The sequence below is a fragment of the Sorex araneus genome, chromosome X (genome assembly GCF_027595985.1).
Source record: "Sorex araneus isolate mSorAra2 chromosome X, mSorAra2.pri, whole genome shotgun sequence".
In the NCBI taxonomy this organism is placed as follows: Eukaryota; Metazoa; Chordata; class Mammalia; order Eulipotyphla; family Soricidae; genus Sorex; species Sorex araneus.
In genome coordinates this window covers 313307913-313380001 of record NC_073313.1, presented here as the reverse complement: position 1 = coordinate 313380001, position 72089 = coordinate 313307913, and the positions used below count along the sequence as shown (strand labels likewise).

The following is a 72089-nucleotide window of genomic DNA, read 5'->3' as shown; positions in this document are numbered from 1 at the left end:
AACTCAATGAAATAAAAGCCTCACCAAGAATATGTTACACAGCTAGACTCTCATTGGTATAGGAAAGAGCAACACACAGCTTTGGAGACAAACAACAACTCAGGAACTTGATAGCCTCAAAACTATGGTTACAATAAAAATTAAATGGGCTACTTTAAGATAAGACAAGCCCCTCAAATACATCAAACTTTGGCAAAAAGAAGGGATAGAAGCCCATAACAATAATCTCTCTCAATGTCAATAGGCTAAATGCACCAACTAAAAGATATACAGAGTGGCAGGATGGATCAGAAAATTGAACCCAACATTCTGCTGCCTGCAAGAAACACATCTGAACAGTAAGAAAATTTCTAACACAGACTCAATGTCAAAGTCTGGAAAACTATTCTATAGGCAAACAACTCTATCAAAAATGCTGGGGTGGTCGTGGTCATTCTGGTATCAGACCTCATTGATTTCATACTGAAGAAGAGGGAGTGATGGTCATATTTTAATGATCAAGTGTTCTGTACATCAGGAAGAACTCACACTCCTAAATACATATGCACCTAATGAGGGATCAGCAAAATACTTAAAACAACTACTCATAGACTTGAATAAAGACATCAATAGCAACACAATACTAGTTAAATATTTCAACACCACTTTATCACTTCTCAGTAGATCAACCAGTCTCAAGCTCAGCAAGGACATAATTTATCTGAGGGAAGAAATCGAAGAAAGGGGTTTAATAGACACATATAGGACATTTTATCTAAAAAAAAAAAACTGAATACGTATTCTTCAAAATAGACTACAAACTGGGCCACAAAACATACCCCTATATAACTAACTAATGAGGTAGATATTGTATCAACAATCTTTTCAGAATATGATGCACTGAAAATCGAAGTGAATCAAACACACAAACAGAAAATCAAATCAAACACCTGGAAATTAAACAGCTTACTACTGAATAAGGAGTGACTTAGAAAGAAAATCAGAGGAAATCAAAAGATTTCTGAGAACGAATAAAAATGAGAACACAAGTTACCAGAACTTATGGGACACAGCCAAATCTGTATTAAGAGGAAAGTTTATAGCTCTACAAGTAGTCCTCAGGAAGGAAGAGCAAATCCACATAAGTAACCTAACATCGCAGTTTAAGATCTTGGAGAATGACCAACAAAAGGAGTCCAAACCAGGCAGTAGGAAGGAAATAATAAAAACTCAGAGCAGAAATTAATGAGATGAAAGCAAAAAGAAAATCTGAAAGATCAATGGAACCAAGATCTGGTTCTTTGAGAAAATAAACAAGATTGATAAACCTCTAGGAAGTTTCACAAAGAAAGAGAAAATGCTAATAAATGGAACCAGAAATGAAAAGAGGGATATTACAACAGAAACTACAGAAATTCAAAGGATCATCTGAGATTACTTTGAGGATCTTTATGCCAGGAAAACAAGAAAACCTTGAGGAAATGGATAAGATCACAGATTCCTACGGCCTCCCAATGCTGAAACAAGAGGACTTGGAGTACCTGAACAGACCTTATCACAATCAAGGTCTATAGCTTGAAACAGTAATAAAAATTCTCCCCCAAAACAAAAGTCCTGGCCCAAATGGATTCACTAATGAATTCTTCCAAATTGTTAAAAAGGACTTACTTCCAAAACTTTTCAAACTTTTACAGGAAATTGAAGAATCAGAAACACTTCTGAACAGTTTTTTTGAGGCAAATATTACCCTCAAACCAAAATCAGACAAAGATACCACAAAGAAAGGAACCTACAGGCTGATATCCCTGATGAACACAGATGCAAAAGACCACAACGAAATTCTAGCAAATAGAACCCAGCACTCATCAAAAAGACCATACAACACGACCAAGTAGGATTCATCCTGGGGTTGCAAGTATAGTTAATACTTGCAAGTTAATCAGCACAAAATAATATATCAATAAAATAAAAGATAAAAACCATATAATCATATCAATAGATGCAGAGAAAGCATTTGACAAGGTCCAGCACATTTTTATGTCAAAAAACTCTAAACAAAATGGGAATTGAAGGAGCTTTCTTCAAAGCCATTTGCTACAAGCCAACAGCAAGTATTATTCTCAATGGGGAGAAAATAAAAGCCTTTCGTCTAAGATCAGGGGCAAGACAAGGTTGCCCACTCTCGCTGCTTCTATTAAATATAGTCCTGGAAGTACTTGCCATAGCAGTTAGGCAGGAAAAAAGATATTAAGTATATCAAGGGCATCCAAATAGGAAAGAAAGATGTCAAGCTATCACTATTTGTGGATAACATAGTACTATACATAGAACATCTTCAAGACTATACAAAAAAGCTCCTATAAACAATAGGTTTGTAAGTAAAGTGGCAGGCTACAAAATCAACACCCAATATCCATGGCTTTCCTATGTACAAATAAGGAAAGAGAAAAAGAGAGATTAAAAAAACAATCCAGTTCACAAAAGTGCCTCAGAAAATCAAGTACCTTGGAATCAGTTAACTAAAGAGGTAAAGGACCTATACAAAGAAAATTGTAAAACACTATTTCAAGAAATAAAAGAAAACAATGGGAAATGAAGACACAACCCCTGCTCATGGATAGGGAGGATAAATATTGTGAAAATGGCAATACTTCCCAAAGAATTATACAGAATCAATGAATCCCTATAAGGATACAAATGATATTCTTCAAAGAAATAGACAAAACACTCCGAATTCATATGGAACAATAAACCCCCACAAATAGCTAACGCAATTCTTTATATAAAGAAGATGGGTGGCATCACCTTCCCCAAATTCAAATTGTACTACAAAGCAGTAGTAATTAAAACGACATGGTATAGCAATAGAAACAGAACCGCAGACCAATGGAACAGAGATGAATATTCTGTCACAGACTCTCAAATATATGATCACTTAATCTTTATTAAAGGAGCAAGAAATGTGAAGTGGAGCAATGAATGTCTTTTCAAGAAATGGTGCTGGGAAAACTGGACAGCTACTTGCAAAAAAATAAACTCAGACCTCTGTCTGTGCCAGGCACAAAGGTCAGATCAAAGTGGATTAAAGACCTTAATATCAGATCTTAATCGATAAGATACATCGAGGAAAATGTGGGCAAAACCCTCCATGACATTGAAGCTCAAGGCATGTTTAAGGATAAAACACCACTGACCAAGCAGGTGGAAACAAAAAGAAACAAATGGGAATACATTAAACACAGAAGCTTCTCCACCTCAAAAGAAACTGACCATAATACCGAGAGAACCCAGTGAATGGGAAACGTTATTTACCAAATACCCATCAGATAAGGGGTTAATATTCAGGATATATATGACACTAGTAGAACTTTACAAGAACAAAATCTCCAACCCCATCAAAAAATGGGGAGAGGAAATGAACAGAAACTTTCTCACAGAAGAAATACAAATGGCCAAAAGGCACCTGAAAAATGCTCTACATTACTAGTCATGATGGAGATGCAAATCAAAACAACAAGGAGATATCATCTCACACCAGAGACTGACACACATAGAAAAGAACAAGAACAACCAGTGCTGTGTGGATGTGGGGAGAATGGAACTCTCTTTCACTGTTGGTGGGAATGCCGACTGGTCCAACTCTTCTGGAAAGCAATATGGGCATTCCTTCAAAAACTATAAATTGAGCTTTAATATGACCCAGCAATACCTCTGCTGGGAATATATCCTGGGGGTGCAAAAAAAGCACAGTATAAGTGACACCTGCACCTGTGTGTTCATTCAGCACTGTTCACAATAGTCAATATCTGGAAACAACCCCAGTGCCTGAGAAGAGACAACTGGTTGAAGAAATTTGGTACATCTACACAATGGAATACTATGCAACTGTTAGAAAAGACAAAGTTATAAAATTTGTTTATAAGTGGACATGGAGAATATCATGCTAGGTGAAATAAGTCAGAAAGAGAGGGATAGACATAGAATGACTACACTCATTTGTGGAGTATAAAATAACATAATATTAGACTAACACCCAAGTAAAGTAGGTACAAGTCCCAGAAAGATTGATCCATGGTTGGAAGGCTGCCTTATGAGCCTGGGAAGAAGGCAGCTGGGATAGAGAAGGGATCACTAAGTCATGATGGTTGGAGGGGTATCTCTGGATGGGAAATGAATGCTGTAAGTAGATAAAGGACCAAACATGATGGCCTCTCAGTATCTGTATTTCAAACTATAATGCCCCCAAATAGAGAGAAAGAATAAATTGTCTGCCATTGAGGCAGGAGGTGGGGTGAGGGAGACTCATGGAGGGATGGGTGTTAGATCATTTTCTGACTGAAACTCAATCATAAAAGCTTTGTAACTTTATATCATGGCAATTTATTAAATAATGTAAAATAAAAAATAAATTTAAAAAATTTTTAAGGTCGTCATGAATTTGTCACTCTAAGTTTTAAATGTGGCCTTCCTTTTTCTTACTTAAAATCAGAGCAAATAGTCTTGAGTAAATGGAAAATAAAATGTATAATGTTAAATATATGTGCATTCATAAGCATATTCTCTGAACTGACATCCTTATGCATAATGTCTGCATGACAAGCAGAAAAGTCTATTGTTTTAAGAGGACTATTTTGCATGAGATGTATCAACTTTCCTTTTTCACTGACCTTGCTTTCTGTGTCAAGATTGGTGGATGTGCCAAGTGTTCACCTTTTTCCACTCTACGCTTATCCCCTAGTGACTGCCATAGAATATTTCATCTAAGTTTGGACATTCATAGAGCAAATACTTTCACTCAAGATTCAACCAAATTCCCTTCCTGTCACTCACTTTGCACCAGGTAAAGAAAATAAATACAAAGTAAGGGAGCCTTGTTCATGACTGATTTTCTCACACAAATGTCCATTCTAGAAAAGTTGGTCATTTGAAATCCTTGAAAATAAAATGAACTTGTTTAGGTTATCTTAATTTATTTGATAAGTTTTGCAAAAATCAATTATTTTGTTTATGAAAATACTTGAGACCAACAAATTACAATGCCTGGAATCAAATAGAATACTATGATCTAATGTGGTTTAGATAGCGACTAGATCTCTGCATTTTAAAATATACTGTCAGGAGGGATAAGAGAGGTAGTACGGTGCAGTGCTTGACTGCAGGTGGCCAACCCCAGTTTGATTCCTGACACCTCATATGACCCTCTGAGCCCATCAGAAGTAAGCCCTGAGCAGTTGTATGTAACTCCAAACCAAAGCTAAACAAAAATATAGAGGTTTTGTCAGGAAGGTCATGAAGATTGTATAAGGAATAATGTGCTTGCTTTGCATGTAGAAGACCCCTTCAGTTTCAAGGAGGAGAAAAACGCCACGACCATCCTAGTGGTTAATTGTGCATGGGGCTGAGCTGGGGGCTTGTTGGCTTATTTTGCAACTTATAATACAGGGTATTTTATCTTTATTGCTATGTAAGAATCTATTTAAACATATTACAATATTGTCTACATCGAATGAAAAAGTGCTGTGAGAGGAAAGCATTGTAGCACTGTTGTAACACGGTTGTGCCTTTTTTTTTTATTTTTTTTTTGATTTTTTTTTTTTATTGAATCACCAAGTGGAGGGTTACAAAGTTCTCAGGAATATGTCAGTTATACAATATTCAAACACCCTTCCCTTCACCAGTGCCCATCTTCCATCACCAACCCCCCCAGTATATCTGCCGCCACCTCCCACCTCCCTAGTCCCCACCCTTGTACGTGGTAAGTTTCACTTCATTCGCGCTTATCTCGATTACATTCCATGTTTCAACACACAACTCACTACCGTTGCTGGGGTTTCCCCCCACAAAGAAAAAGACAGTCCTATTGCCAATGAGGCATTTGATAGTTCTCCATTACTAAGAATATAGAGATATTAAGTCCTGCTGTTTGTTACATAACTTTTCTTTTTCCCCCTTGCCCCGCGCCACCGAGTTCACGCCTGTTTAGTAATCGCCACGCTGTCTGACAAAGGGAAAAAAAACCGAAGAGAATGGTTATTTCCCGTCATCAGCTGGCGTGGGGCTCTGGCTTAGTTGATAGTCTAGTAGAGTGTCTGCAAGCAGTTTCTGGAACCAAAGGTCTTGCGCTGATATCGGCTCCGGCTCGAGATACCACCAGCGTCCCGGTGGTCCATGTACCTAATTTTTCCCCTTATTTCCCATTCCCACGCCACCAGGTCTGTTTGCTTAATGGACATCACACTATGTTTGACACCACGCCACGTTTCTTCCCGAGAAAGAAGGATATTTCTTCTCAGCCGGCGTGGGGATATAGCTTAGTTCAATCTAGAGAGATGGCTACCATTTTGAATGCCTTCAATATTTCAACAAAATACTTACTATTCTTGTTAGGATCACCCACTAAAGTCCGACCCATTAAGAAGGAACCATTACATATTGCTGATACTAAGATGACATTAGGTCGCGCGGCCGCAGCAGCGGCCGCGCGGTTTTGGGTTTCTGTCTAAAGTCCAGGGAAAAAGTTGAAGGAGAGAGAGAGAGATTTCTGCACAGGGGACCTGGCGGAAACTCTCAAGTCACATACTGCAGGTTGCTGGTGGGCTGCTGGTGTCCCAAGCAGCTTCCTCCTCTTCGTCAGTCATTCTGGGGGTGCGGGCGCGGAGAAATGGGAAAGCCCATGTGGCTGCACTCTCTTTAAGTGTCCGATGTGGGCGGGGACCGGTACTTCCCCGCCCTCGATCCCCTGCCAGCCGCGCCGCGCGTTTGGGTGCGTCTCTCCATTTTGTGCTCAGAGAAGTGGGGTAGATGCTGTGCTGTGCCCAGAAGTTGAGGGAAAGAGAGAGAGATTAAAGAGAAAAAAAAAAAAGAGAAACGCCGGTCCCCCGCTCGGGGGACCTGGCGGAAACTCTCAAGTCACATACTGCAGGTTGCTGGTGGGCTGCTGGTGTCCCAAGCAGCTTCCTCCTCTTCGTCAGTCATTCTGGGGGTGCGGGCGCGGAGAAAATCACGGTTGTGCCTTTGTTCATCGATTTGCTCGAGCGGGAACCAATAATGTCTAAATTGTGAGACTTCTTTAAATAGACATAATCTATTTAAACATATTACAATATTGTGTCCCGTCTCTTTTGTGGATCACATATGAATGTTGTGGTGCTTTAATGTGTATAATTTTGATCTGTTTGTTTATCCTGTGTTACTATGATAACTTGTGTTCACTGGTTTCTCTTTACAGCTCTTCTTTTTTGATAAGGAAAAGTGAAAAACAAAATGTGTGTAACAGTAAACTTGTGCCATTCAATATCTTGTAAACCCAGTGTCAAGTAATATTAGGATATTTGATGTATCTTCCCATGCTAATAATGGCAGGAGTTTTTATTCACACACTGATTTCAAAGTGCTTTTTATAATTATGCTCACAGACATTTCATTGAGCTATCTGTGATTTTTTAGACAATCAACATTATTCTTTTGTTTTCCTCTCACAGCACTTTTTCATTTGATGTTGACAAAAGCTTTGAATGTATTATATTTCCTATTTTAAAACACTTTAGCCTTTTAGCCTTTATTAGTATTATAGCTAAGGTAGTCAATTCTTTCTCAGCAGAATTTGTTATTTTCTCCTATTGGAGCCTGCAGCAATGAGACAAATTTTCCCTAAACCCCAGAATTACTTCTTCTATGAGCTATTTTTTGAGCCCCCAAATAGTCTCTTGAACTCACTTCAGGTATCATTGACATAATACTGTAGTACTCTAGCATTGTTGTCCTGTTGTTCATCAATAATACACAAATGTAAAATATCATATGGATGTCCTAAGATAAACCTTTATTTCAGAAAAGGTTAACAGACAGATCAAGCATCTGCCTAATATTACCAATAAAAATTTAAAAGACAAATAATTTAAAAATGTAACTTGAGGCTCTTTGCATAAGTGTGGCAAACTGAAACACTTAAATTTTTTAAGAAAGGATGTCTGTAGATTGGGAGACAGCACAAAGGGAAATATGCTTTGTAGCCAAAAGCCCAGATTCTATCCAAAACACCACTTGTTCTCTTGAGCATGCTGGGTCCTCTGAGCATGATCTGGGAGAGACCTTAGAGCTCCTGAACTGAAGTAGACACAGAGCACCACCAAATCTACAGGTATTAGACACTGCACTGTAGCACTGTCGTGCCATTGTTCATCGATTTGCTCAAGCGGGCACCAGTAAATTCTCCATTGTGAGACTTGTTGTTACTGATTTTTTGGCATATCCAATATGCCACGGTAGCTTGCCAGGCTCTGACATAAATGCGGGATATTCTCAATAGCTTGCCGGGCTCTCCAGTAAAAAAAATTAATGATTACTTATAACACACATAATGGTAAGTAGGAAAATACAAGAGTTACTGTAATGAAGAACCAAATAATATTTTCTCAAAAAATTTAGGTTTTTCTGTGTGTCACCAAAAAAAGAGAGATAAACTTTTCTGCTGTGCTTTTTCTCAGTAAGATAGTACAAAGAAAAAGTAAATAGTACCCTTTGTACTATCTTACTGAGAAAAAGCAGAGCAGAAAGGTTGCTTGTTATTGACGTATCGTCTCCTGAGCCATGCCAGGAGTGATCCCTGAGTGCAAACCCAGGAGTAAACCCTGAGTACCACTGGATGTGGCCCCCCAAAAACAACAAAGAAATGAAATCCTTTGGTCTCATTTTAGTAAAATGTTATCAATATTTTATTATCAGTACCTAATTATCAATATTTTAATAAAACCAACAGTGTTAACTTCGTAGCTCAATTTTAAAAAATATAAAAAATAAAAATATATAAATCTATACTTTATGAAATACTTGCTTCAAATAAATAATGTTCACAAATAAATCTACACAAAAATCACCTATTATGTGGGCTTGTGTTGCACTTCCCATCCAGGATTTAATCCTCAGCACTCTTATTGTTCCTGGAATTCACCAGGTCTGATCTTTGAACACAGAGCCAGGAGTAAGCCCTGATTGCCACAAGAAATAAAGCCTCACCTTTTATTTATTTCCTTTAGTTTCAAGGTCAAATCTGACAGTGCTTAAGGCTAACCTTCAGCCTGGTGCTTAGAAGTCCCCTTCAGGGTTGCTTGGTGTTAGAGATAAACATGTGTTTCTCCAGAGCTCTTTTACATGCCATTGTATTCAGTATTCTAAGGTTTGCGGAGATTGTTAAGATTTGGGGATGAACTAGTTTTCTAGTACTTTGTTATTATTTGGGGAAATCTGTACCAGAAATATTAATTTTCTTTTCTTCCAGTATTCACGTCTGAATATTTTATCAGTGCAATAAGTTCCCCAAATTCTCATTTATCCTTAAATTTTCTTTGTATAATGACTGGATGAACATAAAAACAGTGGCTTGTATTTTTGGTCTGTGTGTTTGTTTTTCCATTCTATAGATCGACTTTTGCTCACATTTATCTTCCAAAGATCAAGAACTAGAATGGAGCATGTGTACAGTGCTGTTTCTTCCTTACCTTTAATAAGCAAAACTGTCTGTAGGGTAAAAACTACAAAGATAACAGGCAGGGAATCCTATCCTTGTCTTTAAATTCAACTTTTTGACATGTTTAAAAGCATGATAAATTAGGACATTTGCTATTGTTTGAAGTTATGTGTTGGATATGTCTACAATTAAAGTTTTTTTTTTTCTATATGCTAAACAGATAAGACATGCAAGCATGTGAAGGGTAAATGAGTTCCTGTTTTCAAAGAGGTTGTGGATGCACAGTAGCAGGAGTCTTTGATATACAACACCTTTTGCTTATAACATTGACATTATTCTTGCTTTATGTTATTTTAACCTTTAAATGTGATTACAGAAGCAGTGAGAAATTATGCTTTAGAGCATTGGCAGAACATAGAAAATGCATTTTCCAAAAGTGAAAGTATATACAGTGTGTTCCTTTATCAAATGAAAATAGTGGACTCTTGTAGGTTTTGATGATTCAAATGATTTAATGTTAAGGCAAGGGGTAAAAAAGAAAGAAATCGCTGAATTTCTATGTGATGAAAACAAGGCAAGAGAGGAACTTGGAGAAATAAGGTTAGAATTTTTTGGAGAAAAACACAGTAAAGATAAATAAGGATGGACCAGGTGTTATGGGATCTGCCGATATATATGAGATAGTGGAAATTTAAGGTAAATTTCAATATTCTCAATGAAATGGATACATGTCAAATAGCAAGAATGTTCTGATTTGAATAGATTACTCAGGAATTAGTGAGTATCCTTTGACAGGAAGTTTCACTGTTGTCCAAAGGAAGATGCAGAAAAGTAATACTGAGGTATCCAGAAGGGCATAATGGCATACTGTTAAGTAGCTGTTTCAAGAATAAAGTGTATTTTTACCCTTGAGAAAGCCTAGAAAAGTAATGGAATCAGCTTCCACCATTGAACCACCATAGTTTGACAGCCACAACTATTTATCTTCATTATCTGCAAGCTTTCTAAATTCCATTTTTTCTTAGTGATCATCTCTTCTGGTTTGAAGAAAAACTTCATGAAACTGATTCTTTCAGGGCACAAATTTGGGTCAGCATTCCACTTTTAAGACATTTGTACTTGTTGATGTATAGTCACAAGAAAGCAAGGGAATAGCATAAAGTACCTATGTGATTACTTGAATACCAAATGTGTGTCTATTTTCTTCTTTGGTGGTTCTAACTTCTTCTAATCTTCAGGGTTAATATTTCCCTTTATGACAGTGATCTCTTGTTTGATAATGTTCTGATTAATTCAATTGGAACATTAAAAAATTTTCAATGTTTCAATTGCCAAGTTTTTCTCCTTTGTGAGTCAGCATTTGCAACTATGCCGAGGTCAGAATTCTAGCGATAGATAATAAAAATTTCCTATTGGTCAGAAAGAATTACAGTCTGTCTTTTTTAACCTCCTGGCTCCTTGATTCATTTCTTTTTTCTACTGTACCATGTCATGCCACATAAAGTCTTTACTTCAAGATATATACAGTATTCTGAAAAATAAAAACAATTTTCTATTGCAATGTGTTATTTCTCAAATCACACTCTGACTGTTAGGCAGCTTCTAGGTCACAGATTATAGCATATGATCAACAGTTTCCATTATCTGTAGCACTGTAGCGCTGTGGTCCCGTTGTTCATTGATTTGCTTGAGTGGGCACCAGTAATGTCTCCATTGTGAGACTTCTTGTTACTGTTTTTGGCATATTAAATACACCATGGGCTAGCTTGCCAGGCTCTGCCATGCAGGCAAGATATTCTAGGTAGCTTGTCAGGCTCTTCAAGAGGGGTGGAGGAATCGAACCCGGGTTGGCTGCATGCAAGGCAAATGCCATACCTGCTGTGCTATTGCTCCATTCAGGTTGGAAGATGCGAACTGAGAGTAGACTATAGACTGAATATGAAGGCCACTCAATACCTCATTGCAAACTACAACACCCAAAAGGAGAGAGAACAAAAGGGAATGCCCTGCTTCAGAGGCAGGGTGGGGTGGTGGGGGGTGGGGTGGGGGTGGTGAGAGGGATACTGGGATATTTGGTGGAGGTGAATGGGCACTGGTGGAGGGATGGGTAAACAATCACTGTATGAGTGAAATGCAAACACAAAAGTTTGTAAGTTTGTAACTACATCACAGTGATTCTCTAATAAAAATTTTTTAAAAAGATGGATCCAGGGTTCACACAGATTGGGAGAAATTATTTTCCCACCACTCATCTGATAAAGGTTTAATATGAAAAAAAATGTGAAGCACTAATAAAACTTTACAAGAAAAGAAAATCCAACATTACCAAAAATGGGGAGAAGAGTTCATTAGATGGTAAATCAAAGAAGAAATACAAGTAGCCAAAAGACATATGAAAAAAATGCTCAATGTCATTAAACATCAGAAAAACGCAAATAAAAACAATAATCTGGGCCAGAGCCATAGCACAGCAGGTAGGACATTTGCTTTGCATGTGGCCAACCTGGGTTCAATCCCCGGCATCCCATATGGTCCCCAGAGCACCTCCAGGAGGAATTCCTGAGTACAGAGCCAGGAGTAACCCTTGAGCATCACCGGGTGTGACCCAAAAAGTGGAAAAAAAAACAATCCACCAATAAGCTATCATTTCACATCAGAGAGAGTGGTACTCATCAAAAAGAGCAACAGTGTAGGTATGGATGTGGAAAATCAGGACTCTCATTTACTGCTGGTGAACATGTTGACTAGTCAGCCCTTTTGGAAAACAGTATGAACATTTCTCAAAATACTAGAAATTGGGCTTCTATAGGACCCAGAAATTCCACTCCTTGGAGTTTATTCCAAGGCCCCAAAATCCCAATGTGGAAAAGACATCTGCACTCCTATTTTCATTGCAGCACTATTCACAGCAGCCAAAGTCTGTAAACAACCCAAGTACCCAAGAGCAGATGACTATATAAAGAAGGTATGGTAAATATACACAATGGAATACTACTGCTATTCAGCCTTAATCAAAGGTGATGTCATGAAATTTGCTCTACATAGATGGATCTGGAGAGTCCCATGCTAAGTGGAATGAGTCAGAGGGAGAAGAACAGATGCAGAATGATATCACTCAAATGCGGGGTATAAAGAAACATAGTAGGGACATAACTAATGCTCAAAGGCAATAGAAATGAAGAGCAGGAGAATTGGTTCTTAGTAGGATTCTTGCCACTATGGGGGTAAGGTAAATAGGTCAGGAAAGGGACCGCTATGCTAAAAATTAGAGGGAAGTTGTTACCATGGATGAGGAGTGGTACTGGAAATAGGTAAAGTGGTATGTATGATACCATATCAACAACAGTATTGGAAACCACAGTACCTAAAAAGAAAAACAAAGTGCCTGTCACAGAGGCAGGCTCGGTGGCAGTAGAGAAACTGGTGACATTGTTGGAGGAAAGTGGACCATGCTGAAGGGATTGGTGTCAAAACATTGTACACCTGAAACCTATCATGAATAAATTTATAACTTTGAAATTCATGGTGCTAAGTTTTTAAAAAAGATGAAAGATTCATGTATGGTGAATCAGAACTTTACAAATCATTAGATAGTTAACTTGTCAAGAAAATTAATGCATTTCTAAAATATATAGTCTTTGTCAGAGTGAACTTTTTGCTCTTTCAGAATAGAAGGAACACACTTAAATCAACTTGACACCATGTAGTCTGTTGATTCCAAATCATGATTCAAGATTGGTGCTTTTAACTGGGTGATTAAATACTTGGAGAAGTAGTAACTATATATATTAATCTTGGTTTAAAGGAACTTTATGTTGTTTAGTTTCATCTATAGCATTCTGTTCGTCACTATGGTCTTCTCACATGTCACTACTGGAGTGACTGATGGTTTCATGGGTTTTAGAGTATCTTCTTGGTAAGACAACTTCTGATAGGCATATTTTTCAAAGAGGGAGAACTTACCAACCTTGTAAGAACTGGATGTGACTCAAACTAATTACTAGGATGGTTCCTAGAAATGAGAAGAGTGTTACCTAGCTCTGTGAAGTTGAGTCATAAGAGTTGTTTTAGTAAGAGAGTGGGAAAAGGGCTTCATAGTCTAGAAGTGGGCTTACTGAAGTAGTCAGACCCCACAGTATTGAAATTCAGTGATGCTTTTCTCTGGAGGTCAAGCTGGATGCTAGTAGAAGCTCAGAGAGAGCAGTTAGAATGATGGGAGACAGGAAAGCAAAATAGAGATGACACCTCACACTTCTGGTCAACTACTAGAAATCAAAAAGAAATAATGTTGTTTAATGTATCTTTACTCAGAGAAAGTTTTTGAGATAACTTATGGTATACAGTATTCCTGGGCTCTAGATGGTTTACAGAGAAGATCTGAAGAAAGTTGTTTTGCATACATAGGGGGAGGAAGTAGCTGTGCCCCTTATTTTTTGAGTCTCCTTGGAAAGACAATGTATATGAATCCTAACTCCAAACATTTTGATAAGTAAATACAATGTCTCAAAAATATAGACTGCATGATGTGTCTGGATTTTATGGTCTCATTTATCCTAAAATAAAAATATGTAGGAAAGCAATACTTCAATTCAATGACAGACGCAGGCTTAATATGGAACCATATTCCAACTTACAATAGAAAATTGACCTCAGACATTAAAAGAAATTTTAGCACATGTATGTGATCAATAACTAAACAAATGTCTACAAAGCTCATTATTGTTATTACAAATTAAAAAAATATGGTTATATCAGAAAGCTCAAACTACAATAGGTACACAAATATATTTAGACAACGTCTGTTTCCTCTTTGCTCTATATAATTGTTGTATGGTTTAGATAACCACAATCAAGCTATAGAATTCATTTGTCATCATTAAGTTTCTCTGCCATTTCCCAAGCACCTCAGTTCACAACAAAGACTAAATCTGAGATTTTGAAATATTTTTAATGTTCCAGATAGAATAATGAGGTTGTCAGTATTGGCATGAAGATAGATTAAGGCCAATGAACTTTTCAAAGCTAAAGCCAGAGAATGCCTTAAAAATTATCATTCACAGAAAACAACTTAAGAAAACAAAACAAAACAAAACAAAAAATCTAGGAGCAAAACCTAAATTTAGGAGGTTGACGTGTTTTAACTCCTGGCTTAGCATATGATGAAAGTAAGAAAGTAAATCCCTACAGTGGATTCCTTAAAGAGTTATCATGAATGTTAAAAAACTGCTATTACTTAAAATTTTATTGCTTAAAAGTTTCTATTCTTTCTTAAATTAATGACAGCATAACCTAAAAGTAACTTTAAGGTAATTATTCCACTTTTCTACATAACAGTGACCTTAAAATTAATCTGTGGATAATAGATATAATATTACCTGACCTCCTTTTTTTTTAACCTAGCCTCCTTAATGAAACCATAATTAGGCTTTATTTATTTTATGTTTTAATTTCTAATATGAACTAGCTTTGTGAAGCTGTGTAGCTTTCTCTCTAAACACTAAAATGTGACAAATTACAAAGCATAGTGTTTAACAAAAAGTTTACTTTAAAAACTAAAATCATGTGCTGTGGATGTTGCTCAGTAGTGATAGAAGACCTGCTTTATAAGAGAGAGGCCCCGAGTTCAATGACCAATACTATAATAACTAAGTAAATAAATAAAAAGGATTTTGAGTTTTAAATTATCTTTTATTGCAGTTGAGGTAACAAAGCTAAGTAGCTCATACTTTTGGTATTAATAACCACTGTTTCTTACATCACTAGAGTGTTATAAATCATTTACCAAAAGTCCTGTTTCTTCTGTTTCTCAATTTTTAAGAGATGCTTCTAATATTATTGCTTTCCACATGCAGGGTTGCTGTACCATTTTCACTCCTAGGATGCTAAGATTCCCCATTAGGTACTTCCCTACACCATAGCACACAAGGAAGTTGTTTCAAATTCTATGTAGGTTAGAATTTTTCTGAAGGCTAAATTTCAACTTAATGTTGATAGAAAGCAGATCATACATCATCCATTGTCTCTATTGAAAATCTTTGAACACAAGCAAATGTAGTTGGTACTGAGATTTGTTTTGTATGCATTCAATCTAGACTGCTTCCTGCAAAGTCAAAACACTTTATGCCCATGGCAATCAGTGACTGAGGAATTTTAACCTACATAGAGCAATATGTTTTATAATACTTCCCTGGCCTTGATAATTTAAACATTTGTGCTATTTTTTATTAGTGTTTATCAACACTCTCTCCCCAATATAAGCATTATATAGGCTTTGAAGGCTAACTTTGGGTGATTTTTAAAGTAACTTTCTCAATCTTTTGTTATTTTTTACTACAATACATTTTATTGTATGCTATTTGGACGGCCTTCCAAGCATTAGTCAGGAGGTAAGGAGACCAGCTCTAGATGTAGATCAACCAGGCCAGGGTTTTGATGCTAGGGTCCGAGGATATAGTGCTGCTCCTGGAATTATCTCAGCTAGGGGCCCCCAAGGCACACTTGGAATTGATGGGTGGCCTCATTGTACATAATGCTTGGGAAGATAGTAGATCAAACCCTAGGTCAGGTGCAAATTAGGTATGCACAGTAACTATCTCCAGGACTCTTCAATATATTTTAATCATTTTTTAAATCATTTGATGCTTCTAATAGAATGGTAACACTAAACTACAATCAAATTCCTAGAGTCATTCTTCTATTGTAGATCACTTCAGTTACATTTCCAAATACTACTGTAATGGTTATTTATCTTTCACTAATACTGTAGCACTGTCATCCCATTGTTCATCGATTTGTTCGAGTAGGCACCAGTAACGTCTCCATTGTGAGATTTGTTATTACTGTTTTTGGCATATCGAATACACCAGATAGCTTGCCAGGCTCTGCCGTGCAGGCGGGATACTCTCAGTAGCTTGCCAGGCTCTTCAAGGGGGACAGAGGAATCGAATCTGAGTCTGCTGCGTGCATGGCAAATGCTCTGCTGCTGTGCTATCGCTCCAGTTCTGATACAAATTATAGACTTGTGTTTAATTCACTTCTAACTAATTCTATATAGAAAAATAAACCACTCAGAATGCATGCTTCTTTTAAATAGATCTAGTTTTATAATAGGAACCAAACCAAACTTAGCTCATATACTGATTTTAACTATTTTAACCAATATCTCATGCTAATTTTACTGGCTTGGAGCTCTGCTTTTTCAGGAGAGCGTAGAAGAGATACAGAAGTAAGGGTTAGAGAGATAATGTGACCAATAAGGCACTGGCCTTGCACCAGCAACCCAGATTAGAACCCGGATATTTCATATAGCATCCTGCCCTCATGAGGAATTGATCCCTGGGCATTTAGCCAGGAAAAATCCCTGAGCACAGATGAGCATATCCCAAACCTCATTCCACTCCAAAAAAATAGAAGAATAGAAATAATAATTTATCATTATCTTGTAGCACCATGAGTCTCTTTCAGTTTAGTTTTCAGGATATCTGTCTTTAGCAAATGGTAATGCTAAAATTAAGCTCTTTAATCACAATGTTACAACAAAGAACGAACACATGGAATCCAATATCACATGCTATATATTCTCTATTCTAGTTCCTAATCATTCCTTCTATAGCAGAGATTTGTGATTAGGCAAAAAGCACATGATCTCCAGAAATGTATGCATAATTGTAGATACACCAATGTAAAATTTTCTTCCACAATATTTATTCTTTTCTTCATTCAACCTTAATATTATTCTATTATCCTTCCACACAGTCTAAGGCACTAGTGTTAATGATGAAGATTTAAGAGACCAAAGTTCTTTTGGAGGAATGTATACTCACCCTTTAGAAAAGAGTTAAGAAAGAGATTAAAGGTAATCAGACCATAAAAAAATCTAGTTTATCACATAATGATTAGTTGTTAGTTGTATATATTAAATGAATGGTTGTGACAGAGCTCTTTGGCTTTTAAGAACCCAGTATCCATACATATCTTCCTGGTATCAATGGAACTTATATTTTTGATTCAAAGGAATCTTGTGAACAGCAGTTGGCCATCTTTCCAACAAAAAATAATTTAAATTTTGTGAAATATAGCATACATTTTCCTAAGATTTCTGCAAGTGATAACCTTTTGGTATTTGTATTTGCATATAGTCTAGTAATTCAATGGTTTGTTTCTGTTTCATTGCATAATTCTCTAAAGTACCATTGATAGAGCCCCAAAAAGTTAAACCTAGATTGAATTCTATCAATTCACTTTAATGCCATGTCGTTTAAAACATTTACACTGATAGATTCAAATCAAATTACTTTACTCATAATTCATATAATATCCTAACAGGCAAAATATATGTTTAGAACCATTATATATTTATAGATATATATGTCTGAAACTTACATAGCAAACGTACAATAAATTATGTAGTATACCAAGGTACATTTTTTTGAAGACTGAAAACAAAAAGTTCTAGTGTATGCTTAAAAGACAATGTTAATAGATATCTTCAAATAAGAAAGCTAGACTCCACTGTATTATATTTACTTATTTCAGGCTTACATTAATTTCATAGTCACATAAAATTCTGGATTTGTAAATATGACAATAATATTGAATTTTCACAATGAGAGTATGAGGCATTTTTGTTGACATTTCAATGTAGATACAGGCTTGATATCCTTAAAACTGTACAAAAAAATTATGTTACCCAAGAAACATGTTACAATTACTGTGAAAGTATGAAAATAAATGTTTTACTCTAATTCTTTATCCACATGTATTATTAACATAATTTAAACATAGCTAGGATAGTGTCAAAAAATGTTTATTGTTCTATCCTCATTGAGCATACATTTTTGAAAATCAGGTACATGGAATAAAGCTAGGACATGTTCACTATTATCCAACACATAAAAATACAACAAGTGATGAGCATAAGGCTTATCTTCCACGCTTTATAACTTTGTTCCTGTCCTAGAAAATGGGAGGGAAACTGAGTGAATTGTGCAATAAAGACTCTGTGATCATTATTTTATTTATTTTGATCTTCAACATTTTTTAATACTTAAAAATTATCTTACTAATATTTAACACATTTCCTAATAGATTTTATACTAGCTTTCAAGTAGGTGGAAAATAATGTATTAACTAAAAGTGAGAACAATTAGCTTAAATTATTTATCTAGTTCTTAATAATTTAACAAGGTAAACTCTCCCCATCTCTACAATGCTACAAAATGGATGAAATAGAAGAAATTTCAATTATTTACATTTATTACAACTTAATTTAAATATAACATTTGCTTATGTAATTGTTGCATAAAACCATAAATATGATGTCTACCAAGAGACATTACATATTTTTTATACTCTGTTATCATAAAGGATGATAAGTTTCTATGGAGACATGTGCCTAAGTAGGTTGAAACAGGAACTACTGGATGGAATGGATAAAAATCATTATTTAGGTAATTATATAGAAAGCATGAAACATTTAAAAAATATTATATCTTCCAGGAACATTAATGCCTATCATTAAATTATTTATACACATCAAATGTTTCCATCACTGTGATTTTTTTTTTTTTTACTGTGCTTCCTTTGGCTCATCTCTCGATCCATGTCAGATACTCATGGGATCCTCATACTTGCTGGTTCTAGAAGTTTATTATTTCCAAGTATCCCATCCTTGTGGTACTGCATTAAAATATGTCATTGTCTGCCTTAGAGGCAGGGGGAGGGTGGGAAAGGGGGGGTATGCCCGGGATATTGGTGGTGGGGAATGTGCACTGGTGGAGGGATGGGTGTTTGATCATTGTGAGATTGTAACCCAAATATGAAAGCTTGTAACTATCTCACGGTGATTCAATAAAATTGAAAAAAAATAAAATATGTCATGTCACAATATTTAATACTATCAACTTCATATTTTGAAAATTTACCTGTCTATTTAATATGTTAAACAAAAATGTGTATTATTTAATATTTTTAGAATATTACAATCAAAACAAGGAAAGAAATTTTCTTTTACAGCTTTAATATCGAGCATGAAGCTATGACCTCAAATGAGAAATGTGCTTGGAAAAAGTACTTCAGTTTGAACAATTCAGTCTACCTTACTTTATGGAATCCCATAGTAAGATACTTTTCAAGCTTAATAGTTAACACTGCTTTTGTAAATCAGCTCCAGTTACTTTTATAATATGATTAGTGAGAAAACATTTAAAATTCTTAAATTATATGACATACTATATATGTTTTATATATATATCCAGAAAAGGGGCAAAATAATACTTTAATACTCATTATAATTATGCAGACACAAAGTAGGGGCATTTTTTTCTCTTTAGTTCTTATTGTTACTTTCTGTTTTCTTTAACATTTTAACACTCACTATATGCTATTTTTTAATGATAATTAATCTAGCACTAAGTGTGGTTTATGCAAAATATTGCCGCAGATTTGATCTCTTTATACTAGATGTCTTTATACTAGAATATCCAAAATTTATTGGGTATTGTTTTCTAGTTTTACTATCATGGGGAGGTGCCAGTTTGTCTCCCATTATACTTTTCTAGTGCTACCTTAAATGGTTCATATTTAATACCATTACTAATTTACAAATAAATCAAAACATTGCATCTTTGAAGCAAAACTTCATATGGAGATGAAATCTATTTTCTGATTAATAAGCATATAGATTTATTGCTTAAATTTCCCTAATAATCATGTATTTTTGCTCTTTCGTGCCTATCTTAAGTGATTATTGCAGGTATGAACACAATCAAAGGAAGCCAGCACTACATCACAAAAACGAACTCAATTTCTTTCTGCTACATTTCACAAAAAAGGAAAAACACAATATAATATATTTGGTATACCACTAAAAGAAAAAAGCTAGCAAATGTTATAAAACATGAATAGAAATGTTTATCATCACATCAATAAAATCAGCTTGTAAATTCATTACATGATTAATCAAAGTACAGATAAATTATTCAAAGAGCTTCAGAGCTATAGTTAAGCTATTTTTTAATAATGCTATTAAATGATGTCCGGAGAAAGCCTATTTGATTTCCTAGGTTCTTTCATATATATTTAATTTACCATAATAAATATAATTAATCTTGTCATAGATCTTTTTAGTGGGATTTTATGTATTTTTGGCTACTGAAAAAAACTATTGAAGTCAAAATCAAATGAGAATGCATCAATGAGAGAAAGCCACTGCTTTTTTTAAGTGTTTCCTAATATCTTTGCATTTGTAAAATTGCACTTTCATATGGATTTTTGGCCTCTTGTAATTTTTAAAATATATTTTTATATGCTGCACACCATACTTTCAGGACTCGCCTGTTTGAGAAAGCAGTTTTTTATTTCTACAGGGATTACTATAGATTATCTTCGGTCCCAGATCCATCTGGACTGGAACTGATGTCAAGAAAGGCCTCTTTGTTGGTGAAAGTTGAACTGAGTGTAATGCTCTGCCGAGGCTTCACAGGTGCAAGTTCATCTAACTTAATGTTTTCATTTTTGACCAGAATTGTCTTATCCATGTTTTCTTCACTGTGCCTTGCAACAACAGCATCAAATACGTCTAATTTGGGTGGCAAGGTTCCACTTTCAAATAAGTATTTGGCTAGATAAGAAATACAAACATTGAATATGAATGAGGTAACCATTGCAAGAGTTTTAAATGGGAATCTCTGATAATACATACCATTCTTGTCAGAATAGTAACCAGGGTAAAAGATTAAGGGCTGAAGGTGTAAGTATGGCTCTCCACCAGTTATTCGTAGTAAAAGGCCGGAAATGTAACCTGCCACGGCTCCATATGTGTTAGTTCCCTTAATAAAGAGCACAGAAAGCAGCTGTGGGAAGATGATGATGTAAACAAGATCTGAGCTGAGGTACCAGAGACCATAGATTGTCTTTGTGAGCAAGGCCATGGCTGTTGCAGATGCTCCAAACACAAGGACCGTGATTCGCATGACCCAGACGATTTCCTTGTCTGATGCCTGAAAGTAATTGCAGATGTCAGAATTTCACACAATGTATTGGCTCATTTAAACAAAGGAGATAGAATTGCAAGCATTTAAAAGGTGATCTAAAGAATTCTCCTGGCTTAAGGGGGGCTGGGGAAAGTGTATTTCTGGTATAAAGGTCTATAATACATGATTTGCAGTTGGAGGAGGTCAGGTTTAATACAAAACACCACTGGAGTAACCTTAACATCCTCTGGGTCCTTGACACACCCCTTTACCCCAGCAACACACAAATTCACATATAAATTCCCTAGTTTAAATTGATCGATCAGCAAACTGAACAAAAATTAGAATATCTAAAGCAAGCAGTGTTACGTGGCCCTCTGTATCATCCGGGAAAGGTTTCTGCTGATAATGCAGGAAGCACTGACCACAATGTGTTTTCCTGAATGTGTGTGTGTGGGGGGGGGGGGGTGGGGAGCGGGGAGGGGTGTTGAATCAGGGAGAGAAAGTAAAATACCTTACATGTTGTCATAAAGGACTAACAGTATAGTGACAACACTTTACATATTTAGGAATAATTTTTATATGGCATACCTGCTTCCTCTCTGTGGGCACACTAGCATCTTTGAGATTAACCATCTTGAATAAGTAAATGATACTCTTTGATTAACTATGAACTAGGAAGCCAATAGGAAAGCAACATTTTAGGAAGACAGCAGAGGGGATTACTGGCTCCTCAGTGATCAAAGCAGCATGCTGATAGGCATCCAGTTGATTAATTAAAGACAATCAAGTTAAAAAGTCATTTTATGACAAAAGTGGACTTAAAAAGTCAAGTGAAGAGCATGATACACAGGTACCCCTGAGAAAATGTTTAATATTCTGCTTCTCTATGTTTCTAACCTTTTTTAAAAAACACTGAATTAAGGTTTTTCTAAATTATTTTAAGTTTCATTAGAAAGACAAAAGAAGGCCAGAATGATAGTACCAGGTTTGATCCCCAGCATCCCATATGGACCCAGCACCACCAGGAGTAATTCCTGAGTACTTCCAGAGCCAGGAATCACCAGGTATGATTGAGCAGCACCAGGTATGACCCCAAAAGGCAAAAAGACAAAAAAGAAAAAAGACAGGAAGCTTAAATTGTCTCTTGCCCCTCTCCTGGCTGTCTTCACTGGGGCCCCTCGGAGGGGGTGGGTTGAGTTCCCCCCATCCCCGGCCCCTGGTAGAGTCCCAGAAGCCAAAGACATCTGGAACCCAGCCACAGCCATGCTCAAGGCCCCTCTCCACATGCTCGGATGAGCCTCATGCATGGAGGAACCCAAGTGTGTGGGACTCAGGGCTAAGACCTCCAAGGCTGCTTGGATTGGGAGTGGACCTCTTCCACCCAGATCCCCCATTTTCCAGTAGCTAGGTGGTCACACCCAGAAACTGCCCCGGTGCTGTGTAATCTCATCAACAGCCAACATCCAGAGACTATAAAACCAAGCTCCTGGGCCATGCGACATCTTATTGCCTAGTTCTCCCTTCAGAGAACCTGGCAAGCTACTGAGAGAGAGAGTTTCCTGCCCATATGGGAGAGCCTGGCAAACTTCCCGTGGCTATTCATATGCCAAAACCAGTAACAATGATGGGTCTCATTTCCTTGACCCTTAAAGAGCCTCCAATGCAGCACCCTTGGTAAGAATGAGTAAAGAGAGGCTTCTAAAGTCTCAGGGATAGGACAAATGGAGACGTTTCTGAGACTGCTTGAGAAAATTAACAATTAACGGGACGATGATGACAATGATGAATATTAGTTATTTTTAGCCAATGTAATATAGTTACATTGATTTGCTTCCTTTAATAGTAGCATAAATGACAACATAAAAAATCCATAAGTAAAACTTATGTAATATGTAATTATGTATGCTTCTAATTATGATAAGTTTATTTTTTGTTCCTTTTAAATTTATTATAGGTAGAGTAACATATTTTATTTATTTATTTTTTTGCTTTTTGGGTCACACCTGGCGATGCACAGGGGTTACTCCTGGCCGTGCTCAGGGGACCATATGGGATGCTGGGATTTGAACCCGGGTCGGCCGCGTGCAAGGCAAACGCCCTACCCGCTGTGCTATCTCTCCAGCCCCAGGTAGAGTAACATATTTTAAATGGCTGATTTTTTTTGGTATTTGCTCTCGGTTTGCACTGTTACCTCACCATCATCAAGATACCCAAGAGTCTCCATCCCATGCCTCTATGTCACTCTGCCACCTACTCTTGTTCCCCCAAATCTGCAGTAACAAGTTTGTTATCAATTGATATTATGTATACACTTTTTGGTTTCCCTTTATATGCAAATAGGTGAAATCATCTGTGGTTTGTCCTCCCTCTGGCTAATTTCACTCAGTATGATAGTTTTGTCATATTTTAATTAAGAATATTAATAAGCATGCAATATGACATGCAGAACAAGTATAAGAATGGCAAAAGCAGTAACAAGTTTTAAAAAGCAGTTCTTACATTTTGTCTGAATGAAAGCTGATAGATGTTCCGAGCAAACATAGAGCTTGCTGACAAGATTGAAGAATCTGCTGATGACATAACAGCAGCAGAGACCGCACCAAGACCAAAGAAAGAAATGTACACAGGGCAAAGATACTGAAGAACAATTGGTAAAATCATGTCTGCTTCCTCTTTAGTCTTGGGATCTGGGAACCCATACGTAGTTTGGTTCCAGTCTGTTGGATAGAAATAACAAACAACAACCAAGAAGCCATATGTTTTTCATCCTTTTGGGAATCATTAAATTTACTAGGCAGCTTTTAGAATGAATTTGGTTTATATAAACTAGTCTCATTAAGTGGGAAGTTCATGTCAAGCAAAATTGTCTTATATGTACTGACTACTATCAGGTTTGGTTACACTTTTGTTTATAATATCTGTACAAAATATGGTGGGGATGTGATATTAGAAACATATCTATATTCATTCATATATAAAGAATATATATATGAGAGAGATACTTCACTATATATTTCCATTCTATGATGGTGGCTTTACTTTATACAGGAACATGTAAAATTTTCCTAAAATAAATCATGGGTCATTTTGAAACATGAGAGGATACTTACTGTTGATTCGTTAGCTAGTTTTGCATAAATAAATCAAGAGAATAGAGAGCTATTCTTAGTCACTCTTAGCTATACGCAAATTGGATTTTGTAGTTTTCTGAGCATTAGTTTTTCTCTCAATGCAATTCTTTTTTGCATCAAATCACATTTATTGGTAATGGGAAGTGTGATAGATAAAGTACAGATGATTTTAAAAATATTTTAATTTTTGCCCCATGATTTTCAAATTTGGTCAATAGTAGATTGTTTTTCACTGAAGGAAAGTTAGGTATAAGACTAAAAGTTTTAGTTTTTTGTGCTGATTGACAAAATTGAAACATAAGCTAATGTCTGAATATATAACCTTTCTGAATTCTTTAGTTTATCAGCATATGCTAAAGAATACAACAGAACTGCTAAATGTATGTTAGAATTCTTTCTCTTTAATTTTTTTTTCTTTTTGGGTCACACCTGGTGGAGCACAGGGGTTACTCCTGGCTCATGCACTCAGGAATTACTCTTGGCGGTGCTTGAGGGACCAAATGGAATGCTGGGAATCGAACTCGGGTCAGCAGCATGCAAGGCAAACACCCTACCCACTGTGCTATAGCTCTAGCCCCTCTCTTTAATTTTCTAAGCTGATTAAATATCATGAGTATAGGACAAACAGGTGTGGCTTCCTTTGGGAAACCCTTTATTTTTTAATGTTTTCATTTTATATTATAATTGTTTGAAGTGATACCTTAGCACTTTGATGACACAAATTTTATAGTATTAATGAGATTTTTATCATACCAGAAATAATATAATAAATTTTAAAAAGCATAGGTTTAGATATCTTTAGCCTTTTGTCTTTAAACAAATATTAACAATGACAAGATGTTTTTCTAGTTTCACATAAATATTATCCTTTACTCTAAGGCACCAATACCATTAGTCATATTTTTAAGTGTTTATGTTAATTGCAATGAATAGCTATAGTACAGGCATGAACCATGATGTTTATTTTAAAAACTAAATAACCCAGAACCAGAGCAATAGTACAAGGGTTAAGGCACTTTCCTTGCATGTGGCTGACCCTGGTTTGAGCCCCAGCACCACATATGGTGTTCTAAACATTGTCTGGAGTGACTCCTGAACACAGAGCCCTTAGGAGTAAACCCTAAAAATTTCTGGTTGTGGCCCAAAGACAAAAAATAAATAAAATAAATTAATTAAAATTAAATACTTGAATTAAATTATTGAATGGACTTGGGAAACTGTATTGAGTGCCTGGAATTGACCTGGGTCAGCTGAGTGCAAGGCAAATGCCCTACCCTCTGTCCAGCCTGTCCATGAAGAGTTTTTTGAGAAAATTTATTTATTAGAGGAAAAGACAGGGTTTTCAGAATCAGGCTGAGAGGTCATGACAGAGATTTTTTAATCTGTAAACGAAAAGTGAACTCGTTGAACGTGACTGAAAAGAGTAAATAATATTGTTTAAGTGAGGAGATGGTCTTGGCTTTTTTCTCTTTTTGATTTCTAGACATACTATCCTTTTGGAGCACAGCGGTTGGGCGTTCACCTTTGACTCGGCTGACCCGAGTTGATTCCTCCGCCCCTCTCGGAGAGCCCGGCAAGCTAAGGAGAGTATTGAGCCCTTGCGGCAGAGCCTGGCAAGCTACCCGTGCGTATTGGATATGCCAAAAACAGTAACAATAAGTCTCTCAATGAGAGACGTTACTGGTGCCCGCTCGAACAAATCGATGAGCAACAGGATGACAGTGACAGTGACAGTTTTACTAATTGGAAACCAACTCAGTCATGTGCATTTCATCCTGGATTATCTTTATAGAACACAACAATATGAAAGGTAAACATCAAATTTGCATTAATCATCTCTACCTAGATAAGGCTGTTAGCTAGGGGACAATATGATTAGGAATCATTAACAAATTCAATAAAACTCAGGGAGACAATGCTTTATCTTAAACCAATTTTGAGCAAGTTATCCCATGTGACTAAAAGACTTAGTGTAATTCAATTTTTTCCTTTGATTTCCTTTTTTTGTTTTAAAGTTACAACCAGAAGTTCTGGGGGATACTCCCAGCTCTGTGGTCAGTAGTCATTCCCAGCAGTGCATGGGGGACCATGCAGTGATGGGGCTCGAACCTGGGCCTCCTGTGTGCAAACCATGCACTTAGTCCATTGAATCATCCTTCTAGGCTGCTTTAGTTTATCTCTACCTATACATACTAATTTTTTCAAGGAAGAATGCTCTTAATTAACTAGCTAATGAAAATTGAAAGTAATAATCTCAAGTTCAAAGATGACCACGGTATGGCCAAAAATTGTTTTAAGCCAGTACGTATCAGCTCTGGTGACACCTTGATTCATAGAGAAACTGAACAATAACAAGTGTCTTGGTTTATTTTAGGTTATTAAAACAGAGTCTCTATGGCGTTAACCATCAATAGGTATATTTAAAGGCTACCCCCCTCCCCTGGTGATGTCATTGTGCACTTTGCCTGCGAAACTTTTTGGACATGAGAGTTTACGTATAAATATATACGTACATATATGCATTGCATATGTATAATAAATATGTCAACCTAGGAAATGGTGTGCTCACAAATATTTTGTGGGTAAGGTGAGCAATACAAATGATGGAGGTCACTGAACTTCAAAGTGTTTATTGATAACCACAATAAGTGACATACATGAACATTGCTGAGAAACAGTCAACCCGTGTGGGAGTAAAAGGAAAACACGGGTGAGGGAAGCTAGCATGGTGGTAATCGGTCACTTCAATATAACTAAGTGGGTCAATTAATGAACCTGCAAAAGATTTACCTGTTGATGCTCCAATGGCTCCAATGAGTATTGCTGGTAGAGCCATTACCAGGCACCCAAACGCTGCCAGAAAGGAGAGCACTTGAGCATAGGTGGCTGAGGATGAAGAAAGGACCCTTTGAAAGTAGGCCTGCCATGGGATTCCACCCAGCATCTATAGTAAAAACACAGGGACATAGAATGAATTAATAAACTAACACCTGCCAAACATTTTAAAAATAAGATTTATTTTAATCATATTCAGGATGACTGGTACAGATCGGTATTTCTTAATGCTCTCATGAACAATTTGGAGCAAGTTATTCTCTATGTCACTCAGTGCCTTCGTTTATCTTTACTTACTGACTGATTCATCTCTGCCAACATACCACACACTTCAACTGCTCTCATTCTGCATTTCTCCTTCTTTCAGTTGCATGAATACTTTTTTTCTTTTTGGGTCACACCCGACAATGCTCAGGGGTGCACTCAGGAATTATTCCTGGCAGTGCTTGCAGGACCATATGGGTTGCTGGGAATCGAACCTGGGTCAACTGTGTGCAAGGCAAACGCCCCATCCACTGTGCTATCATTCCAGCCTCGAGTTGCATGAATTTTTAAAAGATCTTTTTCTTCGAGCAGAACTTTCATTTTCTGCAGTTTATCTCCCTCAAGTTATATACTTGTTACATATATACTTGTTACAACTGAGTTACAAATACTCAGGAGCTTTTATTTGTGGTTTTAACTATTAAAACAAAGCCTAAAAAAATCTGAATGTATGGGATGCAATTATAGAACAGAGGTTAAGTTACGGTAGATCCCAGTTCCGTCCCTGGCACTGCATATGGTCCCCCAAGCACTGCCAGGAGTGATTCCTGAGCACAAAGCCAGAAGTAAGCCCCAAGCACTGCAGTGCGTGGCCCAGAAACCAAATAAGATTCTGAAAGTACAAAGTTTAAAATAAATCAATATAATTAATGAATATGAGCTATCAGAAAATGTGATGGCTGTAAGAGTACAAGAATGCGAAGGACTTGAGTGTTTCTCTGGAGCTGACTGTGCACTATGAATCAATGCATTTGGATGTTTTACAAGATGGGATGTATAGAGTGTTAGGAAAATAAAGCATCAGAAATATTAAAACTCTTATGTTTTACTCACTTTTATCTCACATATAAAAGTAATATAACACTTATTAAGTGAGTTCTAGTGTAGTATATTGATAATTGCATTATACCTGCATAGAAAATGTGCCTAAAGCTATTCTTGAGAAGCACAGTTTAAAAAATTTGTGGGCGGGGAAATAGTTCAGTGATTAGGGTATCTGTCACATCCAGGTTCAATCCCTGGATGAACCTGGTTCAATGGCCTCCTAAGCATTGTCAGGCCTAGGGTCTCCCAAAACATCTCCAGATGTGATTCTGGAGGTTTCTGAGCATCGCAAGAGTAGCCTTGGTGGTCCCCAGCATCATAGTGTACAAGCAGCACTACAAAGCCTTAGCAGAACCACATTCTTAAACCCTAGCATTGAACCCCTAGCTCACTTGGCTGAGTGTCCTGAATTGACCTTTTGCATCCTCTGGGAAGTACTTGTTAACACCCCCATCACCACCAAAAGAAATGTCTGGAGACTTATAGCACCATTAATTCATATACTCAGTAATTAGTGACTGTGGCACTGTATCACTGTCGTCCCATTGTTCATCAATTTGCTCAAGTGGGCACCAGTAATGTCTCCATTGTGAAACTTGTTGTTACTGTTTTTGGCATATCGAATACGCAATGGGTAGCTTGCCAGTCTCTGCCATGCAGGCAGGATACTCTAGGTAGCTTGCTGGGCTCTCCGAGATGGATGGAGGAATCGAACCCAGGTTGGCCGCGTGCAAGGCTGTATTGGAGAGAGCATTTGTCTTGCACTCGGCCAACCTGGGTTCGAATTAGTGACTAAGAAAGTTATTTCAGAAGAAATTGGTACTTACAACCTTAATCCAAAATTTTTTAATTCAGACTTTTAGATCATTTGTCTCTTGGATTGGGGGAGATATAGCTGACTATATTTTTATCTAAAGAACAGAAAGGTGGAGATGTAACCCACCACAGGTTACATCTTAAAGATTTCATTTGATGTTTACATGACCCATACTCAGTAAGTGACTCCATACTTCCAATGGAAAGTGATTAATTCAGAAATAGACACATGCCAGAGGTAAACTGTAGATTAAACATTATAATATTAAAAGATAATTTTAGTTTTGGTGTAATTAGATTTAGTTCCTCAGGTCCGAATATGGCTTACCAACAACAGAAAATTATCAAGCCAAGTGTAGACTTCATAGGATTCAATGGTCCCCAGCCAAGGCTCCCGGTATTTGGTATGCACAGCTGTGTATCCAATGTCAGTAACTGCAGGATGGGACATTGCAAATGGGACACTGATCCACTGAAACCAAAAAATGACATTAGAGAATTAGGATGTGATTCCTTCACTATATGACTTACAAAAGTTTTAATTTTCTTTTTCTCTTACAGACCTCATAGATCAGTAACTTATCTTGCCTAGATAGAGAAGAACCTAAAATCATATTTCTTATGAACACAGTAAAATTATGATTTAAAAAAGAAACAGTTACATTTGGCCTACTTCTGTACTTTATTATATCATGTCATATCATATAGGAGTAGTCATCAGAAATATTTGGATCAAAAACACTAAAACTATCAAGAGTATTTATATTCATATATAAATGTTTGTTTTTGGGTTTGGGGCCACACCTGGTCCACTTTGAAAGATCCTTCTAGACTCTTGCACAAATTAAACTAAGCACACACTTTCCCAACAAAATATAACAAAATGACCAGCTTTTCACCCAACTATTAATGAAATTAAAAATTAAATTTTAACTGAAATTTAATTTTTAATGCAATAAAAATTCCATATGATTACAATAGAATTTAAAAGTGAAGAAGAGATGGAGAGTGAAGGGAGGAAGAGAGAAAGGTGAGAATGGGAGAGAGAGTTAAAAGACTAACAGAAACAGAGGCAGAGATTTTCACTTACCAGACCTACAAATATGCAAAAAAGTTGGACAACATCAGTGTAGGCCACTGAGTAGAGACCCCCCACCAGGGTGTACAGGATGGCAATGACTGCGGAGACAATGACAGAAGCATGCACATCAACATCAATGATTACGCTGATGGTGGCTCCTGAAAGAAAGTCAACAAGAAAACTGGTGGATATCCTCAGTAGATTCTCTGTCCTGGGTAATGGTTTATTACGGTGATTCAATTAAATTAAAGAAAAAAAAGTAACCTTGCAGATACTAAAAAAAAAAAAAAAAAAAAAAGTTTAGTGACAATAGCTATTTCAGCCTGTGTTATGTGAAATGCTTTGAATGATACATATCAATATATTTCAATAACTTGGAAGATATTTCTTTCTGAACATAATGTTTTAGTCATTTGAAGTAATTGAGCAAATTTCATGTGTGGATATCTGAAATTCATAGTATCATTAAAAGATTTTGTAAAAATATATCAAAAATAATTTGTGATGTCTCCACAAACTCTAAAATATACTCAATTGCATGCATTATTTTATTCATCACAATTTTATTCATCAAAATAAAACCCCTTGAATAAACATTTATACATTTTAAATTAATCTTAAATTTCTATTTTTCATTAATTTCTTTGAACTTTAGTTAGGAGACAGTTAGTATAAGGTACCAAGATATGAGACAAATTTGTAGAAGAAAATATTAAAATTGGCAAATTGTATTATCTGACAACATTTTCTCTTTCAACTGTGTAAAAAATCATATTCATTTTATTTAATTGATGGAGTATTTTAGTCCTGTACCTAGGACACCAATGTACTGGAGTTTAACATGATAGTTTTAAGTTATTTTTACAACAATAAGTGTAAACCTGTTTCAGGTTCAAATATGTGCCTTTCTAAAATTAAGACTTTTAAAATTATGTTGGCTGGTATGTTATTTCCAATGAGAATATTATGGTATAAGCACTTGAATTACTGCTCTTCTTGTTCTACAACTCTCTTCCCCATTGTTCTCAAAAGCTATATTATTTATATTTCATATTTTAACACAATACAGATTACAGTGACAAAATATATGCAAGATACTTGTTGTGTTTTGTGTTTGTATCATCAGTGGCTAACATTGAATTATACTTTTCAATTGCATTGGAAATTTCATCCATCAAAGATGTCTATTAGTTTTCTCAAAGAGCACTAGGGGCAATTTTTATTTTAAGTAAGAAGACAAACATTTTCTTAAGAATTTATTTTCAGAACAACGAGTGTTGGTGTGAATATAGAAATAAAGGGATTCTCATTCACTGCTGGTGGAAATGCTGATGGTCAGGCTTTGTAGGAAGCAATATGGAAAACATCCCTCAAAAACTTAGAAATTAAACTTCCATATGGCCCAGAGATGTGGCTCTTGGGAATATACCTTAGTGGCCTCAAAACACAATGCAATAAAGCTATCAAGACAAAGATTTTAGCATTGTTCACAATATCCAGAATCTGGAAACAACCCAAGAGCTTGAGAATAGATAAATGGATGAAGAAACTATGGTATATCTACACAATAGAACACTCGGTGGCTATTAAGGAAAAAGAAGTCATGAAATTTGCTTATACGCAGAGAGCATCATGCTAAGTGAAATCTGTCAGAGGGAGCAGGACAAATGTAGAATGATGGCACTCATTTGCAGAATGTAAACAAAATATCAACACGGTATGTAATAATGCCCAAAGACAGTAGAAACAAGGACCGTAGTAGGAAGCATACCACCAACAGGGTGAGGGAGTGTAGTTAGGACAGAGAAGTCAGTGGTTAGCTAGTCACATTCATAGTAAGGATCAATAGAACTTATACTAGTTTACTTTGTTGTTTTTGCTTGTTTGGGAAGTCAGACTAAGTGTTGTGCTTCAATGTTCCACTGAAGTACTTGGGTTTCCTGCCCCGTGGTGGTCAGGAGACCATGCCATGCAGGCATCAAACCTGGACCTCTTGCATGTAAAACATGTGCTGCAACCCTTTGAGCCATATCCTCAGTCCACATACTTCTCTACTTTTAAGATAATGTCATTAATGAACAGTAATTTTCAATTATGCCTGACCATTACTTTTAATAATATTTTTATTTTGTAAAGCAGTTCACAATATTTCATTACATTTAATATTTAAACACTAATCCTACCACCATTACATATTCCCACCACCATTATTTTTGATGCTTGCATCCCAAACCCCAGTTCCTGCCCCAAAGCAGAACCGAGGTAATATATTTTGTATTGTTGGTTATGAAAAACTGCTGAAAATGCTACAGAAAAGTATACTTAGAGGAAAGATGGTGAATATTGTTTTATTTCACTCAGGGGCCATAAAGCCCTTTTATAAGAGATCACTAACATGTTGCTAGAGGTTGAGCCTTGTGTGCTTATATATATATATATGTATATATACATATATATGTGTGTGTGTGTATAAATATTTTCCTCTTTGATTGGTTGCCTCCTACTTTGAACTCCATCTAATGTGGTGCAGTACTCTTGGAGTATGGGTAGGGTGTGTGGTATAAAGTATTTGTGGCTCTGCAGTCCAGGAGTAGGTTCACTTGTGGGTGAGACTTGGTCCAAGTGTGTGGAGAGTAGCTGTGAGCACTATTATTGAAGAAATATTGGCATTAATTAAAAAACTCATATTCATTCTCTTTATCAGAGCATGGATACTAAGCAGTAGCAGTAATGCTTACATATATGCTGCTGAATATGTATGTTTGCATGTATGTGTATAGATGCATTAAATTCATTAATGCATTTTATATTTATATATTGATATCTAGGCACTTACACATACACATATACATAAATAATACATCAAATTTCAGAATTTAGTCAGTATACTCATGTTTCAGGAAGTCTTTTGAAATATTAAGTTATTAATTCTATTTTTCCTTTAGGCTCCGTTATATAAATTGATCCTTATTCAGTGAGTGAGCATTTTGCCTTCTGCATTCAGCCCACTCCTCTTTAAATATCTCAGCAGGAAGTTTATTCTTAACACCCAAAATTTTTGGTTGAAAGCAATGACAAATTACCATTGATTTTTACTTCAGAGCAAGATAGAAAGAAAAGTGTGTTTTTACAATTTCATTAGGCTGTAAGTGCAGTGGTAAATGTAGATAATTAATACTTAGCACTGGGAAATGCAACATTTTTCATTGAGTTACTCAGTATTTTATAACTATCAAGTTATTTTCTACATTAGGTAACTTTTTTATTTTCTAGTTGGAGTCCAACAAAATAACGTAGGATTATACAGAAGTTTGAGAAGGGAGCAAAATGTAGTATAAATGACTAATATTACAGATGTCATATCTGATGGTAAAAATTAAAAGAAGAAAATGTGTAGCCTAAAATATTCTACAAAGAAGGAAATGTCTTTTATCTTACTTCTTCTTTGACCACATATGGCCTTAATGAAGACATTTCTATTTGTAAGAAGATGGGGGATAATATATCGGGAGGCCTGAATGCCAAGCATTGACAGGTTCACTGAGGAAGGTTGTGAAACTTCTGTTTCTGTTCATCTTCAAGAAGAAACTACTTGGTCAGAAGGTAGGCTATCATTCTTAAAATTCTCTAACTATCCCTTTCTATTCTAAACTTATGAGTGGGTTTAGCATCCAATGGTCTAAAACATGTTGTCCATAGCTTTAATGGATCTTAATTAGTCATTAGTCACTAGAGAATCTACACTCATTTTGTAAGTCCCTAAACATGTCCACAATCCAATTTTTATGAAATAATGGCGTTACATTGGAAAGAAAGGACACATTGGTGGGATTTTCCTTGTTTGAAGAAATTGCAACCATAAATAATTCAGTCATTTATTCGTTCACTTGTTCATAATAGGATTGCAACTACTAATAATATATAGGATTTGCTTCCAATAAATAGGTACTCCCTTTAGATATTGAAAATCATGAAAAGGCTTAAGTACAATGAAAATAAATTCCAGTAGTTACCTAACGCACCCAAAGATTAAGGCATCCAACAAATGTTTTTGGGTGATTGCTTGGTGAAAATAACTTTTATACGATCTGAAAAACACTTCCTGGGTTTGCTAAGCTTGTGTTAAAGAAGTGGAGATGAGTGGAAAGGAAAAAACGCCTGGATTTGCAAGATGTCAGAGACGAAAGGAGTGCTTTAGTGTAATAAAAGGAAAGCAAGGAAATAATGAGAGAGAACATCAGCACTGACATCATCAAAAGACTGTGGATATCGGTTTAGTTTCAGGAGAGAAAGGGGTATGATCAGATTTGAATTTTAAGAGGAAGTCTAACTTCCTGGTGGAGAATATAGGAGGAGACAGAACTGCAAGCGAAGGTTTCATCATTCCAGGTGGAGGTGAACTGGCTTATTGTTGAAGAGAGTAAGGTTGAGTATGTAAACTTATTCCGAAGAAATTCAATTAGTCAGCGATACAGCAATAATCGCATCTATTTGTTCTTACCTAAAGCAGAAAAAATAGCTGCGGCCCAGAACATCTCTCCCATTAGCGCAGGAATAAACAGGAGTCCACCCATGCGCTTTCCATAGATCTGCTGAAAAGGGTCTAACATGGTCACGTAGCCCTTTGAGCGCATAGGTTTGGCAAAGAAGAGACCACCTAAAGTAAGTTAAAACATGCATGAGAAAATTAAACCGTCATAATGTAATAGTTATACATTGTCAATATTTGGCTATGCTATAATTTCCCAAGGAAATACATATTTTAGAACACTTGAAATTTAGTACATTTGAAATATTGTTCAAGAAGAAACATTGGTGAAATATAATTTTTCTATTTATATTTATGCTCTAAAGACAATTAAATAGTATATCTGGGGCAAGCTGATTAAAACATAAGTACAGGACAACCATAGACTCATATTTGATGTATTTATATATTGAATTCTCATATATTTAAATATGCACAAGATTCCATGAAGGTATTCTGAGTACAAAAACGTTTAGAAACTCTGCTAAATTCTTAACCTTTTATCATTCAGAGGCAGAAAAAAGATTCAGGTATAATTCAAATTGGTTTAATTTTAGTAATATATTTGCACTGCTTTTGAAATAAAAAAGAATGTTAAGAAATAAAGATCAAGACTTGACTTTTTTACCTATCCCATAATCAAGAGATCAAATAATATATGTATTAGTGTTCTGTTATTTAGATAGTTCTGGTATCAACTTTACACCTTCATATTGCTTTTCTTGTCATTTCAATTATTATTTTTAACTCCAATTGTTGGGGGAGGGAGAGAGTTCCTATATTATTGCTAGAGGTCAAGTGGTGCTGGCCCATCTGGGCTCTGACATCAAGATGCTCCATCCTTTAAGCTATCTTGCAATCCATAGGTGAGCTCTTCCTGCTTGAGTAGGTAGATGACTAAGGTTAAACTTTCACTTACCTAAAATCAGACTCAGAGCGTATCCAATGGGTGCCTGAGCCCAAGCTAGACCATATTCTGGAACATACACTGCTTCAGCTGTCCCATTGATATAACCTCCTCCAACCCAGGTAGCTGAAATAGAATGAAAAGTGAAGAAAAAGCGCTGTCAAACATGTCAGAGCCTAAATTTGCTCAGCAGAATCTCAGTGGTTATGCACCTCTTGTGGCTATCGAATGCCAAATGCAGTTAATCTGAATCAATACATTCTATGAATATAAAATACAAAAAGCATTTTAAGGTTTAGTATTGAAGAAAATTAATTGGAGATGTCCTGATAATTCATTTTTATTGATTATATGGTAAAATAAAAGTATTTTCAAGTTTTATTGATTTTCAAGTTTTATTGATTATATGGTAAAATGAAAGTATTTTCAAATTATTGATCTCAATAATAATATAATTTCTATGAATTCATCTGTTTCTTTTATGTTTTAAAATTTGTAGAAAAGTTAGCATTTTATTTTGAGTTTATATTATATTTCTATTGGATGGTGTTAACTTGATTATTTTTGTCACAATATGTTAAATAATTCTAGAGGTAATAGATTCTGAGATAATGAGTGAATGAATGAATATATGGTGTCCAATTCTACTCTCAATACTGTATCTGTGAATATAGAAGAATACAGAAGCATCCACAAAAGTCTGATATATCTTTATTTCAAAGTATGGTTCTAAATGTATTAGTCTTTCACCATTAATAACTATTGTTGTCAAGAAGTGGAATGTGTGGGTGTATGCGCAAATGTGTACATGTGTGGTCCTGGGTATGTGTGTTTTTCATTAATAAAGTTGTTTCTTAAATGTTCTGGATACACAAAACAGAAGGTAGGAGAAAAATATTACTTAATATCAAAGAAACTTCCATGTGACTTTTAATTAGATTTTTCCTTTTTACTCAAGTACTTAACACACATTTTATATATTTATGTATTCATTTATAATGTACTTTAAACATTTATACATTGCAATATATATACAATTTTATGTGTTTATATATTTTGATTTAGGGCCATAGGATTCCCTTCCTAACTCTGTACTCAGGGGTCACTCTTGGCAATGCTTGTGGAACCATATGTGGTGCTGGGGATGGAACCCAGAGAGGCCATGTGTCAGGAAAGTCTTTTACCTCTTGTACTATCTCTTTGCCCGTCTAACGCACATTTAAACCCTCAGATGGAACTCAGAAGAATTTAAAATATTGACAACATACTCACTTGCAATCCTTTTGTTTTGATCTAAATCCTTTTTTCAGATATTTAGTATTTTAGAGACAACAAAACATATTTTATTTTACTAGATGCTATTTAGAAAAAAATTTATAGCAAAATGGTAGCAGAAGCAAAATTAAGGAGTCAAATGAAGTATTTTTAAGCTAATTTGGAATAAAAGTGAACTATAGACTCTACCATTTTCTCCAGGAACACAATGTAAAATGCTCTCTGCTGAAACACATATCTTTACTGTTTATATTCCCATGAGAATTAAAATGTGACTGAAAGTAGATAACGAACCAAACATAATGACCCCTCAGTGTCTGTGTTGCAAGCTATAAAGCCCCAAAGTAGAGAGAGAGTACGGGGAATAATGCCTGCCATAGAGGCAGGGGGAGGGTGGGAAAGGAGGGGTATACCCGAGATATTGGTGGTGGGGAATGTGCACTGGTGAAGGGATGGGTGTTTGATCATTGTGAGATTGTAACCCAAACATGAAAGCTTGTAACTATCTCATGGTGATTCAATAAAATTTAAAAAATTTAAAAAAATAAAATGTGACTAAAAATAAATCTCTAAAATATCCACTAAAGAATTTCAGTCATATAAATAATATGTCTATGAAACTATTCATAACAAGTATTTCTGTTGTATTATTGAGCCAGAATTTATCTGACTTTTGGAGCCTCAGAGGTAGTACTGTGGATTAGACGCTTGTCTTGCTACATGCTACATGCTGACCTGGGTTCAACTCTCTGCACCTCCTTTGGTCCCCTGAGCAGTGCCAGAAGTGATCTCTGAGCTGAAAATCTGAAGGAAGACCTAAGTAAAGCAAGGTGTGACATCCAACAAACACCCCCTCCTCAAATACAGAGTTTATCTGACCTTTGTTCCAAATACAAACCAAGAATATTTGAGAATACTAAGAAAGAATATTTGAGGTTATTGTTGCTTTAATTAGGTTAATATTAAAAAAAAACTTTCTCCAAAGGAATTTTAAAAACATTTACATGAAATTTTATGTACAAATTCCTAAAGTAAATGTAAGATTGTAACCATTTTCTAAAGAAGGACTGAAGGGGCTGCTGTAAAGGCAAGACAAACCTCACAAACAGAGCAAAGAGCTGGGTTAGAGGCAGGGTGAGGAGGTGAGAGGGGAGTAGGGTGGGGGAGTGGTTATGTCAGAGGGAAACTAGGCATATTGGTGGTGGGAAGTGTACATTGGTGAAACCATGGGTGTTGGAAGATTATATGATGGGAAGCAAATTATGAAGAACTTTTTGTGTATCTCATTGTGATTCAATTTTTAAAAGTGAATTATTTTTTTTTAAAAAAAGATTGTAAGTTTCTGAGTTCCAGCCCTAGCACAGCTTGGGAAGCTACAGGAAATGCTTTTATCTTCATACTAGCCTATATATGATGGTAACACAAAGAAAATGCTACTACTTTTTTATTTTCTGCTCAGGTTTGCTAAAATTTTATTTTGAGGGTTTGGAAGCCCCATCTGGCAGTGCTCGGGTCTCCATACTCAGGGATCACTCCTGTCAGTGCTCAGGAAACCATACATGATGTCTTGGATTGAAACAGCATTGCCCATGTTCCCCGGCCCCTCCTAAAATTTTTATGAAATTTTCTTCTCTATCAAGTAAAATTGTAACAATGATGCAAAGAAATAAATCCCTACAGGCACAGAATCTGAGATCTTCCATTAGACAAGTCTATTAAAACACTGGCAATCTTTCGTGGCATACCAGCAATCTCGCACAGCATAAAGTAAATGTTTTTACAGTCTTACAAGCAAAAAGCCTATTTTTGATAATTTTTCACTGGATAGGTCTCTCCTTCATGCAAAAGAGAAAATTAGTTCTTGCATGATTGCAAATATTACAGTACAAGCACAAAGACTTTGTTACTTATTAAACAAAGTCCCTCCGTGTTTTATCTTTCTAGTTCCTTCTACTGCTCTCCATGTTAATACATTTTATCTCAGATTAGTGAATGAGAATAAGAATTCCTTTGAACTATGTACATCTTCAGCAAGGTAGCAACAAAGATTCAAGGAAACATAAGTGGCGAATTGGCCGACACAATTGTGCTAGGGAAGTGAGAGGGAGCAAGGCTGGGTTCCTTGTGTGAAGGATATGGGTTACACTGGTGATGGATGTGGTGCTGGAATTATGTTCATGAGAAACTATTATTAATAGCGTTGTAAATTAAAAAACCCCAAAAATTAAACTATGTGCATCTTAATTTTTCTTTCATATAATCAATGAATCTGACAAGGTTTAGATGATATGGCTAAAATTTTAAATGAATCATGACATTATTTGGCAATTTTGGCAATTTTGAATTCTAAAAGATTTTAAGGTATGCTTAAAAGCCAAGAGCCCATAGCATCTTATAGGTAATATCATAATTCAATTTTTCAATATTATTAAATGAGGCAAATTAAATAGAAAAATTGCAAATAAAAAGAAAAACTTTATGAACATAGAAAATTGTTAAAGTGTATTGCAAAATTTTTCCAGGAACAAAACAGTGACATATAAGAACTCTTTCATTCAGAGTAGCAGTCTTTTTGTTTGTTTGTTTGTTTTTTGCTTTTTGGGTCACACCCGGCTATGCACAGGGGTTACTCCTGACTTTACACTCAGGAATTACTCCTGTTGGTGCTCGGGGGACCATATGGGGTGCTGAGAATCGAACCCTGGTCAGTCTCATGCAAGGCAAACACCCTACCCTCTGTGCTATTGCTCCAGTCCCCAGAGTAGCAGTCTTATTGAGTAAAGTTTTAAAAATTGTTGCTTAAGTTTGCTTTTCTAGTTTCTTTGTAACAGGAAAGTGAGAGCAATGTAATTACAACCTATATTGATTTTTTTTCACGATAAAGATTTTAGTGACTGGTCCTCATACACAGAAGGCATAATTATTTCTAAGCCATACCCCAGTTCATATCAAATTTTAAAAAATAAATTAATAATCTATAGGTTTTCTGCAGTGATGTCTAATGGTGTATGACTAATTCCAACAATACTTAGCCAGGTGGGGGGACTGAGGGCTCAGGATGATCCTACCTTATCATATTGTGGACCAAAAATGCCGGAAGCCACCAAGGTCATTCCTAAGGTGGATTTGACTGACTAGGGCTATGCCTGTGGTGCCAGAATCTAACTGAGAGCTTTGCATGTTCGAGGTTCATGCTCTACCACTTTGAATCAGGTCTCTGGAACCCCAATTTTAATTGATTTCACATATCAATATTTTATCCAAATTTTTCAGGGAAAGACATATTTGTGTTGTAGTGAAAAATGAAAATGGAGGCACAGAGCTCTCCACACTGTTCATCAATGCTAAGAAGAGGAAATAAGAAAATCTATACCAACATTTTAGTTTACTTATCTTTTTTTTTTTTGCTTTTTGGGTCACACCCAGCAATGTATAGGGGTTACTCCTGACTCTGCACTCAGGAATTACTCCTGGCAGTGCTCAGGGGACCATATGGGATGCTGGGAATCGAACCCGGGTCGGCCAAGTGCAAGGCAAATGCCCTACCCGCTGTGCTATTGCTCCGGCCCCAGTTTACTTATCTTTAGATAGCAGGTTTCTGAATGATTCTTATTCTTCAATTTTTGCAAATATCATCATAGAAAATATTGTTCACAATACAAATACATGTACATATGGAGAAAAAAATAGTCATGGAGTAAAACTGCAAACTATGTAACTTTATAAAGAAATAAGGTGGAATCTTTAAAAAGACTATATATATATGGATGGGAAGATGGGGTAAAGGCACTTGCCTTGAATATTACAAATTTGGGTTCAATCCCTGGCACTACAGATGGTGTCCCCAGCATGCAAGGGGTCAGTCAAGCACAGAGCTAGGGAAGAAAACCCAGCTCCTTAGGGTGTGGCCTCAAGTGTTCCCCTGTTCACTACAAAAAATAGAGGGTTATGTGTGAGCAGTTGGGAAAGGCACTGGGTCTGGGGCTGCCAGTAAACCTGAGTCTGCTAACAAGTCTGCTAACCTTGTTAACCTTAACACGATTTAATCCTCATGAAAACTAAATAAAACAACAACAAAAAATACAGTTTGCAGCTAATGTTATAGTTCAACAGGTCGGGTACTAGCTGTGCAAATGCCAGACCTGGGTTGCATCCTGAGCACCACATATAGTCCTCCCAGCTCTGCAGGGAGTGATCTCAGAACAGAACAAGAGTAAGCACTGAGTACTGCCAGTGTGGCCCCAAAACAAAGAAAAAACAGACCCCACCAATCTTATTTTGTTTCCATGAGCCCTTTCACAAACAACATGGTGCTAACAACCAGGTATTCTGCCCTTCACCCAACCCCTTCTGGGATGTGAGTGTAAGGAATCTCCTTGACAATGGGCACTCAGAGTTTCTGTTAGTATCAATTACATTAATAATGTTTTTAAATATATAAAAAATCTAAAATCAAATGAGTGTTATTGATAGCTACATATAAAATGATATAGATATAAATTAAAATTTTACCAAGAAAAATATAAAGTACATCACTAAACAGAACCTTGTCTATACTTAGGACAGAATTATTTGTCCCTCGGAATGCAGATTGGAAGGAATCCTGGTAGGACACGCCCTAACCTTCCGCCTGTTACATCAAGGCATTTAGAAATCCCTTTGTCATTTTTGTTTTTCAGTTCTGTGTTTTCCACCTTATCACTGCCTTCCTGTCAGGAAATTAGGTTATCAAATGGGAGAATTAGGTTTCAAAACAGGGCATCAATTAATTTGGAAATGTGTCATACCCAAATTGATTCATTCAAGTTTAAAACCATCACCAGTGAGTGCGTATGAAATTTGCCATTTAAAAATAACTCCAAGTCAAAACAACATGCCTACATTAGTGAAAATCAGCTATTGACGTTTCACCTCATTAATGGACACGTAACTTGCAACACAAAGACAATTTTGCACATTTCTCCAACCTTCCTTTTTTCATCCACTAAAGAGTCCAGACAATCAAATTAGTTTCATTGATATTCTATCCAGTGATTCATTATAAACTCATTTTGTTCAATTGCTCAAAGTTGAAACCACTTTGTTTTATTTTTAAATAAATGTAAAATCATTTTAAAATACATTTAAATGGAGAAAAATTCCCCCAAAGACAAAGGAACAACATTTCCTTTGTTACTGAGAAGCCAAGGCAGGGTAGGCAGCATGGAATGAGCAGCATCTTCACCTACCTGTCATGGTAAATCCACCCACCAGCAGACCAATATCTCTGCCACCAACTATGATGGCTTCACTGCGCTCTTCGGCACTGCCACTGTTTTTGGTTCTCCAGGCAGCCCATATTCCAACCAGCAAGATCAGAAGGTAGAACACGATGATAGCTATCAGTCCTTCCACATGGAACGCCATTTTTGCTTAGGAGTCCGTGTGGTTCCACAACTGGCTACTTCATCAAGACTTCTGAAAAAAACATAGCCGGGCATTATAAACCAACCAATGATGCACAGGAAGCCAGTAATGAAGCATCTGGTTTATGTTAGATTATGTGCCACTTAAAGGAAAAGTATATTGAAATCACATGTTAAACTCATAGTTACCAACAAGTGTCCACTATTTTACTAATTTTCTCTTTAGCAAGCTATTGTTTCGGCCATCCAAAAATAAGAAAATATGAAAATGATAGTGAAAAGATATGATCGTATTTATTTTTGCTTTTGATAAGTCACTTCACTTACAAAGAGTATTTCTACATTAACATTTTGAAACAAACTTACCATTCAATCTAGAATTATTCAGTAATGTAATCTCAAAAGAGACTAGCCCAATACAGTCTCATTCACCTATCCCTGTTTCCAAATAATTTCAGGAAATCATCCCAAGGGAAAGATAGCTATGTAAATAGCTGAAAAAATATTTAGGAAAATCCACGTAAAAAACTCATCAAACCCAATTTTCAACAAGTGGCTTATTGTTCAATTTATCGTAGTAAGTAAAATGCAGTGTTCAAAGGATCTAGCCTCTTAATCAACTCTCCTTCCTTATCCATTGTCTTCATTCCTTCCCTCTCTCCGTCCTCCTTAATAACGTACACAAGAAAACAGAAAACCATGGGGTTAAAATGCAGTATTCGTTTACAAAAAGATGAGGGGGTGCAGCATCAACGCTATTAAATAACAAGAATCTTTAAGACAGAGCTAACACTTTCATTTTGGGAATTCTTGTTCTCTTGATTACCCCACCCACCCCACCCCCTTAAGCGATCAAGGTTCATTCATGCACCCTGGTTCACATAAACAAGTTTCTGGAGGAAACTTCGATTTTTTTTTTTTCTTTTCTGCAAGCAGGTGGGCAAAGAGACCTCGACGGGAAGAAGCAGCCTCCATGGGATTTCGGGGGAAGCCAAAGAAGCGCCTGCAAGCAAGAAGCGCTGTGCCTTTGTGACCCTTCCAGAAGAGAAGTTCTTTCTGGGGCCACAGCTGGCGTCCAGCAGCTTCTTGTTGGGGCGTGTGAGAGTGGGTGGAGGGATGCCTTCTACCCATCTGCCGCGCCCCGACTTCCCCGCCACTCGCACCCCCCCCCACCCCAAGTTCCTGGAGCGCGGCTCACGGACCCGCCCTCGCAGGTTCACCGAGCAGCGTCCCCCTGGCTGGTCCAGGAGCAGCGCCCGCGCGGTCCGGTGCGCCCAGTCCGTGCGCCCGTGGTGCCGCCCAGCGGGCTCCTTCCTACCTGGCGAGGGGAAGCAGCGTAAGGTCTGAACCTCCGCCAAGGTCCGGGGGAGACGCAGGCTGGAGGCGCGGAGCGGCTTGGGGCTGGGCCAGGCAGCGGGGACCCGGCTTGGGCGGGCGGCTCCGACCGCGCGTCCCCAGGAGTCGGGGCGCAAAGTTGACAGGTGTGAATGCGCGAGCGAGCTGCGAGCTCGGCTTGGTGCGAGGTGGCGGCCGCTCCCGGGGGTTGGCACAAGTCCCCTTTATAAGGTGGCTGGCGGGGGCGATCGTCAGAGCTCGGGAGCAGACGTCAGAGTGGAGCGGGGCTGAAGCTGCGGCCTGGGACAGTGCCCTCCGGAGCGGGCGAGTGCGGGTGCCAGCGGAACCAGCGCTTGGTGACCTGGAACACAGCCTGGCCCATGGGCAAGCACCGAGGCTGAGCAAAGCGCCCGCCTTGACGGAACGGGCACGTCTCTGCCACCGAGTCCCGCGGGTCATTTTCATTCTAACTTCCCATGACCGTGGTTGGCAGCTGGGAATGGGAAGACAGGGAGGGTCCCAGAAACTCACGTTTTTCAGCGAGGCAGAGGGAAGTCTGCTGTCAGGAGGGGCGGGGTTCTTTTCTTCTCAGCCCTGGCAGGCAATGGCTTCACTGAAATCAAGAATTCCTCGCCCACCTAGTCGCCTCTGGCCTAGGGTTGACGTTGCTTCAGGCTCCCCTGTCAAGTCGTTTAAAATTCGTACCCCTTTCACCTAAGAAAGAAGGTCAAAATGCTTTACCAGTTGTTCAAAACAACAGCAAGATTTGCACATAAGCCAGCCAAGAGAGCTCTTGCTCACTAAAGTGATTTATTCCAGAGTTTGAAAAATTGCTACGTTGTTTTAATTATCATCTACCTACTTATCTTCTAGACCTAGATAGCTATATTGATATTAAAGTTATCTATATATCCATATATCATATCTAAGTATCCATATCCGTATTCCATATTGAGCTATATTTTGTAGATCTAAATCATTACAGATTTTTGTGTATTGAAATACATATGTTCTTGTGTATGGAAAATAGTAGACAAAGAATCACAAGTTCTCTGTCCTCTCACTTCTCTCTATATCCTCTTCATATTTTACCATAACAACAGTATTAGAAATTAATAACTGATTGAATTAAGTATGACAATTTCTTTCCTAGTGTCCACCTTGCTGTAGGCAGAATTTCAGATCATCTTCAACTTTACTAAACTGGAAATGAATCCCCAAATGTATATTGCCTCTGTTTTGCTTTTCTTTCTTTCTTTTTTTAAATTGAATCACCATAAGATACAGTTATAAAGCTTTCATGGTCGAGTTTTATCATACAATAATTAAAAACACATCCCTCCACCAGTGTACATTTCCCACCACCAATGTTCCCAGTATCACTCCCACCACCTTCACCTCACCCCACCCATTGCCTTTACGGCAGACACTTTCCTTTTTACCCCTTCTCTGTTTGGGGACATTATATATTATAGTTTGCAATACAGATTTGAAGAGGCCATCACGTTTGATCCTTTGTCTACTTTCAGCAAACATCTCCTTCCTGAGCGATCCCTCCAACCATCATTGACTTAGTGGTCCCTTCTCTTTCTCAACTGCCTTTTCCCTCAGTACATAAGTCAGGCTTCCAACCATAGACCAATCCTCCTAGTCCTTGCCTCTAATGTCCTTGGGGGTTAGTCTCATATTATGTATCACTGTATCAATGTATCACTGTCATGCCATTGCTCATCGATTTGCTCAAGCAGGCACCAGTAACGTCTCCATTGTGAGATTTGTTACCGTTTTTGGCATATCGAATATGTCACGTGTAGTTTGCCAGGCTCTGCTGTGAGGGTGAGATACTCTCAGCTTGCTGGGCTCTCCGAGAGGGATGGAGGAATTGAACCTGGGTTGGCCGCATGCAAGGCAAATGACCTACTCGCTGTGCTATCAATCCAGTACCTCATATTATGATTTTTTTTATATTACACAAATGAGTGCAGTCATTATATGTCTGTTCTTCTCTTTCTGACTCATTTCACTTAGCATGATACTCTCCATGTCCATCCACTTATGGGCAAATTTCATGACTTCATCTTTCCTAATAGCTGCATAGCTTTCTATGGTGCAGATATACCAAAGTTTCTTTAACCAGTCATCTGTTCTCAATCACGAGAGTTGTTTCCAGATTCTGGCTATTGTTAACAGTGCTGCAATGAACATACAGGTGCAGATGTCATTTCTACTGTGCTTCTTTGCACCTTCGGGATATATTCCCAGAAGTGGTATTGCAGAGTCATATGGAAGCTCAGTTTCTAGTTTTATGAGGCATGTTCATATTGTTTTCCAGAAGGGCTGGATCAGTCGACATTCTCACCAACAATGAATGAGAGTCCCTTTCTCCCCACAATCCGTGCCAGCGATGGTTGTTTTTGTTCATTTTAATGTGTCAGTTTCTGTGGTGTGAGATGATATCTCATTGTTTTTGGATTTGCATCTCCCTGATGGTTAGTGAAATAGAGCATTTTTTCAAGTGCCTTTTGGCCATTTGTATTTCATTTTTTGAGAAAGTTTCTATTCATTTCCTCTCCCTGTTTTTGATGGGGTTGAAGGTTTTATTCTTGTAAAGTTCTACCAGTGTCGTATACATCCTAGATATTCACTCCTAATCTGATGGGTATTGGGTAAATTTTGTTTCCCATTCCATGGGCTCTCAGTGAATTTTGGTCACTGTTTCCTTTGAAATGCAGAAGTTTCTTAGTTTAATGTTGTCCCATTTGTTTATGTTTGTTTCCAATTGCTTTCATTCTTAAAGATGCCTTGTGCTTCAATGTCATGGAGGGTTCTGCCCACATTTTTCTTCATGTACCTTATGGATTCAGGTCTGATATTGAAGTATTTAATCAACTTTCATCTGACTTGGGGCCTGGTATTAGACAGTGGTCTGAGCTTATTTTTTTTGTAAGCGCTGTCCTGTTTTTCCAGCATCACTTGTTGAAGAGGCTTTTCTCGCTCCACTTCACATTTCTTGCTCCTTTATCAAAGATTAAGTGATTATGTATTCAAGGGTCTGTCTTAGATATTCAACTCTATTCCATTGATCTGTGAGTCTGTTTCTATTTCAATACCGTGCTGTTTTAATTATTACTGCTTTATAGTACAGTTTAAAGTTGGAGAGCATGATGCCTCCCATCTTCTTTTTCCCAAGGATTGCTTTAGCTATTAGTGGGAATTTATTGTTCCTTATGAATTTCAGGAGTGTTTTGTCTATTTCTTTAAAAAATGTCATGGGCATCCTTATAGAGACCTCCTTGAATCTGTATGTATAATGCTTTGGAGAACAATGCCATTTTGACAATGTTAACCCTCCTGATACATGAGCAGGAGAGGTGTCTCCATTTTATTTCCTGAAATAGTGTTTTGTAGTTTTCTTTGTACAGGTTCTTCACCTCTTTTGTTAAGCTGATTCTAAGGTACTTGATTTTTTGAAGCACTATTGTGAAGAGGAAATCTTTAATGTCCCTTTCAGCTCTTTCATTGCTTACATATGGAAAGCCATGGATTTTGGGCATTGACTTTGTAACCCGCCACTTTACTATACAAATCTATTATTTCTAGGAGCTTTTCTGTAGAGTCTTTAGGATTTTCTAAGTATAATATCATGTCATCTGCAAATAGTTATCGCTTGACTTTTCATTTCCTATCTGGATGACTTGGATATCTTTTTCTTGCCTAACTGCTATGGTAAGTACTTCCAGTACTATATTGAATAGAAGGTGTAGAAGATAGGTAGATGATAAAACAATATTGCAATTTTTCAAACTCTGGAATAGATCACTTTGGTGAGCAAGAGCTATCTTGGCTGGCTTATGTGTAAACCTTGCTGTTTTTTTATTATTATTATTCTGCATCCAATCGCCCTGTTTGAGGTAAGAAAACCTAACAAGTTTAAACAGAAATCTAGATAAGGGAGAATGGATTTTGGAGACCATTATATGGTGGTCTGGATAAGTCACTGCTTTTCTGGAAAATGGTTAGATAGCTTTTCACTATATCCCAGTTTTTAATCAAAGGGTATTAATTCAAACAATATTTAGAAACTGACAAAAATAAAACATCAAATTTAATATAGTTACTCATGTGTTTTTTAATAGATTAATTCATTTATTCATCATTTTTTACACACCCAGTTTCTGGTAATGGACTTTGGCCATAGGTCAATTTTTCTCACTCCCATATCAATATGCTTAAGGCGATGATGATAAAAATTTGTAATTATAGCTGGACATGCATAGGAAATGCCAGTATGGAAATTGTGTACTAGACTAAAATCATGAAGCAATATTCATATCCAAACTGGGACTTCAGAGGTGGCTGCCCTCTGAAAAATATTACCAGGGCTTTGGGGTATAAAAGTTTGAAATGTAGTCATGATTCATGGCTCTGTGTAGGGTCCACATAATCCACTTTAAGAAATCAGCCTTGCCAGACTTTATATTCTGTGCCAGATCCAGGAAGATGCCATGACCTTGTCAGTGGAAGACATTTTTTCCCCAAACCTGGCAGAGCAGCTGTCCTTTATGACAAAATCACGTTGAAAATAACAACTGCTGATGTATTGAGTCTACTTCTTTGAAAACATTTCCTCATTTTCTGAGTCCCCTCTGTTCCTGTGTCTGATCTGAGGATGATGCTGTTTGTAAATTCTTGCTCAAGAACATACCCTACCAGACACCCATTCCTCTTTTGTCTTCAAAATGTACCACCTCCTCCACCTCCTAAGGATCTGGGATTACGCCTGGAGTTAGAGAAATACATGTCTAGGGGATGAATTGCAGCTTTGGGAGATAAAAAGCAAAGCTGACATTTCCAAATTATTTATTGTACAGTCATTTTCTAAGTGCCTTTTATTTTTCTTCCAGACACATTGTCCTAAGTAGCGAGAAACCTGTAGACCATTGTATATCTCCATCCTTTAAGTCATTTATCATCTGCGATTTAAAAGCAGGACTGAACGAGTAAAAGCTCTTGTTTGGAATACTGTTATAAATATGGGGAAAGATGTGATGCATATCCACACAAAGATCTTAGGGGAAGCACACAAAAACTATCTTGTCCCGCATGACAGGACTGGTATCTAGTCTTTCTAAAGGGAGATTTATTCATTCAGCACATGATGGACATGATGCTGGAATTGTGGTGGGAGCTAGATATAAAGCCTAAGGTCAGAGAAAAGGGCTGGACATAACTCAATATAAAGCCAGTGCCTTAAATGCTTGAGTACTGAGGTTTGATCTGAGAACTGCAAAGAAAAAAAGGTGGAGGAGGAAGAGGAGGAAGAAAAGAAGGAGGAGGAGGTAGAGGAGGAGGAGGAGGAGAAGAAGAAAGAAGAAGCAGGAGAAGGAAAGGGAGGATGGGGAGATATAGGAAGAGGAGGAAGCTGATGAGGACGAGGAGGAGGAAAGAGGAGGAGGAGAAGAGGAGGAGGAGGAGGTGGATGAGGAGGAAGAGGGAAAAACAGAGGAAAATGACCTCAATTTGCTTATAACCTCGTTACTCAGAGAATGGCTTTATGTTGCAACATTGCTCTTAGTTTGGAGAAGACCTAGAGTATTTTATTTTGACTGTGAATTGGGTATGTGGGAGGTATATGGATTTAGATAGACTTTCTAAAGAAAGCTTTCTAAATGTATTCTTCAAATAGCCCAACACTAAGGAAGACAGATTAAGTCTCTACTGTATGGCAGAGGAAAATTGTGGAAGAGATACCTTTTGCTCTCTGTACAAAACAAAAGGAACAACATCATTTGTGTGTATAGTGGGGTAAAGGGGGCTGAAATATTTACCTCATCATCATCGTCGTCGTCATCATCATCATCATCATCCCGTTGATCGTCGAATTTCTCGAACGGTCTCAGTAACCTCTCCATTTGTCCAAGCCCTGAGATTTTAGAAGCCTCACTCTACTCATCCTTCCAACAATGCTGAACTGGAGGCTCTTTCAGGGTCAGAGGAATGAGACCCAGCTTGTTACTTGTTTTGGCGTATGAGTACACCATGGGGACCTTGCCAGGCTTTCCTGGCAAGGAAATATTTACCTAAATATTTTTATATTCTTTTAGTTTAAACTTTTCTTTCATGTGAAAATTAGAAAAAATATACAAGTTTAGGATTCATCTCTTAGGAATATGAAGATTAATTCAACTATATATTGTAAAATACTATGTGCAATCTTAGTGCAGTGGATAGTTACCTGTTGGTGCTCTACATAGCACTGTTGTCTGTAGCACTGTCATCCCATTGTTCATCAATTTTCTCAAGCGGGCACCAGTAACATCTCCATTGTGAGACTTCTTGTTAGTGTTTTTGGGATATCGAATACACCACGGGTAGTTTGCCAGGCTCTGTGTGTGGCCGGGATACTCTTGGTAGCTTGCTGGGCTCTCTGAGAGGGACGGAGAAATCGAACCCGGGTCAGTCACATGCAAGGCAAACACCCTTCCCATTGTGCTATCGCTCCAGCCCCTGGTGCTCTACATATAGTAAATAATTACTGCTTCAGCAGAAACTTTTGTTATTTGACTCATTGTTAAATCCTGAAAATGTTGTAGCTTCTGCATAATAGTTAATTGCAACTATTAACTATATAGTTTATATGTGGTAGATAATGTCTTACTCATTTTTTATATGACGGCAAAGAAATATTTAGCTAATAATCTCATCAGTGGTTTTGAAATTTACATATTTTGTGAACCACATAAAAGGCTAAGTTCTAGATTGCAGTTCTTGACAAATTTTGACTATGTATAATTTGTGCCATTGGAAATAGGACTGGAAGAAGTGGCAATAATCTACTTTCAAAAAGAGACTATGAAGATACACTTAACTTCCCCCATCCCAATCAATTCTAAGAGCAACTTTTCAGTTATAACTATTTTACCTTGGCTTCTACATCACTTGTACTACTTGTCATCCCATTGCTCATCGATTTGCTTGAGTGGGCACCAGTAACGTCTCCATTCGTGCCTGTCGCATGCTAGTGTAGCTCAATGGTGTCTCTTCATTCCAGGAACATGAAGAGCATCAAACTGTTCATTCAGGGTCTTAACGAAGAAGTCAAGCCAAGCCAAACCACAATAACAGCCTGGCTTCTACACAATTCTATTAATTCTCATTAATTTAGTCTCTGTTCAGACAACAATCCAAGAAAAATTTCTGTTATCTTTGCTAAGCCCAGATTTCAAACTATGTTATACAAGACTGTTCCTCCATATAATTCACTATTTACTGATACATTTTAACTGTCCACAGAAAAATATTCTATTTCTTTATTGAACAGTAGTAAACTCTGTGAAGAAAAGATTACAGTCTATTGATCATCATCTATTCAATATCTTAAACTATATTTCTAATACTACTAAAAGAAATTATCTGAATTATCATTTTCCAGGGGCTGGAGCGATAGCACAGTGGTTGGGCATTCGCCTTTCACGCGCCCGAGCCGAGTTCGAGTCCTCCGCCCCTCTCGGAGAGCCCAGCAAGCTACCGAGAGTATCGAGCCCACGCGGCAGAGCCTGGCAAGCTACCCGTGGGTATTGGATATGCCAAAAACAGTAACAATAAGTCTCTCAATGAGAGACATTACTGCTGCCCGCTCAAACAAATCGATGAGCAACGGGATGACAGTGACAGTGACAGATCATTTTCCAGAACAAAAAACTGTGACTCAAATAAGTAAGAGCCTGAGAGGGGCTGGAGTGATAGCACAGCGGTTAGGGCGTTTGCTTTGCACGTGGCTGACCAGGGTTTGATTCCCAGCATCCCATATGGTCCCCTGAGTACCGCCAGGGGTAATTCCTGAGCTCAGAGCCAGGAGTAACCCCTGTGCATCGCCAGGTATGACGGCCTCCAAAAAAAAATTAGAGCCTGAGCACATTAGAATAAACCTTTATGCACTGACAATAACAATAGTACTAGAATTAATTACTTAGATAGGAATTAATTTGATTCCAATGTGATTATCCAGGAAATGTCATTATTCTTCTGTTTTACAGTAAACAAAATCTGATGACAAAAATTAATGTTTTTCAGAAAAAAGTCCTAGATGATTATACAATTGCACAGCCTCAAAAAATTTAAAAATATGACTAATGAATAGTGAATTTTAGGGTCATTAATTTCTCTCCATTTGTTTTGTCAAAAACATTCTGTGTAACTATCCTGATAGTTCTTGGAAGTAACAGAAGATGTTTTTCTTTCTTGGTATTTATATAACATTCTATTATGAAATATTTAATCAAATATCAAAGTTGAAATATGTATCGGTCCTAATGCCTGTGTAGCCACCACTGAGATTTGACCATTAGTTTCTCTTTAGCATGTCTATTTATCTATTTTTCTGAACATTCATCAATTTTACTAATACGCTCAGTGCATTTGAAAGGAAATGGTATAAGTGCAATTCCTTCTGAGCAAGTACAACGTCGACTAGAGTTCAATGAGTGCATGTATAGTTATGCTGTTAATATTGAGGTATGATGAAATTAATTTAATGAATTGAGAGTATATAGGTTTAATTTTGGGAAATTCGAGAATCTGTCTGTAGCCCAAACCCTGACCAACATATAAAAAAATGATTACTTTCACTTTCATAAATTTCCTTTTGAGCCAATCCCTGACACTAGGCCCAATAGACAAGCAATTGTTCTGATTTCTACTTTAGTATCTGATTTTGCTATTCTTGAAATAACATAAGTGGAATCAAATAGTGTGTACTTGCATTAAAAAGCCTTACATTCATATCACAGAGGATCCAGAAGAAAAGATTGTTCTGACAATTCAAAACCCTTGTAATTTTAGTAGAGATTTGGAAATTGACTTTTTCATTTCAGCTAAAAGACAGAATTTTCACAAGGATCGTATGGTACCTTTGTTATCTTTAATAATTATGGATGGCATTGATATAGTAACACTACTCAATTTTCCAACCATGAAAATAGGATGGACAGAGAATCTCTTGCCCATACGCCTGGCTGTCTTTCCATGGCCCCTCAGAGGGGATGGGCTCCAGCTTCCCTCCCCACACCGAGCAGAACTCCCAGCAGCCGAGGACAACCGGAATCTAGCTACAGCCGTGCTGGAGGCCCCTCTCCACACATTCAGACAGGCCTCATGCATGAAGGTACCGGCAGATGAACCCAGGCGTGTGTAATCCCATCAACGGCCAACATTCAGAGAGAAACTTAAAAGCAAGCTCCCAGAAGCGATATCTTTAGCCTGCTTCTCCCTTTGGGAGAATCTGGCAGTCTTCTGAGAGTTTCCTGCCCACATGGGACAGCCTTGCAAGCTTCCCATGGTGTATTCATATGCAAAATCCAGTAAGAAGCTGGATCTCATTCCCGTGACCCTGAAGAGCCCCCAGTGCAACATAGTTGGGAGGGCCAAGTCCAGATGGACTTCTAAGATCTCAGGGAAAGGACGAAATGAGATGTTACTGGGCCCGCCCGAGAAATCGGTGATTTACGGGATATCGTGATCGTGATTGTGAAAATGGGATAGCTTTCCATTTATTAGATCTTATATTACTTTCAATCATGTTCTGTGTCTTTTAATATAGAAGTCTTTTGACTCCTTGAGTAAATTTGTTCCTAGTTATTTTATTCTTTCAGTTATTATAAATGTTCTCTTCAGACGCTTTATTTCTAGTGTACCAAAACAACAGATTTCATGTTGATCTTGTACCCTGCTACTTAATTTCCATATTAACTATATGTCTTTATGTATGAATATGTTTCTGTGTGTGTGGTCTTGAGAATTTCTACATATAAGATATGGTTATGGAAAATGGACTATTTCACTCTCTTTATTTTTGTGAATACGTTTCTTTTTTTCTCCTTGGGATTCCCCATAATCCATGGAAGAGAAGATGATTGTGGTAACAGCAGACAATCTGGCAGTCTACTAGACTATTTTTCTAGTTTATGTGATAAAATTTAAAAGTTGAATTTATTTGCGTTTACAACTAGAGGGCTCTAGTTTATAGAATTTAAAGCAAATATAACATCTGGAGTAAGCATTTTTGAATAAATTAGTGATTTAATGCCATTTCTTTAAAGCCATAGCCCAATACAAAAGTATATTAAGGGAATTGGCTACAATAATAGAAAAACATATGACTTAGTCAGAACTGTATGATTTTGATCTAAAGTGTTTAGTCTAAAAAGTCGAAAGTTTATTCCTTTATAAATATTTTTTAGTAACAAAAAATGTTTCTTTAATAAGTTACCAAGCTACTCATGGTAGCAGCAACTTCAAAGTGAGTAAGTCACCTAAGTGTGCACACATGGCATTGAATCATTTGTGATGACATCAGTTATGATTCTTACAGTGATACACAGCATATTCTTTACTGTTACATCAACAACAAGTATTATCAACGAGTTTAGGAAATGACAATGTAAGTCAGTTTATAGCTCAGAAGCCATAAGTGACTTCCAAATGTCCAAAACATGGAGAGGAAGCAAGAACATAAAACCCCACAATATTCAAAGGTCAGAACATGGAGAGGAGCCAAGCATTGACATAAACCATACAAAAATTAAACAATCACCATTATTCTAATGGGAGCTAAAAACCACCATTAAATGCTGTTTTTAAATGAATTTTTAATTTAGAACACACTTGCAGGGAGTTGAGAGAGAGTGAAGAGGAATTGGTCCATAATCAGCTGTGCTCAGGGCTTATTCCTGGCTCTGTGCTCAGGACTCACTACTGGTGTACATATGGATGGTTACTGCTTAATCATCCATATGTATTGCTGAGGATTAAACCAGTACAGCCACCAGAAAGGCAGGAGACTTACTTCAGTACTGTCTCTCCAGTACTAATTTAGAATAGTTTTACAGGAAAAAAAATGACTATATATATTAAAAAGAGTTCTCATATACCAAACTCAGTTTGACTATATAATTATCTTATTTTAGTACAATATGGTATTTTTGTCATATTGTTCATATAATGGTGCACTAGCTAAAACTAATGCCTAAGTCAGGTTTTCTAAATTTTTAATGATTCCCTTTCTGCCACAGTTTGCCACTCAGGACATATCAGGAATCATCATGGCTCTTGAAATTTTTCTGTGTCAGTGTTTTAGACGTTCCTTGTTTATAATGACTGAGTAGTTTTAAAGAGTATTGATGTAATACAACACAGTGGGGTTTGATATTCTTTTTACTAGATTATTGTTATGGGTTTTGAGAAGGAAGATATTAACAATTCTCATCATATGATGGTCACGTACTACCAATATAAGTTAGGACTAATATGCTTACCTTGGTCACTTGGTTAAGGTCATGTTGATCACATTTCTATACTAAAAAGTTAGTTTCCCTCCTACTTTTTCCCCCATTACACAATTTTGAGGAAATTCATTATTATAGCCTTTAGTGAGGAATGGCTCAGAAAAAAATCTTCAGTTATTTGAAGGAAAGAATTTTCCATTAATTAATTAGAGGCCCATTATTGTTACAGGTTTGATTTAAAGCATTGCTTTAAAGAAAGCCTTTGATTCTGTTGAGACTGAAGCGGTCATTGAAGTCCTAGCCAAACAGGGTGTTCAAACTCAATACATCAGGATACTCTGTGAGCTGTATTACAGATTCACCACCAGGATCTCACCATTCTGTCAAGAGAGGGGTTCAACAGGGCGACACCATTTCACCAAAACTTTTCAGTGCCACTTTCGAGAATGTCATGTGATGACTGAAATGGGAAGGAATGGGAGTGAAGATCTGACTTTGACAGTGAGTGTGGAAAGGTCAGACTGCAGCTGAATCTCATGAAGGTGATGTTCATGAGAAACAGACTAGTGCCTGATGTTCCATTTGCCCTCAACAGAACGAACGTCTCTGAACAGTTATTTGTACCTGGGTCGAGAACTCAACATGACAAGCAACCTGGCACCTGAACTGCACAGAAGGAAGAGAGCAGTGTGGAATACCTTCAAGAGCATCGAAGAAGTGTTTAAGAGGATGAAGAAGCTCTGGCTCTGGGCACATCCTTTTGACTCCACAGTTCTTCGCACTGACATACACCTCAGAGACCTGAGCCCCACAAAAGCAGGATGAGAACGCTATTCTGGAATCCCAAAGAGGAATCCAATGAACTATGCTTGGAGTATCATGTTTCACTCAAGTAAGAGAAGTAATCCGGAGTTCTGACCTCCGTGGACGATCAAGAATCAGGGACACTGTCTCGTTTGCCAAGGCATTGAAAATCAGATGGGCAAGACACGTAACGCAATTTAGAAATGTCGACTGCTGGACTAGAGCTGTTACTGACTGGGTTCCACAGGACATCAAAAGATTGCGTGGCTGCCCACCTATAAGATGGTTAGACTTCTTTGTCAAAACCCTGAAAAATGGTTTGGGGCTCTTTGTATTTCTGGAGCGAGCAAATGCCATTGAGCTATACTAGCATGTGACAGGGACCAATGGAGACATTACTGGCGCCGCTTGAGCAAATCAAAGATCAGTGGGATGACAATTGATACTTAGTAGAATCCTACCCCGGTGGCTGTCTTCACTGGGGTCCCCTTGGAGGGGAGAGGGTTGAGTTTCTGTCCCTGCCCCAAGCAGAGCCTCAGCAGCCGAAAACCTCCAGAACCCAGCCACAGCCATGCTCAAGACCACTCTCCACATGCTCGTCGAGCCTCACACATAAGCCTCACGCATGAAAGAACCGACAGAGGAACCCAGGTATGCGGGACCCGGAGCTGAGATATTCAAGCCTGCTCGGATCGGGACTGGGCCTCCTCCACCCAGACCCCTGGTTTTCCAGTAGCTTGGCAGTCACACCCACAAACTGCTCCCAGTGCCATGTAATCTCATCAACAGCCAAGATCCAGAGACTATAAAACAAGGCTCCTGGAAGAGAGCGATGCAGAATCTCGCACGGCAGAGCCTGGCAAGCTACTTATGGCGTATTTGATATGCCAGAAACAGTAACAATAATAGGCCTCATTTCCCTGACCCTGAACACGACAGGGACGAATGGATATGTTACTGGTGCCCGCTTGAACAAATTGATGAGCAATGGGACAACACTGATACAGTGATACTTAGTAGAAACTTAGTCCATTCCATTTACTTAATTATAATACTTTGATTATATTAGTATAATATTTTAGATATTGATTTCATATTCTTATACTAATTTTATTTTGTTTTGAATTTGAACCACATTCAGTACTGCTCAGGTATGTCTTGACTCTGCCTAGAAGCCACCTTAGCAGGACTCAGGGAACTACAATGGGTGCTGAGGATCAAACCTGTATGCAAGGCAAGTGTCTTACCCCCCAGTCCTAATTCTCTAACACCACTATCTATTTATTTTTATTTATTTATCCCAGTTTAAAATTAAAAACTTTTTCAATTGGTGACTCTGTCTCATTGGCATATTGTTCTGTGGTTGTGCAGTTAGCATTTTCTTTACCATTTACAGTACATATTCCAGTGTGATCTTGTAAAAATCGATGTGTAGAGTAAGTAATTTACAAAAAAAATGTTTCTGGAATTTAATTGCTTCTAGCTACTCAGAATAGCTTGAAAATATGTATATATACGTATATATATACATATATAAATTCCACTATAGATAGCAGCCACAAGAGTGATAAATGGAAAATTGGAGTATCTATTTTCTTATAATTATCTTTAAATTTTTAAATATGAAACTAAACTAAACTAAATCAGTGATTGGGTAAAATTTTTTTTTTTTGCTTTTTGGGTCACACCCAGCGATGCTCAGGGGTTACTCCTGGCTTTGCACTCAGGAACTACTCCTGGCGGTGCTTGGGGGACCATATGGGATGCCGGGGATCGAACCCGGGTCAGCCGCGTGCAAGGCAAACGCCTTACCCGCTGTGCTATCGCTCCGGCCCCATGATTGGGTAAAATTTTATATTGTAAGGAAGAAGACCAAACTTTTACCCACCAGTTAGGAGCATAAATTTCATAACCATAAGAGACTATTGTTATTCCCAGCATTATTGAACAGTTGCATGTCATCTAAAATGTATTTTCTCTTTTGAGAACATTATTTTTGTAATCACACAATCATAGTTTTAAACTATGTTTTAAATTTTCAGGAAACTAAAGGTATAAATCATATCTCTTAGGGTCAGAATATATATAGTTGAAAAAATAACATTCATCTTTGATAGCATAAAATGCTGGATGATACTTAGAATAACTGAGAATAGGGGCTGGAGCGATAGCACAGTGAGTAGGGCGTTTGCCTTGCATGCGGCAGACCTGGGTTCGATCCCCAGCATCCCATATGGTCCCCCAAGCACCGCCAGGAGTGGTTCCTGAGTGCAAAGCCAGGAGTAACCCCTGAGCATCACTGGGTGTGACCCAAAAAGCAAAAATCAAAATAAATAAATAAAGGTAAAAAATGAGAATAAATAGTACATATAAATAACTTTTATAAAAAGTTTGAGAATAAGAACTTACTGGTCTATCTGGCAAGTCTTTTCTAATTCACGACAAAGGAGACATTTATTTTTCTTTATTCAATTGAAAATCAACTGGATTGCAAATCATGGTCTGCCTATTATAATTGACTATTGTATTTCATTTATGCTAATCATCTTGTATCTAATGCATTCTTTTGGTAAATATCTTTACCCACTACAACTCGGTAAACAATGAAATAAAAGTCAACAGATCTTTAACACTATATTGTATATTACCACTATACAATCAATGACTCAATAACTTGGTAAGTGTTGTATGTCCAGAAAACATTTTAGATAAAACCTAACAAAAGTTTAAACCTTACCTGGAGAGTATTAAGCTAAGTGAAATGAGTCAGAAAGAGAGGGTCAGATATCTAAGGACTGCACTCATCTGTGGAGTATAAAATAACACAAGATGAGATTGACATCCAAGGACAGTGGATACAAGGGCCAGGAAGATTGCTCCATAGTTGGAAGCCTGCCTCATGAACCAGGGGGTAGGTGGGGAGGCAGCTGGAATAGAGAAGGGATCACTAAGAAAATGATGGTTGGAGGAATCAGGCAGCATGTGAGGTGTGTGCTGAAAATCGATAAAGGACCAAAATGATAACCTCTCAGTATCTGTATTACAAACCATAATGCCCAAAAGTAGAGAGAGAGTATGGGGAATATTGTTTGCCATGGAGGCAATGGAAAAGGGGGAGGGGTGTACTGGGAATATTGGTGGTGGGGAATGTGCACTGGTGGAGGGATGGGTGCTTGATCATTGTGTGATTGTAACTCAAACATGAAAGCTTGTAACTATATCTCACGGTGATTCAATAAAATTTAAAAATTTGAAAATGTAAAAAACTAACAAGAATTAACACTTGCAATCAATCAGTTATATTAAATATAAAACTAGTTCCTTAAGGCAAATCAATTTGCAAGTAGAAGAATTTAAAAATTTATTAAGAATAAGAATTCTTTATGTATTACCAATGCAAAATGGTATAAGACATTCTGGGTTATTAGATTTATTTTGAAAGAAAGGAATTTGGTCCAAACTATGAAGTAATAAGAGTCATATTTCTTTATATTTCCTTATATTGAAGTACATTATAATAGATTTTACGTGTGAATTATCAAATATTAATGTTGTGCGCTACATTATTCCTACCATTAAAAGCTCACTTCCAACCTTTACCATATCATCAATTTAACCTGACTTATGCACACATCTTTTCTCCTTTTTTTCTGATTGTTACCTATCTGACTTAGAGCTAAAAGGTATTTCTTAAACATTTATTTGGGTCTTTTGTTTTATATTTCTGTGTTCTGTGTTTCATTTCAAATTGACTTTTACTATTTCAGTCTATAATTAATTCATCTAGATTGTTATATAAGATGATTTAATGATATGAGCTAATTTTAAATATTGATACTTAAATACGTGAGATTCTCTGTAATATTATGACAATATACATTGTCAGTAAATTCATTCATTTAACTATTCAAGAAATACATATTGCTGATCTACTATGTGCCAGATCTATGCACATAATGGTTTGGGTTGTTTTGGTTGTTGTTTGGTTGTTGTTTTTGTATTTGCCTGGAAAGTTAAAGAATAAAGAAAACATTTATTTAAATATTTTGGAAATTATACAATTGTGAAACTTCTCACTTCTTTATATTGTGCTAATATTATAAGTAAGCAAAAAAAGCCATATGTTATTGTTTGTTTTTACTTTTGTTTTGTAACCAGTCTCACTTTTCATTGCAACAATCTATAGATCCTCGTATTTTCTCTGTATTGCTAATTCTTGATCTGATACTAGTAACTACTTACATTTTGTTTTCCACATTAAGAAAATATTTTAGGGGCTGGTTAGATAGCACAGCCAGTAGGGCATTTGCCTTGCATACACTGACCTTAGATACAATCACCGTCACCTCATACGGTCTCCGAGCACTGGCAGGAGTGATTCCTGGAGCAGAGCCAGGAAAAAGCCCTGAGCACTGCTGGGTGTGGCTCTAGACAAACCAAGAAAAAAAAGCGTCTCTAACAAAAATAAATGTGTCACTATTACAGAAAAGCAATATTCATGTGAAAGATAAATAATTCAGTAGCATATTTCTATCACTGATTATATTGTAAGGGTCTGACTAAGGCAGGAAGAGCCTCAGTTTTGAGCCATTGCCTGTTTTTACTCCTTTCAACATCTCCAAAGTAAGTTATTGTACAGGAAAATAAAAATTCTGGGGAATTAATAGGGTTTTTTTTATTCATCACAATGACTTACATGAAGTGAATCTAAATCTCTATTACAAATAGAAATATACCTTTGTTTATTATTATTGAAATTGGTGATATAATTTTACTGAGACTTCTACTCTTATTTAAAACAGTTCTCTGACTTGACAGAATTTGGAAATGGCTTTCCTGGCAGCTAAGTAGTGTTTTATAAACTGGAAGCAATCTGTTGATTTGTTCTGTTTCAGTCAGTAGTTCTGGCATATTTGAAAACCTTAAATTAGATTCCGCATAAAAATTCAGATTTCTCATGAAAGCTGAGATGCTGTTGTGACTGATTGCTGGTCTCCACAGGAAAAAGATGATGGGTTGGATAATTGATTTTCCTTTTGGGGGGTATGGAGGAGAGGGTAGGGGGCTAAATGGGGGAGAGTTTGTACCAAACCTCGTAGTGGTGCTCTGGGGTTACTCTCACCTCCATGCTGGCTCCTGGTGGTGCAAGGCAAGCATTTTAGCCTTGATGCCGTTTCTTGTTAGCATATGAAACTATATAATGGACTGTTCTTATTTTCTGAGACCCAACAGATTATAATGTCACTTAGAATTTTTTAAAAATTTTTTAATGACTACTGTGAGGTACAGTTACAGACTTACAATCTTTTGTGCTTACATTTCAGTCATACAATTAACGAGTGCCCATCCCTCCACCAGTGCCCATTCTCCACCACCAACGATCCCAGTTTTTGTTCCACCAGTCCCACCCCATTCCTGCCCCTGCCTTTGTGACAGGCACATTCCCATTTACTCTCTCTCTCTCTCTCTCTCTCTCTCTCTCTCTCTCTCTCTCTCTCTCTCTCTCTCTCTCTCCTTTAGGGCATTGTGGTTTGCAATGCAGGCATTAAGTGGCCATCATGTTTGGTCTATAGTCTACTTTTAGCACTCATCTCCCATCCTGAATGGGCCCTCCAAGCATCCTTTACTTGGTGGTCCCTTCTCGATCTCGGTTGCCTTTTCTCCTATCATATGAGGCTGGCTACCAAGCCGTGGAGCAATTCTTCTGGTCTTTATCTCTACTATCTTTGGGTGTTAGTATTCCATTCTGTTATTTTGAATTCCACAAGTGAGTGCGGTCATTCTATGTCTGTCCCTCTCTTTCTGGCTCATTTCACTAAGTATGATACTCTCCATGCTGATCCACTTATATGCAAATTTCATGATTTCATCTCTTCTAACAAAAGAATAGGATTCCATTGTGTAGATGTACCAGGTTTTCTCAATCAGTCATCTGTTCTCGGGCACTCGGGTTTTTTCCAGATTCTGGCTATTGTAAACAGTGCTGAAATGAACATGCAGGTGTAGATGTCATTTCTACTATACTTTTCTGCATCTCCAGGATATATTTTCAGAAGTGGTATTACCGGGTCAAATGGGAGCTCAATTTCTAATTTTTTGAAAAACGTCCATATTGTTTTCCAAAAGATCTGAACCAGTCGGCATTCCCACCAGCAGTAAAGGAAAGTCCCTTTCTCCCCACATCCATGCCAACACTGGTTGCTTTTGTTCTTTCGGATGTGTGCCAGGCTCTGTGATGTGAGATGATATCTCAATGTTGTTTTGATTTGCATCTCCCAGATGGTTTGTGATGAAGAGCATTTTCCCATATGCCTTTTGGCCATTCGGACGTCTTTGATATCAACCCCTTATCAGATGGGTATTGGGTGAATATCCTTTTGCATTCTCTAGGTTGTTGTTGTATTCTGGTCACTGTTTCTTTTAAGGTACAGAAGCTTCTTGGTTTAAGATAGTCCCATTTGTTTATCTCTGTTTCCACTTGCTTGGTCAGTGGCATGTCATCTCTGAAGATACCTTAAGCTTCAATGTTGTGGAGGGTTTTGTTGACCTTGTCTTCAATGTAGCTTATGGATTCTAATCTGATGTTGAGGTCTCTAATCCATTTTGATCTGACTTTTGGTCATAGTGTTAGGTAGAGGCCTGACCCTATATTTTTTGCATGTGGCTGTCCAATTTTGTCAGCACCATTTGTTAAAGAGAATTCCTTGCTCAACTTCACAATTTTTGAACTCTTAGCAAAGGCTAGATGATTGTATATTTGAGGGTGTGTGTAAGGATATTCAACAATGTTCCGTGGGTCTGCAGCTCTGCCTTTGTTCCAGTACCAGGCTATTTTAATTATTACTGCTTTGTAGTAGAGCTTGAGGTTCAGGAAGGTGATGCCTCCCATCTTCTTTTTTCCCAAGAATTTCTTTAGCTATTCATGTGTGTTTATTGTTCCATATGAATTTAAGGAGAGTTTGCTCCATTTCTTTGAAGAATTTCATGGGTATCCTTACAGGAATCACACTGAATTTGTATTATGCTTTGGGGAGTATCGCCATTTTGACAATGTTAATTCTCCCAATCTATGAGCAGGGAATATGGATCCATTTGCTCATGTCCTCTTTTATTTCGTGAAGTAGCATTTTGTAGTTTTCTTTGCACAGGTCCTTTACCTCTTTAGTTAAGCTGATTCCGAGGTGCTTGATTTTCTTAGGCATGATTGTGAAGGGGAATACTTTTTTCATGTCACTTTCTTCTCTATCAATATTTATGTATAGGAAAGCCATGGACTATTGAGAATTGATTTTACATCTTGTGACTTTACTATACAAGTCTATTCTTTCGAGGAGCTTCTTGGTAGAGGCTTTAGGGTTCTCCAAATGTAGTATCATATCATCTGCAACTAGTGAGAGCTTGATTTCTTTTTTTCCTCTCTGGATGCCCTTAATATCTATTTCTTGGCTAACCGCTATTGTGAGTACTTCAAATACTATATTGAACAGAAGGTGTGAGAGTGGGCATCTTTATCTTGTCCCTGATCTTAGAGGAAAAACTCTGAGTTTTCCCTCACTGAGGATAATGCTTGCCATAGGCTTCTGGTATATGGCTTTGACTGTATTGAAGAAAGCTCCTTCAATATCCATTTTGGTGAGAGTTTTCATCATAAACGGGTGCAGAATCTTGTCAAATACTTTCTCTGCACTTATTGATATGATCATATGGTTTTTATCTATTCTTTTGTTGATATGATGGATTATGTTGATTGATTTCTGAATGTTAAACCATCCTTGCATCCCCAGGATGAATGCCACTTGGTTGTGATGTATGATCTTTTTGATGAGTTGTTGGATTCTCTTTGCTAATATTTTGTTACGGATCTTTGCATCCGGATTCATCAGGGATATGGGCCTGTAGTTTTCTTTTTTGTGGTATCTTTGTTTGCTTTTGGTACTAGGGAAATATGTGCCTCATAGAAACTGTTCAGGAGTTTCTGTTTCTTCAACTTCATGGAAAAGCTTGAGAAGAACTGGCAATAGGTCCTCTTTAAGTGTTTGGAAGAATTTGCTAGTGAATCCATCTTGACCTGGGCTTTTGTTTTGGGGAAGACTTTTGATTAAAGTTTCAATTTCCTTGATTATAATAGGTCTATTCATGTATTGCAAATCTTATTGGTTCATCCTTGATAGGTCATAGGAATCCAGGAACTTAGCCATTTCTTCTAGGTTCTCTTGTTTCATGCCATACAGACATTCAAAGTAGTCTCTGATGATCTCTTGAATTTCTTTGCTTTCTGTTGTAATGGCCCCCTTTTCATTTCTGATTCAGTTTATTAGGGTCCTCTCTTTCTCTTTCTTGGAGAGTCTTGCTGGGGGTTTTATCAATCTTGTTTATTTTCTCAAAGAACCAGATCTTGGTTTCATTGATCTTTAAATGTTTTTTGTGTTTTCATTCTTTAATTTCTCCTCTAAGTTTTATTATTTCTTTTCTTCTGCCTGGTTTGGACTCCTTTCTTTTGGTCCTTTTCTAAGATCATGAGCTGCGAAGTTAAGTTATTTTTGTGGGCCCTTTCTTCCTTCCTGAGAAATGCTTGCAGAGCTATAAATTTTCCTTTAACAAGGCTTTAGCTGCCTCCCATAGGTTCGAGTAGCTCTTTTCTTCATTCTGATTTGTTTCCAGGTATCTTTTGATTTCTTCCTTGATTTCCTCCCTGACCCACTTATTGTCCAACATTGAGTTATTTAATTCCCAGGTGTTTGATTTGGTTCTCTGCATCTGTGTGTGATGAACTTCTATCTTCAGTGGTTTGTGGTCTGAAAAGATAGTTGATACAATTGCTATCTTCCTGATTCTATTGAGGTATGTTTTGTGACCCAGCACGTGGTCTATCTTAGAAAATATGACTTGTGCACTTGAAAAAAAATGTATATTCTTATTTGGGGAAATGTAGAGCTCTGTATACATTGATTAACCCTCTCTCTGCTATTTCTTCCTTCAAAGCGTGTGTTTTCTTCCTCAGTTTTAATCTTGTTGATCTATCTAGAAAGGATAAGGTGATGTTCAAGTCTCCAACTACTATTGTGTTGCTAGCAATGCCCTGCTTAAAATCTTTTAATAGTTGTTTTAAGTAGTTTGCTGATTCTTCATTGGGTGCATTCAATACATTTATGAATGTGATTTCTTCCTGCTGTATATATCCCTTGATTAATAAAAAGTGGTCTTTGCTGTCCCTTCTAATCTTTTTCAGCCTGAAATCTATGTTCGAATTTTTTTTTAAAACGATAAAAGCATTACTAATAAGAATACAGGAAGGAAGTATACTTGTACTCATTTGGACATACACAAAAGAATCACAGAAATTTCTTCAAAATTCTTTTTTTTTTATCTCTGTCATGCCAAGTTTATTTGGACCTGAAAAATCTACATCTTACTTTTAAACTTGATTGCAGCATAAGCATCAATATTTATTTCAATTTTTAATTTTTCAATATTTGCTCCATTTTCTTTGTCTTTTCCATGCAAATTAAAGGTGTAAAATACAGATTACAGACACTAGAGATAATTCATTACTGGAAACAGGAACCACTGAAGAATTTAGAGGAATATATAATATTCCATTTGTTTTTTAAAGCCCCATATTCAAATAAGTTATTAGATAATTCATCAAATATGTATTAACTGCTTTTTTTTCTGTTTTCCTTTTCTGTGTTTATTTTTATTTTTTTTAATTTATTTATTTTTAATTAGAGAATCACCGTGAGGGTACAGTTACAGATTCATACACTTTTGTGCTTATACTTCCCTCATACAAAATTCGGGAACCCATCCCTTCACCAGTGCCCATTCTCCACCACCCGTAAACCCAGCGTCCCTCCCACCCTCCCCAATCCCATCTCCCCCCCACTCCACCCTGCCACTGTGGCAGGACATTCCCTTCTGTTCTCTCTCTCTATTTATCTTCTACAGCCCGCAATAAAGGTGTTGAGTGGCCGCTGTGCTCAGTCTCTAGCCCTCATTCAGCCCGCAACTCCCTTCCCCCACATGGCCTTCGACTACAATGTAGTTGGTGATCACTTCTCTGAGTTGCCCTTTCCCCAGAACGTGAGGCCAGCCTCAAAGCCATGGAGTCAACCTCCTGGTAATTATTTCTACAGTTCTTGGGTGTTAGTCTCCCACTCTGTTATTCTATATACCATAGATGAGTGCAATTTTTCTATGTCTGTCTCTCTCTTTCTGACTCATTTCACTCAGCATGAAACTTTTCATACCCATCCACTTAACTACAAAATTCTTGACCTCCTTTTTTCTAACAGCTGCATAGTATTCCATTGGATAGATGTACCAAAGTTTCCTCAACCAGTCATCCGTTCTGGGGCATTCGGGTTTTTTTCCAGATTCTGGCTATTGTAAACAGTGCTGCAATGAACATACATGTGCAGATGTCGTTACGATTATACTTTTTTGCCTCTCTGGGATATATTCCCAGCAGTGGTATTGCTGGGTCAAATGGGAATTCAATATCTAATTTTTTGAGAATCGTCCAAATTGTTTTCCAGAAGGGCTGAACCAGTCGGCATTCCCACCAGCAATGAAGAAGGGTCCCTTTCTCCCCACATCCTCTCCAACAGCGGTTGCTTTTGTTCTTTTGGATGTGTACTAGTCTCTGTGGTGTGAGGTGGTATCTCATGGTTGTTTTGATCTGCATCTCTCTGATGATTAGTGATGTAGAGCACTTTTTCATGTGCCTTTTGGCCATTCGTATTTCTTCCTTGGTAAAGTTTCTGTTCATTTCTTCGCCCCATTTTTTGATGGGGTTGGATGTTTTCTTCTTGTAGAGTTCAATCAGTGCTTTATATACCATTGATATCAACCCCTTATCTGATGGATATTGTGTAAATATCCTTTCCCATTCTGTGGATAGTCTTTGTATTCTGGTCACTGTATCTTTTGCGGTGCAGAAGCTTTTTAGTTTAATGTAGTCCCATTTGTTGATCTCTGTTTTTACTGGATTGCTTAGTTCCATGTCACCTTTGAAGATACCTTTATCTTCAATATCGTGGAGGGTTTTGCCGACCTTGTCTTCAATGTACCTTATGGTTTGTGGTCTAATGTTGAGGTCTTTAATCCATTTTGATCTGACTTTTGTGCATGGTGTCAGGTCAAGGTCTAAACCCATTTTTTTGCATGTGGTTGTCCAGTTGTGCCAGCACCATTTGTTAAAGAGGCTTTCCTTGCTCCACTTCACATCTCTTGCTCCCTTATCAAAGATAATATGATCATACATTTGGGGTTGTGTGTAGGGATATTCCACCCTGTTCCATTGGTCTACAGCTCTGCCTTTGTTCCAGTACCATGCTGTTTTAATTGTTACTGCTTTGTAGTAAAGTTTGAGGTTGGGGAGGGTCATGCCTCCCATTGTCTTTTTCCCAAGAATTGTTTTAGCTATCCTTGGACGTTTGTTATTCCATATAAATTTTAGGATTGCTTGATCCATTTCTTTGAAGAATGTCATGGGTATACTGATAGGGATCGCGTTGAATCTGTATAATGCTTTAGGGAGTATTGCCATTTTGACAACATTGATTCTCCCTATCCACGAGCAGGGTATATGTTTCCATTTCCTCATGTCCTCTTTGATTTCATGGAGTAGCGTTTTGTAGTTTTCTTTGTAAAGGTCTTTTACTTCCTTGGTTAAGTTGATTCCGAGGTACTTGATTTTCTGGGGCACGATTGTGAATGGGATTGCTTTTTTCATGTCCCTTTCCTCTGCCTCATTGTTTGCATATATGAAGGCCATGGATTTTTGGGTATTGATTTTGTAGCCTGCAACTTTACTGTATAAGTCTATTGTTTCTAAGAGTTTCTTAGTAGAGGCTTTAGGCTTCTCTAGATACAGTATCATGTCGTCTGCAAATAGTGAGAGTTTGATTTCTTCCTTTCCTATCTGGATGCCCTAAATCTCTTTTTCTTGTCTAATAGCTATCGCAAGTACTTCCAGTACTATATTGAAGAGGAGTGGTGAGAGTGGGCATCCTTGTCTTGTGCCTGATCTCAGAGGAAAGGCCCTTAGTTTTTCCCTGTTGAGGATAATGCTTGCCGTAGGCTTGTGATAGATGGCTTCGACTATCTTGAGGAAAGTTCCTCCAAACCCCATTTTGGCGAGGGTTTTCATCATGAAAAGATGTTGGATCTTGTCAAATGCTTTCTCTGCATCTATTGATATGATCATATGGTTTTTATCTTTACTTTTGTTGATATGCTGGATTATGTTGATTGATTTCCGAATGATAAACCATCCTTGCATCCCTGGGATGAATCCCACTTGGTCGTGATGTATGATCTTTTTGATGAGTTGTTGGATCCTATTTGCTAGCATTTTGTTGAGGATTTTCGCATCGGTGTTCATCAGGGAAATTGGTCTGTAATTTTCTTTCTTAGTGGTGTCTTTGTTTGCTTTTGGTATTAGGGAGATATGTGCTTCATAGAAACTGTTTGGGAGAGTTCTTGTTTTTTCAATTTCCTGGAAATGTTTGAGGAAAACAGGCAATAGGTCTTCTTTAAATGTTTGGAAGAATTCGCCAGTGAAACCATCTGGGCCTGGGCTTTTGTTTTTGGGGAGGTTTTTGATTACAGTTTCAATTTCCTTAACATTGATGGGTCTATTCAGGTATTCCAGGTCTTCTTTCTTCAGTGTTGGGAGATTGTAGGAATCAAGGAATCCATCCATTTCTTTTAGGTTCTCCTGTTTTGTGGCGCAAAGACCTTCAAAGTAGTCTCTAATGATCTTTTGAATCTCACTGGTTTCTGTTATGATGTCCCCCTTTTCATTTCTGATTCGATTTATTAGAGTTTTCTTTCTTTCTTTGTGAGTCTTGCTAGCGGTTTATCAATCTTATTTATTTTCTCAAAGAACCAACTCTTTGTTTCATTGATCTTTCGGATTGTTTTTTTGGTTTCGATGTCATTAATTTCTGCTCTAATTTTTATTATTTCTTTCCTTCGGTCTGGTTTGGATTCCTTTTTCTGGTCCTTTTCTAAGGTCTTGAGTCATGAAGTCAAGCTATCTATGTGGGTCCTTTCTTCCTTCCTGAGGAATGCTTGGAGAGCTATAAATTTTCCCCTTAACATGGTTTTAGCTGCGTCCCATAGGTTTTGGTAGCTCGTGTCTTCATTCTCATTTGTTTCTAAGTATGTTTTGATTTCTTCTTTGATTTCCTTCCTGACCCACTCATTGTTCAACATTGAATTGTTTAATTTCCAGGTGTTTGATTTGATTTTCCGTATTTGTGAGTGGTTAGCTTCTATCTTCAGCGCATCGTGGTCTGAAAAGATGGTTGATACAATTTCTATTTTTCCAATTCTATTGAGGTATGTTCTGGGGCCCAGTACATGGTCTATTTTAGAAAATGTTCCGTGTTCACTGGAAAAGAATGTGTATTCTTTCTTTTTGGGGTGTAAGGACCTGTATAGGTCTATTAGGCCTCTCTCTTCAATTTCTTCTTTCAGAGTCAGTGTTTCCTTGTTGAGTTTTGTTCTTGTGGATCTATCTAGAGGCGATAAGGCCGTATTGAAGTCTCCGACTACAATTGTGCTGTTAGTGATGTCCTCTTTGAAATCTGTTAGGAGTTGTTTTAAATATTTAACCGGTCGTTCGTTAGGAGCGTATACGTTTAAGAGTGTGATTTCTTCCTGTTGTACATATCCCTTGATAAACAGAAAATGACCTTCGCTGTCCCTTTTGATCTTTTTCATCCTGAAATCTATGTTGTCGGATACCAGGATGGCCACTCCAGCTTTTTTAAGGGGGTTGTTTGCTTGCAGGATTGTTTTCCATCCTTTGACTTTGAGTCTATGTTTACTCTGTTTGTTCAGGTGTGTTTCTTGCAGGCAACAGAATGTTGGGTTTAATTTCTGGATCCATTTTGCCACTCTGTGTCTCTTGATAGGTGCATTTAGGCCATTGACATTGAGAGAGATTATTGTGATGTGGTTTTGTGTCATCTTTCTGCGGGATTTGTTGTTCTTATGGGGCTCCTCCTTGTCTTACAGTAGCCCCTTTAGACCTTCTTTCAAGATTGGTTTTGAGTCTATGAAGTTCCTGAGCTGTTGTTTATCCGAGAAATAGTGTATGGTTCTTTCGAGTTTGAGTGAGAGTTTAGCCGGATAAAGTATTCTTGGTGAGGCATTCATTTCATTGAGTTTTTTCACTATGTCCCACCATTTTCTTCGGGCTCGGAGGGTTTCTTCTGACAGATCGGCTGTAAATCTGAGGGGTGCTCCTTTGTATGTGATTTCCTTCCTTGACCTTGCTGCTTGCAGAATTGTGTCTCTATCCATGGTATCCATCATTCTGACTATGATATGCCTTGGGGTCTTTTTATTTGGGTCTCTTTTTGCTGGTACTCTTCGGACTCCTTGTATCTGGATGCCTGCCTTCTCCAGCTCTGGGAATTTCTTAGCAATGATATCTTTGACTGTGTTTTTTTCATTGGGGTAACTTCCCTGCGGTTCTGGTACTCCAATGATTCTTATGTTGTTCCTCTTGAAGTCATCCCCCAGGGCTCTGATTCGCTCTATAGCCATTTTGAGGTCTTTGGCCATGATTTGTTGTTGTCTATAAGCTTTCTGCAGCTCATCTTCCAGATCACTGATTCTGTCTTCGGCTGTAGTCATTCTACTGTTGAGGGCATCTAGTGAGATTTTTATTTCATCTACCGATTCCTTTATTTGTGAGACTTCCATTTGAAGGTTTGAAATTTCTGCTCTCATTTCTTCCTGGATTTTCTTGGTAGACCGTTCCAGCGCTTCATTCATCTCCTCCCTTAATTTATTGGATGTCTGTTCCATATTTGCTTGGAGTAGGTCGACTCTCCTCCAGATTTCCTCTCTGAATTGTTTATCTGAGAGGTCGTAGATGTGAGAAGCCCCTGTTGAGGTTTCTGGTATCTTTTCTTCCCCCTCTCTTCGCGGAGGGGATTTTCGCTGCTTCTTCATATTGTCACGGGAGTATAGAGTTGGAACCATGTAGTTATTTATTCCTCTTCCTTTTTTTGGGAAGAAGGGGCTCCGATTGTGCTAAACTTCCCTTATTCACTGATAGCTTTTATAGTGTCAGCCTAAGCTAATGGCTATTTTGCGTAAGTGTTTGAGATCGCAAAAGTGAATTTTCAAAGAAATACACAGTACCAATTGAGCTGAGGTAGCAAAGAATAACTGCTACCTCAGTAGGCGAAAGTAGGCCACGCCCACTTTGAGACCACGCCCACTAAGACACAGGCCACGCCCCCAATGTCTTCCTGTTGGGGGGGCGGGAGGGCGTGGCCGAGGGATGGTCCTCGTACCTGCAGGACATGCACAGTTACAAAGCCGGTTCGGGAGACGGGGTGCGCAGGGCGGGCGGGGAGTGGCTTCAGAAACTCGGGGGACGCAGATGGCAGCGGGAAGTCTGTTCGAATTTTTTTGAGGGAGTTGTTTGCTTGCAGGATTGTTTTTCTTTGGCTTTGAGTCTGTGTTTGCTCTGACTTTTCAGATGTGTTTCTTGTAGGCAGCAGAATGTTGGGTTCAGTTTCTGAATCCATTTTGCCACTCTGTGTCTCTTCATTGGTACATTTAGACCATTGATGTTGGGAGAGATAATTGTCTTGTGGTTTTCTGCCATCTTTTTGTAAGGGTTTGTTGTGCTTCTAAGGTTTTTTCTTGTCTTACAGCAACCCCTTTAGTCCTTCTTTTAAGTTTTGTTTTTAGTTTATGAAGTTCTTGAACTGTTGTTTATCCATAAAATAGTGTATCATTCTTTTGAGTTTGAATGAGCATTCCGGGTGAAGTATTCTTGGTGATGAGTTCATTTCATTGAATATTTTCAATGCAAATAAGGATTCTAGAATAAGAATCTAGATGAGATTGGTCGATGGTGGTCGACTTTTTCCCCTCCTAGAATATTACCTGCCTATTTTGTGCTCCTTTGTGATTTATGTGAGGCCTCTAATGAAGCTTCAGAGGATGTATTCTTTTATATATGCTTGTACAGTTTCTTGTGTTCACTGTTATTTTGGTGAGATTGGAATGGGCTAGTGGACTATTGGCCTAATGCGTCTGAGATAACCAGGATGTCTCCACAGAATTAGGTTATGGAGATTGAGATGTGAGTCTGTAGTGTTGGGAAAGAGGAAAATAACTTCGGCTGCTGCCCCCAAGGCCAC

The 72089-nt window shown here is 37.5% G+C and overlaps 1 protein-coding gene across 1 annotated transcript; it reads right to left on the bottom strand.

The window, feature by feature from the left end:
* Positions 1-17672: 17672 nt before the first annotated feature.
* SLC5A7 (solute carrier family 5 member 7) lies at positions 17673-44009 on the bottom strand. Its single transcript, XM_004609257.2, has 9 exons — positions 43806-44009; positions 42311-42539; positions 35820-35933; positions 34874-35029; positions 30382-30530; positions 29620-29763; positions 27342-27495; positions 23920-24137; positions 17673-21444 (listed from the first exon to the last, which is right to left on the bottom strand). Exons 2-9 carry the CDS (start codon positions 42486-42488, stop codon positions 20818-20820), a joined length of 1740 nt encoding a protein of 579 aa, XP_004609314.1. The 5' UTR covers positions 42489-42539; positions 43806-44009; the 3' UTR covers positions 17673-20817.
* Positions 44010-72089: the final 28080 nt, after the last annotated feature.

Bases quoted from the DNA above. Each gene is read 5' to 3' on its own strand.
- SLC5A7 (XM_004609257.2), bottom strand. From the start codon at position 42,488: ATGGCGTTCCATGTGGAAGGACTGATAGCTATCATCGTGTTCTACCTT. The intron at 35,934-42,310 runs GTAGGTGAAGAT...ATTCTATTTCAG, and splicing joins GGGTGGATTTACCATGACAG to CTACCTGGGTTGGAGGAGGT. The intron at 24,138-27,341 runs GTAAATCTTTTG...TCTATCCAACAG, and splicing joins AGCCATTGGAGCATCAACAG to ACTGGAACCAAACTACGTAT.